At 51.6% G+C, this 60277-nt stretch overlaps 3 protein-coding genes across 6 annotated transcripts; all 3 read left to right on the top strand.

Annotated features, from left to right (window-relative positions):
* Window positions 1-298: 298 nt before the first annotated feature.
* On the top strand, window positions 299-23118 carry GLIPR2 (GLI pathogenesis related 2). Its single transcript, XM_055139873.1, has 5 exons — window positions 299-412; window positions 9056-9164; window positions 9425-9528; window positions 11236-11313; window positions 21599-23118. The coding sequence occupies exons 1-5, from the start codon at window positions 400-402 to the stop codon at window positions 21757-21759; spliced, it is 465 nt and encodes a 154-aa protein (XP_054995848.1). The 5' UTR covers window positions 299-399; the 3' UTR covers window positions 21760-23118.
* A 3788-nt stretch (window positions 23119-26906) lies between these two features.
* On the top strand, window positions 26907-28673 carry CCIN (calicin). The gene has a single exon (XM_004600234.3). It carries the CDS (start codon window positions 26907-26909, stop codon window positions 28671-28673), a length of 1767 nt encoding a protein of 588 aa, XP_004600291.1.
* Window positions 28674-39850: 11177 nt separating this feature from the next.
* CLTA (clathrin light chain A) lies at window positions 39851-58025 on the top strand. 4 transcript variants are annotated; one of them, XM_004600235.2, is made up of 7 exons: window positions 39854-40203; window positions 45404-45441; window positions 47784-47901; window positions 51794-51905; window positions 55448-55501; window positions 56611-56646; window positions 57578-58025. In XM_004600235.2, exons 1-7 carry the CDS (start codon window positions 39987-39989, stop codon window positions 57747-57749), a joined length of 747 nt encoding a protein of 248 aa, XP_004600292.1. In that variant the 5' UTR covers window positions 39854-39986; the 3' UTR covers window positions 57750-58025. The 4 variants fall into 4 exon arrangements, with proteins under 4 accessions (XP_004600294.1, XP_004600293.1, XP_004600295.1 ...); XM_004600237.2 differs by lacking the exon at window positions 55448-55501 and having other exon boundaries at window positions 39851-40203; XM_004600236.2 differs by lacking the exon at window positions 56611-56646 and having other exon boundaries at window positions 39851-40203.
* The last annotated feature ends 2252 nt before the right edge of the window (window positions 58026-60277 follow it).

The following is a 60277-nucleotide window of genomic DNA, read 5'->3' as shown; positions in this document are numbered from 1 at the left end:
GGAGCTAGGGTGTCCCCACTGAGCTACTTCGGGCTCAGTGCTGGGCGGGGGAAGGGTTCACTCCCTGGGGACCTAGAACAACTGTAGGGTGACGGTTGCGGTGGGGGATATCGTTAAGCACGCGTTCCAGCCGGTCGAGCCACCATTTCTGGGGTCCCTTCTTGGAATGCGTTTTCCCCAGCCACGCCGGGCCGGGCGCAGAGCGCCGAACTCGGGACGCCACCTCCAGGCAGCCAGCGGGGTGGCCTGGCGACCGGCCTGCATGGGCCGCTGCCTTATAAGGCGGGGCGGGCGGCGGGGAGGGGCTGCAGCCCGCGTCTCCGCGGTTCTCCTGCGGCGCGGACCCGGCGGGAGTGGAGAGCGGCGCGGCGGCGGGACCAGGAGCGCGCGGGGCCGGCCATGGGCAAGTCAGGTGAGTGCGCCGGGCCGCGGGGCAAGGACTGGGCCGGCGCCCGGGCCTCCCGGACCTTCGCGTCCACCCTCCTTAGCCGGGCCCCTGGACAGCCCCCGGGAGCGAGGTGCTCGCCACCGGGCGCCGGACGCGGCGCGGCGGGGTGCGGGATGGAGGCGCGTGGGGGGCGCGGCGCGGATGCTCCCCGGGGTGGCCGCGGGACAGCGGCAGGAAGGCGAACCCGACGGACGGTCCCCAGCCTGCGAGCTAGAGATCGCGTCCGCCGGGGCTTGCAGGCGCCGAAGGGGGTCCGCGCTCGGCCGGGCGAGGCGTGGCCCTGGCTTTGTTTCGGGAGGGCTCCGTGCTTCCGACTTTCTGCAGCCTCCCCGCTGTCCCGGTCTCCATCCGCGCCTAGGGACCGCTTGGAGCATCTTTGTCCCTGCTGCTCTGAGCTTCTTCCTCTGTGCCCCACCCCGGGTGCCAGGCTCCACTAGGGAACAGACGCCCCACTTTGGGGCCTCTTTATCTCTGAGCTGTCGCCGCCTGCTAATCTTCACCCACGCGGCCGTCAGGGGCGGAGTGGAGGGGACTTTCCAGAATGCTGTGTGTGTGCGTGTGTGTGCGTGTGTGTATTGGGGTGAGGGATCCCTATTCCGGGGCTCTGCCTGCGGCCCCGCCCGCTTCTCTGAGGTTGGAGGTTCTTATCCTTTTCAGCTTGGCTCGGACCCCCCACTCCCCCAGGGTTGGAACCCTGTGCCCAGAACCGATCCCCAGCCCCTGAGGGACCAGCCAAGGTTCCAGGGTCCTTTGTCTTCTCTGTGGCAGACTCTCAGCGCCCTCCCTTAACAACTAACAATCCCCCCCCCCGCCCCCCCCCCCCCCGTCCCCTTCCACACACACACTCCCTGGGACACTCCCGCTTCCCAGACTCCTGGTTCCTGGTGGCCAGGACTGTCCCCTCCTTTCTCAAGAAGGCTGGGGCGACAGCTGTTGCACAGTTTAAAGTTCATTCCCGGGAAGTTGGGGGTAGGGGGTCAGGGTGTCACAGGAGTAAGGCTGGGGCCTTCCTTGAATCTGCTTCTTTCTCTGTCATGGCTGTTCCCCCATAAGTACAATGAGGGTCGCCAACAGGACCCCCCACCTTCTTTCCCAGTGTAGAAAGGTGGGCTGTTATGATCCAGACCACCGAGAGAGAGCAGGGAAGAACTGGGGCCACCTTTTGAGGTTCCTTACTTGGGAAAACAACATGTCTTTTTACATGAGGAAAAAAAAACCTCAGATGCGCCAAGACTTTGCTTTCATCAGCTGTTTCCGGCATCTTCCCTCGGAGTTTTCCAGAACAGGTGTTTACTCAGCCCTGAGCTGCCTTTGTCTTCTGTCCCTTACTCTAGCCCACCCTCTCTCTGTCTGCTCTGTGCCCAGCTGTGGAGGGCCTGGTCCATCCTTGGAGTGAGACTCCGAGTGTCAATCAGAAAGCTGACACCGCCCCACCCCCACCCCGGGGCCAGAGCAATAGCGCAGTGGGTAGTAGGGTGGTTGCCTTGCACATGGCTGACCCCAGCATCACTTATGGTCTCCTGAATACCAGCAGGAGTAATTCCTGAGTGCAGAGCCAGGAGTAACCCCTGAAAATTGCCATGGATGTGGCCACAAAACAAAACAAAACAAAACAAAAATCTGACCTTGGGGCACACATGGGCACATGTGGCTCCATTGGTGGGGGCCCGAGGTGGGAGTAATCACTCCTGGAGAAGTGGCTGGGTGAACCCACAGGCTCTTGGGAATTTGGATACTCCCTTTCAGGACTTGCAGTGCTACTGATATGACAGCCTGGGAGCCAGAGCTGTGCCAAGCCAGGGTCATAGACTTGATCTTTGGCCCTCAGTCTCCCCTGAGCTCCCGTCTAGGAGTAACTGCACTGCCAGGTATGACCGCACCCCTTAAGACAAAAGCAAACAAAATCAGATATGGTAGCCTCAAGTCAACTGAGTGACTCTGGGACAGGCAGAAGGCCCAGGGTGTCCTTCCAATCCTCCCCCACATATACACCTGAAACACCCAGAATGCTGGCCCGGGACCAGCACCTTTGCAATCATTTCTTCCTCCTTCCCCTCCCCACCCCCGAACTGGCGATGAGCCCCCATGCCAGCGCCTGCTCCCCCGAGGACTCCCAAGAGAAAGTGGTTTTCCCGGATGACCAAGCCCCAGCGGGCTGTCAATATAAGGTGCTGAGCATGCAGGACACCAGCCTGGGGTTCTTTGTGGCCACAGGACAGGAAACCACACCTCCACCCCCACCCACAGTGTTCTGAGGTCCCTCCCTGCCTCTGCGGGGCCTCAGTTTCCTCAGCCATGCCTAGGAACCAATCTCTTACATTTTTAGCCTCAAATATACCTCAGAGCTGCTGTAGGGTGGGGTGGGATGGAAGAGAGTATTCACATTGCGTGACACCAATTAAAAATTCCATCACATGCATGGTTGAGTGATGGGGACCCCCCTCCACCCCGGGCCCCCTGCCCTCTGTCAGAGTGCTGCAGCTAGGAGGGGGGCAGAACAAAGCCGGGTGCCGGAAGCTTCTGGCCCTGCAGAGCAGTTCTCAGTTACCTGCTCCTCCCACACGCTCCGCTTCCCTGTGCCACCAAGCTTGGCGGCACCCCTAAGGGTACGTGTAAACCTATGGGTACGGTACGTGTCGTAGGTTTACAGAGTACCTGGTAACCACGCCTTGGCCAGTCTGGATACAGCCTGGAGATCCCCGCTGTGCCTCCCTCCCTCCCACCTGCTCAGTGTGGGGACCCAGGACACACCCTCTAATTCACACTCAGAGCCCAATGTGCCTTGACCTGCATTTCCTCCCCCCCCCCCTTCCCGGACACACATACACACACACACACACACACACACCCAATCCCCCAGAGGTCAGAGGCGAGCAGCACCTGGACCCAGCGGGCCTAGGAGTGTTCTACTGATCGGGCTGTGTGGCCCGTACCCAGCTCAGCGCTTCGTTTTTATGTGTTGGTTTTCTTGGGGGGGCGGGGGAAGAAAAATTCAGGGCCAGACTGTGGCTCAGTGGTCGAGTGCCCGCCTTGATGTATGAGGGTCTCAGTTCAAACCTTGACAACGCAGCACAGCACAACAAAGAGAAGAAGAAAGGGGCAGTGCAAGGGTCTCCCTGCTTTGAAGGCACTTTGAAAACCTGCAGACAGCACCTTCCTTCTCTGGCTAAAGGAAGCTGGGGGCACTGCTGTGGCGGGGGTGCCGGGACAGGCAGACCTGAGGAGGTCCCAGGCAGGTCCGGCCATGGCTGAAGGACCACACACTATCCCCACCCTCCTCGGGCTCCTTCAGCCCTAAGAAACTGTCTGCAAGGGACAGGCTGGGCCGGAGGAACTGGGACTTTCCTATTCCTGTAAGCCATTGAGCAACTGCTCCTTGACAACCATTCTTGCCCCTGGCAAGAGGAAGATGTAAGTGAAATGGAAAGTGCTAGAGCCGAGGCCAAGAGGGACTTTCTTAGATCTGACTCTGATGTGACTCTGGGGCAAATCACTTGTCCTCCTAAAGATGCTGGCTGCCCCTTTCTCCCACCACACAACCCTCCTCTGGGCCTTGCTGTGCTGGCATGAGTCCCTCATTCTTTCCCCTCTGCAGATAGGGGAGCTGAGGGCTCATCAAAGGCCAAGTTAGCTGCCCTGGGGCCAGGGAGATGACTCAAGGCTAGTGCGCATGTGCCAGAGGCTCTGGTTCATCTTTAGAGCCTCAAGCTCCCCCCAGTATCTCCAGGCAAGCAACCTTCAAGCATAGAGGATGAACTTGCCCTTGAGCACCAGCAGGTGTGGTCCCAAGACAAAACAAAAAAAAAATTCTTCTCCCTTTTGCCAACACTACACTGGGAGCCACCCCATCACTGGGTGTGGCCCAGAAACCAAACCTACATCCCAGGAAAAAACCTACTCTGCCTTGATTTCGGAAAAGCCAAGAGGGCTCCGAAAATCTTTCTCCCTGGGCCAGGCACAGCCTCCATCCATGTGTAGACATTTAATTACTGGACTAAAGCAGGTAAATCTGGGGGAAACGAGACACAGACCTATAAAGCAACTCATCCAAGGCTCATGGCGTGCTCAAGGCTAAACTGGGATTTGCCTCTTGAAATTCCTAGAACCTGGACCAAAGGAGCCAGAAGAGACCCATCTGGCTTCTTTTTTTTTTTTTTCGTTTTGATTTTTGTTTTGTTTTGGTGGGAAAAGCGGGGGACAACACCTCACATTGCCCGGGCATTACTCCTGGTTCTGTACTCAGGAATTACTCTGGGTGGTGCTCAGGAGACCATATGGGATGCTAGGAATCTGAGTCAGCCTCATGAAAGGCCAAGCGCCCTATCCATTATACTTTCTCTCTGGCTCCAGGAAGTGACCCATCTGAAACATATTCTTTCGGTCCTATTTTTTAAATACTTCCTGCTAAACTAGTAAAACTAGCCTTGCCCCAAGATAGGTTGAGGCCACTTTGCAGCCTTTTTTTGGGGGGGGGTCCACAGGCTATCGTGCTGAAGGTCTACTCCCTGCTCTGTGCTGGGGGACCTTGTGATGCCAGGACCAGCCCCAGCCATCCAGCACGCAGAGCATGTGTGCACACGCGTGGAGTTCCCTCTCACCACTTTGCAGCCTCTTGCCAAGGGAGCAGGATCCTGCCCACAGTTCCTGTCCACCTCTGACCATTCTGGGAGTCTTTGGTGAGGAGTCTGGAGAAGGCAGAGATATGATACAGGCTTGGGGGACATGGAGAAGGCCTCAGGAGAAGGGGGAAGCCCAGGGGAGTCTCACCATCCCCAAGCCAGGAGGAAGCAGCAGCTCTGACCTTCTCACAGTCTTTGGGGATTTTTCAGTGTTTTTATACCATTATTGGGCAGGGGCGGGGCGAGCACACCTCCATGGCTCAGGAACTGTGTGGTGCCAGAGATTAAACCCAGGCCTCTTACACGCAAACCGGGCACTAGCCCTTTGGGCTAGCTCCCTAGGCCCCTCTGAGCTGCGTTTATACTTAGCATCAGAGGATCTGCAGGAGCCCCCCACATCAGCCTCCCTCCAGACGCCTGTACCCAGTTCCCGCTGACCCCCAGCCCGGCCCTTGGCCCAAGGAGGGGTGTCTGGCAGCTCCTCCACCTTCCCCTGCTCTCCTGCTGGGACTTCCCTGACCTTTCCTCTGGGCCCCCCAGGGGCGCATCTGTGCACACTTGGTGCAGCAGCACGGTCACTTGAGAAATCTGCTTTCTTCCGCTTCCTTCCTCCTTTTCTCCGAAGACCTGATACCAGCCGCTTCTCTCAGGCCCGTCTTTCTCCTGGGCCTGGCGGCCCCTCTCTCCTGAGTTCTTTGGTCTTGATGAGGGTTCAAGGACAGCAACTCACCCAGCATCCAGTTTCCCTGGTACAGTTGTGGGGGCTTGGGCAGATTATTTGCCCCCTACCCCCCACCCCCTTGTATCTCCATTTCCCCATTTTAAGAAAATGGTCAGGGCTGGAGAGCTAGCGCAAAGTGGGTGGAGTCAATAGTGGGTGGAGTCAGTAGTCATCCTCTCCTGGATGCTTGATGCCCCGAGATTGATCCCCAGAACTGCATGGGCCCCCCCAAGCCCTGATGTATTAGATGCCCTGGTAGCCTCCAGCACCTCCCCCACCCCCCGCCAGACACTGCAGACGAGCAGACCTGTAGTGCCCAGCCAGAATTGCAGGGAATAATTAGCTCTTGGACCCCAGGCACTGCTGGGGAGGACAATCCCACACACACACACACCAAAAAAAACAGGTGAGTAGTGAAAGCCCTCACAAGAGATGGCAAAATGCAATCAGGCACAAGCCTGGACAGTGGCGATGCTGCTTCCCCTCCTACAAATGAGGACCCCCTCAACCCTCCTCACAGCAGATGCCAGGACCGGCAAGTTCCTGTTGACCTTCTCCTTCTGTTTATCTGAGCTCTGGTTTCTTTCTGCAGAAGTGGGGTGTGCCTGTCCTGGGTGCGGTAGCCAGAGATATCTTCCCTCCCAGGGCTGAGCCCTGCTGTCCAGAGACACCTGTGTTGGCCAGGTGGCCATGGTGGGAGGGGACACTGGGGGCCAGCAGGGGCAGAGGATGGAGCCCTGATGCCTTGGAGCCAGCAGTGGGGAGTAGGGGGTTCCCCTCCTGATGCTTTCCTGACTCTTCCTGACCTTGGGCTGCCAATGACACTTTTGCTTTTGCTTTTCTTTCACTTTTGCTTTTGTTTCTGTTTCATTCCCCCCTTTGAGGAGTAGAGTGACCTGGTTTCTAGCTGACTTTTATGTCCCTCTCTGTCAAGGAGACTGTAGGGCTTCCAGCCACCGGGGTGTGGGGCAACTTGACCTCAGCACTCAGGGGTTTCTTTCAGCTACCCCCTTAATTTCAAACCCACTCTCCTTGTCTCCACCTCCTCCTCATGCCACCCTGGCCTTCCTGTGACCTTTGTCACCTCACTTCATGCCTCCTGTCAGAGGAAAAGGGGACATTGGTGGTGGGAACTGTACAGTGGTGAAAGGACGAGTGGTGGAACATTGTATGACTGAAACCCAATCATGAACAACCTTGTAACTGTGTACCTCACTGTCATTCAATTTAAAACGTAATAAATAAATAATACTTTTTAGAATGCTTATTTTAAAATTGGGGCTGGAGAGATCGCACAGCAGGGAGGGCATTTGCCTTGCATGTGAACAACTCGGGTTCTATTCCCGGCATCCCGCGTGGATTCCTAATTCCTAGTGCAGGGCCAGGAGTAACCTCTGAGCAATGCCGGGGGTTGGCCCCAAAAAGCAAGAACAAACCCATTGTTTCCCATGTCTCAAATGGCACATTAACATGCTAAACCTCTATTGAAAACATGATTCTGATAAGATACACACACATGCACATCACACAAAACATAGAGCGTGTAAAGAGCATGTGGGGCATGTGTGATGCCCCGGGTTCAATCCCTGGCACTGCAAAGAAAAGAGCACACAAGATAAAAGCATACAAGCTTAACCCTCGAGAGATCATCCAAGTAGCAGAGCCCACTGTAAGGCCCAGGGTAAAATCCCTGGCACCACATGACCCCTGCCCCCACACGACAGCCCAAGTGTGGCCCCCAGTGCCACCAGGTACAGTTCCAGTGGCCTCTGAGCAGCTCCCCTCACCTGTCCTCCCCTGCACCTAGCCCAAAGATCCAAGAGAAAGACTGGCACCCCAGGGGCCCAGGGTGGGGGGGGGGCTTAATTTGCAGTCCAGGATGCACACAGGATCCGGCAGGGACACTCAGAGATCCCACGTTGGTTCATCCCGAGAGAGGTGGCAAGTGACCTGGAGCAGGGGCAGGAGGAATGCCCCCTCCATCCTCAGGTGTACCCCATCTTGCACACTGCTCATGGCCAAGCCTCGGGGACAGGCTTCTTCCTTCTTCCACCCAGACTGAGGGACCTCTGCTCGGGGGCCCTACAGACGGTCACCCAGAGCTCCCCCTCCTTCTCTGGGGGGCATCTCCAGGTTGCTGAAGGGGACGCTCAGTGCCTTCGCAGTCTTAACCAGGATCGCTCCTCTCTAGATGGCTTTGGGGTCTCAAATCAGGAGCCAGGAGCCACTCCCCACCCCCTGACCACAGGCCGCCGATGATGGTAGCCTGGGCCCACCTGCACTGCGCACTGGCCATGCTGTTCGCCAGAGCCTGTTCACACACCTTTTCCCTGTGCTGATTCTCTGCGAGGTCCCCGCAGAGTGAGGAGCAGAGGGGCTGGGTGGAGGATCTAGCATGGGTGTTGGACAGATGGGAAAAGGAAGGACATCCGGGGACGGGGCCTCCACTTCAGAGCCAGCTGACCTGGCCCGCCCTTGACCTCACCCACTCACTTTCTTCCCAACCCTTGACTCTGTCTCAGTCATGGCCCCACTGGGCCGGGCTCTACTTCTTCCCTCAACTGTACTCAGCAGATCGTGCCCTGCTCCCCTCAAACCAACATTCATTTCTCTTTTGGAGGGGGTCACACTCGGCTGTGCTCAAGGATCACTCCTGGCAGGGCTCAGGGAAACCACATGGGGGGGCAGGGATCAAACCTGGGTCAGCCGTGTGCAACGCAAGTGCCTTAACTCCTGTCTCTCCGGCCTGACCATCATGTTCTTTTCCTCTTCACGCTCTTCTTCCCCCGAGGGGAGTTGTCCTCACTCTTCTTTCTGGACCACCACCCCCCAACACACACACTCCAGCCCTTTCCAGACCCCACCACGCACTGCAGGACCTGTCTGAGCCCTCCAGACTCCTCCCAGAACTCTCATTCAGGAGTCCAGCCACTCATTGTCCAGCCCCCAGACCCATCTCTGCTCTGCACCCCTAGCCCTTCCTCCTGGGCATCCACCCGGGTCTTGACACAGCTCAGACCCTCAGCTCGCACCCTGTTCCATTCAGAGGCTCCGATGGCCTTGGATGAGAGCCCGGGTGGCCCCGCATGGCCTGTGGGGTGTGAATGTGCAGTGGACCCGGGGTGGAAAGAGCAGGGGTGTGGGGCAGGCACGCACAGGGCCGGTGTGGCTGCGCTATGGAAGGGGGCCACAGCCTGAGATCTGGGCAGCCCGGCACCCTGGTCCCTGGCGCTGCTCTGAGACCTTCCCCATTCTGAAACCCTGCAGCTTCCAAGCAGTTTAACAGCGACATCCTGAAGGCCCACAATGAGTACCGGCAGCAACATGGGGTCCCCCCACTGAAGCTCTGCAAGAAGCTCAACCGGGAGGCGCAGCAGTGAGTGCCCAAGCACCCCAGCAGGCGGGGGGGGGGGGGGAAACGCTCTGCCCTTCCCTCTGCTGGTCCCTGGTTTCGGGGAACCCCCCTTTGCCCCTGATAAAAATGGGACCTGGGGCACTTGGAAGAGAAACAGAAATGGTCCGATTTTCTGAGCCTGCCACGGGCAGGGAAGGCAGAGTGCTGCACTGGTTTGGGGTTCCTCCTTGGGGGTTCCCTGGGCTTTGCCCACCCTAAGAATGTCCCGTGCACCCCTGCAGGTATTCAGAGGCCCTGGCCAGCACGAGGATACTGAAGCACAGCCCCGAATCCAGCCGCGGCCAGTGCGGAGAGAACCTGGCGTGGGCGTCCTATGATCAGCCAGGTGGGTCTTCCTGCACCCCGCGCCCTCCGCAGGGGACCCCACAGCCAGGACCCAGCTCCCCATTCGTGTCCACCAACGGCAGGGGAGGAGGGGCCTCCAGCTCTGCATCTGCCCTCAGGGCTGACCACGGCTGCCCAGAGCTCTAAGGGCACTCAGGGCAGGATGCCAGGGGCACCGCTGTGTCCCTGCCACCTTCTCAGGAATGAGGAGTGGGCTGGAGGGGAAAGTGTGAGCCTTGGCAGTGACTCAGCCCAACCCCCACCCCTCCCACCACCACCCGTTGCTCGTGCGCGCGCGCGCGCGCGCGCACACACACACACACACACACACACACACACACACACACACACACTGCACAAGATTTCCACATTTTTAGACAAGGTTTTTTTCCTTTTTTTTTTTTTAACAGGGTTGGGGAGTCACATTATCTTTAAATAAAAATTAGCAGGTTGGGAAAATGAGTGGGAAATTCGCAGTCTGGAATGGTCGGTCACCCCACCCCTGCTCAAGCCGAACATTCTAGCGCTTCCCGGCCCGCCAGCCCTGACGTGACTTTTTAGGAAAAATGTGGTCTGGAGCTCCTCGCCCGCCAGCCCCAGCTGAGGCGGCTTCTCCCTCCCTGGCCCCACATTCCTGGGAGTTCCCCGGGAGGCCCTGGAGCTGTGAGGCTTTTCCAGCAACTGGTAGCCAAGGAAACCACCAGGACACGCCCAGCCCACAGCAGTGGTGGCCCTGGGAGAGGGGAGAGGACGGGACCAACTCTTCCCAGCCCCGCCCTCAGAGGGCTCCCTAAGGAGTGATGAGCAAGCCACCCCCTCCCCCACTCCAGCTGCCCTGTCTCTGCTGTGAGAGGGACTGAGGTCATCTCCAGGGCCGTGGGTCCCCCCTCCTGCTGAACATAGGGATCTGTTGCAGAGATTTTCTTTTTCTTTTTGGGTCACACCCGGCAATACACAGGGGTTACTCCTGGCTTTGCACTCAGGAATTACTCCTGGCGGTGCTTGGGGGACCACATGGGATGCTGGGAATCAAACCTGGGTCAACTGTGTGCAAGGTAAACGCTCTACCCTCTGTTGTATCTCTCCAGGCCTACAGAGCTTTTTTTTTTTTTTTTTTTTTTTTTTTGCTTTTTGGGTCACACCCAGCGATGCTCAGGGGTTACTCCTGGCTTTGCACTCAGGAATTACTCCTGGCGGTGCTTGGGGGACCATATGGGATGCCGGGGATCAAACCCGGGTCGGCCGCGTGCAAGGCAAACGCCCTACCCGCTGTGCTATCGCTCCGGCCCCGAGCTTTTTTTTTTAAAGGGAGGACCACACTCAGCCAGTGCTCAGGATTTACTCCTGGCAGTGCTGGGGCTCAAACCAGGACAGGCAGCATGCAAGGCAAACACCTTACCCACCCCTTGAATTATCCCTTCGTCCCTTCTTGTGGATATTCTCAGGAGCCAGGTTTGGGCTGGGGAGAGGGCAGGCTTCTAGAAAGTCTCCATGCCATGTGAAGACCCTGGGGGACCTCATGATATCCCTCTGCATCCAGTGAGTTAGGTGGCAGGGTGGGGGCCCCAGGACTGACTTCTCCTAATCCCTATCATGGGGTTTGCTCGTGGGAAGCAGCCTGATTCGGGCTCTCTCAGCTGGTTGGGGACTCTGGGGGGAAATGGAAGGCTTTGCTGCCGAGTCTTACAAGCGTGGCTTTTCCCTCCAGGGAAGGAGGTGGCTGAAAGGTGGTACAGTGAGATCAAGAACTACAACTTCCAGCAGCCTGGCTTCACCTCTGGCACGGGTGAGTGTCGGGCCCCACAGGGGAGGAACCGGTCTGCTGAAAATCAATCATTTCCCTCCAATTTGCCTCTTCCATATTTTGCAGTTTGGTTTGGTTTGGTTTGGTGGTGGGGGCTGGAGCGATAGCACAGCCAGTAGGGTGTTTGCCTTGCACGTGGCCAATCTGGATTCAATTCCTCCGTCCCTCTCAGAGAGCCCGGCAAGCTACTGAGAGTATCCTGCCCGCATGGCAGAGCCTGGCACGCTACCTGTGGCATATTCAATATGCCAAAAACAGTAACAAGTCTCACAATGGAGACGTTACTGGTGCCCACTCGAGCAAATTGATGAACAACTGGACGACAGTGCTACAGTTTGTTTGGTGGGAGGGGTCACACTCAGCAGTGCTCCAGAGGCTACTCCCGGCTCTATGTACAGGGATCGCTCCTTGGCAATGCTTAGTGAGCTATGGGGAGCTAGGGATCAACCTATTCCTCCTGCATGCAAGGCCTACATTCAGCCCTTTGAGCTATCCGCACCCCCACTGCCCCCGGACCCCCCAGTCCCATTTACTGGTTTCACCTGGCCCAGAGAGAAAAATTTTCTCAACACCTATACACGCTCCTGCTTGCACACACACATGTACGTGCGTGCACGCGCACACACACACACACACACACACACACACACACAACCCCCCTCCAAGAACAAAATTCTTCTCAACACCTATCCTCACACACGTTCACACACCCTCTGTCCATGAGTTGTGCCAGATGATTCCTTCCCAGCAGTTCACTTCTCCAAACGGCTAGAGTGCATCAGAGGTGGCTAAGGATTTTATTGGGGGAGGGGGAGGGCCACACCCAGTGATGTTCAGGAGTAACTCTTGACTCCAAACTCAGGATTTATTCCTGGAGGTGCTCAGGACAATGAACCTGGGTTTCTCTCTCCAGCCTTGTGAGCTAGGGAGATTATATATATATATATATATATATATATATATATAAAATCACTGTATCACTGTTCGTGCCATTATTCATCGATTTGCTTGAATGGGCACCAGTAACATCTTCATTTGTCCCTGTCGCATGCTAGACACCCAATGGTGTCTGCTTGCTCCAGGAACATGAAGAGCACGTTGTTGTTACTGTTTTTGGCATATCAAATGCATCATGGGTAGCTTGCCAGGCTCTGCCGTGAGGGAAAAAATAAAATAAGAATAAAAATAAAGAGGTTGCGGGCTGGAGTGATACCACAGCGGGTTAGGGCGTTTGCCTTCCACACGGCCGACCCGGGTTTGATTCCCAGCATCCCATATAGTCCCCTGAGCACCACCAGGGCTACTTCCTGAGTGAAAAGCCAGGAGTGACCCTTGTGCATTGACAGGTGTGACCCCCCCACACACAAAAAATAAAATAATAAAAAAATAAATAAGAGGTCGCACAGCCAGGAAAAATTGCCAGAAAAAAATTATATATATAATTTTCCTTCTTTTTTCTTATTCTTTCAGTGACCAGGGCTGGCATTCTGCATCTTATTTGTTGATTTCAGTGTGCCAAAGATGGCACACTGTGTTGTGGGAGCACTGCCTTAGAAATGGTACTCCGCATGGGGTAGGGCACCAGTGCTGGGCCTCGAACCCACAGCTCCAGGCATGCTCCCCCTCACCCACCACACGCCCGGCTCCAGAGACTCTTCTTTCCCACAGTGCCATCTCCTGACACTTCTGACTTCTACTGCTCACCTCCCACCTCCCTCTGGTCTTGCTCACCTCCAACCCAGCCGTCAGATTACTCTACAGCCCTCTCTGATCTGGTGGCTCTCCTGCTCACACAAGGCTCGCCAGGCAGACACTGCTGAATGCCCTGCGCTGAACCGCCTCCTCTGGCACACACCCTCCTTCCTGCCACACGCCACGAGCCACGCCCCACCCTCCTGGGCATTTGCCCTTGACTTTTATGAGCTAGTTTGTGGTTGGGGAAGCCTGGAATGTGGAAAGGCTGGAACAAGTTTCCGCTCTGGCATGATGCACTGGGTGAACTTGGGTTCTCCGCCGCTGCTACCCCGTGTCCCCTGGGGTCGAGGGATGAGCTCGTGGCCTTTCTGCAATCTTTTTTTTTTTTTTTTTGCTTTTTGGGTCACACCCAGTAATGTTCAAGGGTTACTCCTGGCTCATGCACTCAAGAATCACTCCTGGCGGTGTTTGGGGGACCATATGGGATGTTGGGAATCGAACCCGAGTCGGCCGCGTGCAAGGCAAACGCCCTACCCGCTGTGTTATTGCTCTAGCCTCTCTGCACTCTTCTGAGAGCTGGCTTTTGAGATGTAGGCAGGAATCTTCCAGGGGACCTCCAGCCTCAGAGTGGCTCCTTGGAGCTTTGGCCTTCTTACTGCCCCTCACCAGACCTCACCCGTGTCTTCCTTGGAACCCACTCAGGTCTGCTTAGGACTCTGGACAGGTTGGAAAGCATCCAGAAAGTGTGTGGGGGGTGGGAGGGGTTGTTTCTGTGCCCACCCTAGGCCCCCACAGGAAGTGACTTGTCCTCTTTGCCAGTCTCCACTTCCTGTGGCTTTACCCCATGCCCTTGGGCAGGGGGTTTTGCAACTGTGTGGGCAGCAGGGAGGAGCATCCAGCAGGCCTTCCTCCTCTCAGCACTCTGTCCTGGGGTAAGGTAAAGGGCCCTAAGAAAGGGTGGCTCTATCTGCGGAAATGAAATCTGTGGGGTGAGGAGGAAGGAAAGAGGGGTGACGATGACCTCCTCCCTCGACTGAGGATGTGTTCGCAGAACACCTTCTTATCAGAAACATCAGCATCCGGAAGACATCTGATGCCATAAGGCCTGACCTTGCTTTTCCGTGGCAGGTTCACAAGCAATGAGCCGTGTAACAACATGAGACATGTTGCTCCTCAAGGCATGCCATGTGCCAGTTATAAAGTGCCTTCCCAGCCACGAGCCCCCAACCCTTCTACTGCAATGCATGGTGGGCTCTAATTCTGTCCATCCTACAGAAGAAAACACTGAGGCCAGTATGAGACTGGGGGTGAATGCCCGAGAAAAGGGCTGCCGAGGGAAGACTTCTCTCGGGCCTTCACCCCAGTCTCATACTTTTTCCATGGCCCCTGGCCCAAGGCTGGAATCTATCAAATATGGGAACGAGGGCTGTGGCTCAAGTTTCTATGATCACTGACTTGCCTGTGTCACCCAGTGACCTCCCTCCACCATCCAAAGAAGAAAACACCAGTGTACCAAGTCCCTCCAGCATTGCAGTGGGCAGTGGGCAGTGTCTGGGGACTGGATCCAGCTCACCTGGTTACTCCAGGGCAAGAACCTGGAAGCTCCTGGGCCCATCCCCCAAACTTCAGCTGCCTGCAGAGCTGCCCCAACGATCAGGATGCCCAGACCACGCCCATGCTGTAGGGGAGACAGACTATGGCATAGCTATAACCATCCCCACCCCTACAACCCTCTTAAGTATCTTAGGACAACAGGTCTATGCCGAGTGGAGAGATGCAGCTACCTACAGTTCCATTAGATTCTCTTCTCATGAGTCATTTTGAAAGTCACACTCTGACATATGCTAGGTGCTAGGGGCTGAAGAGAGTCAGGTGCTTGCCTTGCATGTGGCAGCCTTGGTGTGATCCTGGTATAACCCTAGCACCACATATGGTCCCCCTGAGCAGAAAGCCAGCAGTAAATGCTAAGCATTGCTAGGTGTTAACCAAAAGCAATGGAGGGAGGGAGGGAGGGAGGGAGGGAGGGAGGGAGGGAGGGAGGGAGGGAGGGAGGGAGGGAGGGAAGGAAGGAAGGAAGGAAGGAAGGAAGGAAGGAAGGAAGGAAGGAAGGAAGGAAGGAAGGAAGGAAGGAAGGAAGGAAGGAAGGAAGGAGAGGGGAGGTGGAAAGAGAAAAGAAAGAAAGAAAGAAAGAAAAGAAAGAAAGAAAGAAGGAAGGAAGGAAGGAAGGAAGGAAGGAAGGAAGGAAGGAAGGAAGGAAGGAAGGAAGGAAGGAAGGAAGGAAGGAAGGAAGGGAGGAAGGGAGGGAGGGAGGGAGGAAAAACAAAGGAAGGTGGTGGCCTTGTAAGATGAACAAAGTTCCCTCCATCCCACTCTCCAGTACTTCTCCCAGGCCAACCAGGGATGCCTTTTCCTCCACCTCACTCTGGAGTTGTTCTGAGCTTGCACAAGTACTTGTGTGTGTGAGATACCCAAGCAGTGTGTGGGGCACTGGCCTTGCCTGCGACCAACCTGGATTCAATCCCTGGCACCCCGTTGTTCCCTGATCCCACCAGGAATAAGCCCTGAGCACTGCCAGTTGTGGCCCCAAACCCAAAAAAAGAAGAAAAAGCACGTGTGTATGTGAGCGCATGCATTTCTTATCCTGTTTGCTTTCTTCTCATGGCCGATTGTGAGAGATTGTTCCATACAAGCTTTCTCTCTCTCTCAGCCTTTGCAAAGACAAGCCATCATTTTTTTTTGGGGGGGGGCAGTAGGGAGGTGGGTATACCCAGCAGTGCTCAGGTGTTACTCTTGGCTCTGTGCTCAGGGATCTCTGCTCGAGGGCTTGGGGGACCATACGGGATGCTGGGAATCAAACCCAGGTCAGCCACATGCAAGGCAAGCACCCTTCCCACTGTACTATCTCTCCAGCCCCAAACTGTCAATGTGTGTTCCAGAGGTATATTCTAGGAGGTTCAAGTTCAACCCAGGAAAGAGGATGTAATCCACTCAGGGGCCAAATGAGACAAAGAAAAAGGAAGCTGTTAGCTGATGTGACTTGGAAACCAATGTGTATCTGAGGGTTGCTAAGGAAGTTGCGCCCTTTAATTCATCTCTGAATCCCCTTACTTCATTAACTCCACATAGGACGCTGTCCAGCGGAAGAATAAGATTACTTAGGTTCAGCTGTTTGGGAAAGCCTCCCACAGGCATTCTTGCTGTGGCTGTGGGTGTTGTGTCTGTGATCATTTTCTTGGCAACCTGTGGCTAAGTAGCAGCTTTTTCTTGTCTGCGAGACAGAGTGGGTGGGTCTATGGCTAAAGCCTGCGGTCTGCTGAGAAAAAAAAGGCTTGTTTGAAAAAGGACTTGAGCCTTTGAGAAAGGAGAAGCTATAGGAGTAGTGACGTGTAATGGGAGCTGGAACCGGGGCCTCAAAGAGTCGGGGTGTAGCTCAGTGTGGTGAGTATGGGCGTTGCATATAAGAGGCCCTTGGAGAAATTGATTGTAGCATTTAATGTTCCAGCCTGGCACACACACACACACACACACACACACACACACACACACACACACACACACATACACCCCCCCCCACACACACACACAGAGTGATCAATGAACAGTGAATTAGCAAGAAGTGTTGCTTCTATATTCTGTGGTTTAAAAAAAAAAGAGGTGCCGGAGTGATAGTACAGTGGGTAGAGCGTTTGCCTTGCACGTGGCTGACCCAGGTTTGATCCCCAGCATCCCATATGGTCCCCCAAGCCTGCCAGAAGTGATTCCTGAGTGAGGTTTTAGGAATAATCGGAGCTTTGCTAGATGCAACACACACACATACACAGACACACATACACACAAAGCAAAATAAATACATTTTAAAAAGTCATTCCAAAAAAAGAGAGAGAATGGGCTGGAGCAATAATATAGAGAGTAAGGTGCTTGCCACAGGTTTGATCCAAGGCACCTCATACAGTCACCAGGAGTGATCCCTGAGCACAGAGCCAGGAGTAAGGCCTGAGCATTGCAGGGATGTGTTCCAAACACACACACACGTACGTTTGTTGAGCAACTGTTTAAGTTTAAGGATTCAGTGATGCTATCTAATTGTTTTCTTTTCATTCTTGCATTGATTCTATCACATTCTCAAGAATTAGGTAACCTCACATCTTTTATGCTTCTCCCCCACACCCAGGGTTTCAGTAGTAAAAGTGCCTGCCCCGCAGGCATGAGCTGAGCAGTCAAGCCCTCCAGCCACCTCACAAGGGCTGAGGGTGATTCCAGCTGTTCTGCAGCTGGGGATCCCAGAGTCATCTGCAGCCTATACCCAGTATGTGTAAGCACGCAGCTGAGGAGTGCAGGCCCTGGTGTGTGTGTGTGTGTGTGTGTGTGTGTGTGTGTGTGTATGCACATGTGCACTCTTTCCACTCCACCTTCACTGCAGCAACAGCAGCAAAGGAGGAGTCGAGGGGGGGTAATAAAAAAGGGAGGGACCACTTGCCTTGAACGCAACTGATCCAGATTTGATCCCCAGCATCCTGTATCCCTCAAGCACCACCAGGTGTAACTCCTGAGGGCAGAGCCAAAAGTAACCCTAGAGTATCCTGGGTTATGGCTACAAAACAAAACAAACTATGTCTCTAGATTAAGATGGGCTGGAGCGATAGCACAGCGGGTAGGGCGTTTGCCTTGCATGCCGACCTGGGTTCGATTCCCAGCATCCCATATGGTCCCCTGAGCACCACCAGGAGTAATTCCTGAGTGCAGAGCCAGGAGTAACCCCTGTGCATTGCCAGGTGTGACCCAAAAAGAAAAAAAAAAAGAAACTATAGGGACACAGAAGATAGGCCAAGGGTCTAAGGATATGCTTTCATGAGGGAAACCTGGCTTCTCTCCCCCAACACTACATGGTTCTACAAGCACAGCCAGGAATAGCTCCTGCCAAGTGTGCCTCCTCCACCAAAAACAAAGGTAGCACTGTAGCACTGTCTTCCCATTGTTCATCGATTTGCTCAAGCGGGCACCAGTAACATCTCCATTGTGAGATGTTGATACTGTTTTTGGCATATCGAATACACCACGGGTAGCTTGCCAGGCTCTGCCGTGCTGGTGGGATACTCTCGGTAGCTTGCTGGTCTCTGAGAGGGACGGAGGAATTGAATCCAGGTCGGCCACATGCAAGGCAAATGCCCTACCCGCTGTGCTACGGCTCCAGTCCAAAAACAAAGGTGAAAAAGAAAAGACTAAGATTCAAAACTTATAATTGAATTTGGGCAGAAGCTGTGGCTCAGGTATTATTAGCCTAGTATGCAGGAAACCCCGGTTCCATCTCTGGTTTTATGTGATCCCGGTACAGCTGGGTACGCCTCCAGATAATAATATCTGGGACTGTGGAGAGTGCTCAGGGGTCAGGAGTATGTGTTCTGTGTACACAAGGTCCCAAGTTTGAGCCCTGGCACCTCACGGCCCCCAGCACTGTAGGGGTGGCCTTGGTCTGTTTGCCTTACATGTGGCTGACCCAAGTTCAATCCCTCGCCACCTCGAGCACTGCCATGAGTAATTAATGAGTGCAGAGCCAGGAGTAACCCCTGAGCTTCTCCAGCTATGACCCCAAAAGCCAAAAAACAATAAATATTGAATTCTACAGTCAGGATGACCAAATATCACTACGACTGACCCAGAATCCCAGGCATTGCTTGGGATTCCCCTCCCGCACACACAGCCAAATAATCTCCATCCTTATGAGTAGAAGGCAGTTATCCTGTTTTTGTTTCCTTTGGTGTTGGGGCCACATCCAGCAGTGCTCAGAGCTATGCTCATCTCTGTGCTCGAGGATCCTCCCCGCAGAACTCAGGGGACCACGAGATGCTGGTGATCAAACCCTACCCTTCAAACTGTCTTCAGAGGCCTCTCTTCTTTCCTTCTCAACCACCCCCGCCCCGATCAATGAGCCACTGTGACCATGAGTGTCCCCCCTTTCTCTTTCACCATTTCTTCCTTTCTATACCCGATTTTTTTTTCTTTTTGGGTCACACCCAGCAATGCACAGGGGTTACTCCTGGCTCTGCACTCAGGAATCACTCCTGGCGGTGCACGGGGGACCGTATGGGATGCTGGGAATTGAACCTGGGTTAGCCGCCTGCAAGGCAAATGCCCTACCTGCTGTGCTATTGCTCCAGGCCCTACACCAGATATTTCTTGAGCATCTCCCAAGCTCAGTGCTCAACACTGGGGATGCAGTGATCAACAAAACATATGTCACACCTGCGTTCTCAGGGAAATCTTTGAAGACCAGCCAGTAGCACAGGAGCAAAGGCCGCACCGCTGGTCTGTCAGAGGGTGTCTGGGTGTACTCAGAGCTCCTGTCCAGGCAAGGAGAATATTTGGTCATTGAGCAAGAAGTATGATCCCAAACCAACTTCCACTGAGTACTTTGTCAAGATTCTGTTGGCTTTCTTCAACAACTGAATCACACAGTATTATCCCATGTAAGAGAGAGAAAAGATATCCATGGGCCAGGGAGACAGTGCAGCGGGGAAGGCGCTTGTTTTGCATGGGTCCAGTCCCATTTTGATGCCTGGTACTGTAGAAGGTCCCTGAGCACCATTGCAGGAGCACCACAAGGGATCACATCTGAGCATAGTAGAGCCAGGAGCAGCCCTTCATCACATCTGGTTGTCGTCCCAAAACCCCAAACCAAAACTATGAACCTTTGAAGAAAAAAACCAGGACAATAAGATGGATATGACTGGTTTTTTTTTAAAGAATTTATTTATTTATTTATTTATTTGCTTTTTTTGGGTCACACCTGGCAATGCACAGGGGTTCCTCCTGGCTCTGCACTCAGGAATTACCCCTGGCGGTGCTCAGGGGACCATATGGGATGCTGGGAATCGAACCCGGGTCAGCCGCGTGCAAGGCAAACGCCCTACCCGCTGTGCTATCGTTCCATCCCCCTGGATATGACTGTTAAGCAGAAGGTGCTCGGGAAATCTAAGAGTAATTAAGAGGGGCCAGAGGGATGGTACAGCAGGTAGGGTGCTTCCCTTGCACTCGGCCAACCTGAGTTTGATCCCTGGCACGGTCACCTGAGCCCACCAGAAGTGATTCCTAAATGCAGAGCCAGGAGTAATCCTGAAGCACCGCCAGGTTGTAGCTGGCCCCCAAACCAAAAAATTTAAAAATACGTATTTTTTTTAAAAAAGAGTGACCAGGGGCCTGGAGCGATAGCACAGCAGGTAGGGTGTTTGCCTTGCACATGGCCGACCCGGGTTCAATTCCCAGCATCCCATATGGTCCTCAAAGCACTGCTAGGAGTAATTCCTGAGTGCAGAGCCAGGAGTAACCCCTGTGCATCGCTGAGTATGACCTCAAAAAGCAAAAAATAAACAAATAAAAAAATGACCAGGAAAATCTTCCCTGAATGAGCCAGTTAGGTTGAAACCCAGAGGAGATGATGGACATCAGAAGAGCCTTTCCCCAGAATCCACATCTGAGAGGTCCCCCCCCAATGAGTGTGCAAGGGCTCCCTGTGGGGAACACACAACCAGGGAAGCCAATGAAAGGCAAGCAAGCCGCCACAGCATTCACTTTCACTCTGCAATAGTTGAAAGCAATGGGAGGGTTTTTTTTTTCTTTATTTTTGAAGCTGAGAAGAGATGTTCAAGAAATGTGGCTGTATATCTAGCACGGGGATCAGAGCGCTGAGAGCTGTTCCAGTGTTTCCCCTGAGAAAAGTTTGTGGCTGGAGCGCTGGCTTTGGGGGTGACTGGACTTGAGCTCGATTTCGGAGCTCAATTCTTCAGGACTCGGTGAGGCAGTACTGAGAGAGACATGAGGGAGAGATGCAGACCAGACCCCGGGGATTGTGTTCGTGGACATGGGAGTTTCACTCAGAGGTGGGGGGCAGCGAAAACGAGAGTGAATTTAGCTGTGATGAGTGGTTTCGCTGAGATGGCTGTGAGTCATCCCGGTGGAAATAGCATTGTCTAGGGGAGAGATTTGGGCTGGAGAAATCCATCTGGGAGCCCGCGTAAGAGGAAACGTTCTCCTACGTGTTGCAGGAGAAGAAATAAACACCCAGGATTGAGCTGTGAGGAATTTTATAAATGGGTCTTCTTACCATTTGTAAGTGGGGTGGAAGAGGGTAAGGAAGAGGCAGGGGAGGAACATCAAGAGAGGGAGGCACCAAGGAAGGCAGCAGAGGCGAGTACCCTGGAAAAGGGAGGCAGAGAGTCTGTCCACAGATCTTAACATGTCAGGTGAGGTGAAGAGAAATAGTGCCCTTTGGGGAGGACTGTGGGGCTGGTACGATGGTGACCCCAAACAGTGCAGTTGGCCTGGGATTGATTGGGGAGGTACCAGGTGGGTGGCATCCTGATTTTTGGAGTCACTCGGCTTTGGCATGATCTCAGGGAGACCCTGAGACCTTTGGGCAGGGAAAGGGTGAGACGAGTCAGGGCTGAACGGCAGGTTGAAAGCGCTCGGGCGCTTGGTGTGTCTCATGGATCTTCCACTCTCTGGTGTTGCGACGAAACTGCCTTCTCCTGGCTCTGCTAACTGCCTGTCCCCTGTCTCCTTTACTGTCCCCTTCCAGGACACTTCACGGCCATGGTATGGAAAAATACCAAGAAGATGGGCGTGGGGAAGGCCTCTGCCAGCGACGGCTCATCCTTTGTCGTGGCCAGATATTTCCCAGCTGGGAATGTCGTCAACGAGGGTTACTTTGAGGAGAACGTTCTGCCGCCCAAGAAGTAACTGGTTGCATGGGATGGGAAGGTGCTAGACTTGAGATGTGGATTTGAAGTGCCTAGAACCACCTAACTCAGCCGCGGCTGCCCCTGTGTATGTATGTGTGCGAGAGTGTGGGTGTCTGCATCTCTTGCACACACACTTGAATATGCAATTCCGTGGGACCTCATTCTTACCCCAGGAGGGAGCCTGGGAAGCATGTACCCCTGACGCCCCCCTCAAGCCCCCAGTGATTCCCAGAGTCAGGTTATTTGGACTTCAGGGGGGAAAAAAACAACCTTTTAACTTCTTTGGGGCTTTGTCTTTTTGTTTGAAAGTCAACTTCCTTTCGTGCCTTTCTTAGAAAATTCCTCTTGGTGAACATTTTTTGGTATCCCAAATATCTGTGACCTGAGACTTGAAAATTCTTTTTGTGATCTTCCAGCAGTGCCACTATCGACCCTTGGTCGATGTTTCAGAAGAATCAAAGCCACGCTGCTTTGATTTTTTTTAATGTTCAGCCTTAATCACACAGAGACCAAGCAGCATCCCTGGGATGGAGGGGGCCGGCGGGGAGGGAATCTGCTTCATGGAATGAAGCTTTACAGCAAACAGTCAGGAATCTTAGAGCCGTTTCTCCACTATAAGACATGACGCCATCTACAAGCCTCCTGCAATTCTCTCGGGGGCTTGCCAAAGAACAAGGGAGGGGAAAAGCTTGACTTACTTGCATTTTTTTTTCTCCCTCTGAATAGCCAATGACCACACTACCCCCGACAGGTCTTCCCACCCTTTCTCTGGCAATAGGCTCCCGCTGGTTTCTGGGGTGCTGGAGCCAGCCGCGTCCACCCCCTCTCTAGGTGGCCCAAGGCCGGTTCCGGGAGAGCCCCCCCCCTCAAACCTTCTGGGCTCTTGGCCAGGCCGCCTTGGAAAGATGAAGTCAGCGAGCTTGGGGGGTGAGGGTGAGCTGACGCAGGCCCCAGGAAGCCCTCCAACCTCTGCCCTTCCCCTTGGCCAGCTGGGCGGCAGCTCCCCCGGATCCGGCAGCTGTGGCTGAGCTATGCTGCTCCTCCCTCCAGGAATGTGTGACAGGCCCAAGTGTTCCAGAGAAATGCTCCCTGCTGGGGCTTCCAGTCATTCACTGGGTCCAGTTACACCAGGATGGTGGGAATAACCATCTCACCGGGTCAGTGTGAGGGAGATACGCGCCCACACGCTGAGCTGAGCATCCCTGAGATCATGCTGTTTCCAGGCAGGAGGCTGCGGGCTAGCCAGCCCTCCTCCAAAGGGGCTTCCTGAAGTTCTCTGTGGCACTAGGGGACTTAGTCTCAGTCTGTGCCCTTTATTTCACCCAGGGGTATGGACTCAAACAATAAAATTGTTGACTTTGTCTCACATCTTCTTCCCAGGTGATTCATAATTCTAACATCATCCATAACCCCGGGTTCCTGTCTGCCCCTCACTGTGGTCCTCCAAACAGTCCCCGTCTGACTGCTCCGTGGCAGCCAAATTTTGAACCCCCTGACTCCCCTCCACATCACAGGGTGGAGCAGAGTAGACCTGTGCTCCGAGGGCAGCAAACCCATAGACCTTCTGTGAACCAAAACTCTGAGCGAAGGGATGGGGGTGGAAGACGACAGTAGGACTCAAGAGAAGGAGGCATGAATTTGACTTACGGTGATGGTAAGCCAAAGCGATCTGCAATTCAAGTTAAGAGTAGAAATTCAGGGGCTGGAGCGATAGTATGGCAGGCAGGGTGTAGGGTGTTTGCCTTACAAGTGGCTAACCAGGATTCAATTCCCCGGCTCCTCATATGGTCCCAAGCCCCACTAGGAATAGCCCCTGAGCACAGAAGCCAGGGGTAACCCCTGAGTACAGCTGGGTGTGCTGGGAAAATAAAAATCCCTGAGTACCGCCAGTTGTACCTACCCCCAAGACAAACAAACAAATAAAAACCCAACCAAACAAAAAAGAGAAGAAATCCAGGGCTAGAGGGCTAGTGTAGGTTTAAGGCACTTGGCCTTGCATCAAATTGGTTCAAATCCCCAGCACTGCATATGGTCTCCCGAGCAGAGTCAGGAATAGCCCCTGACCATCTTCAGGGGTGACCCAAAAGCCAAAAAGAAAAACTATGTAGAAGTGAGAAAGTCAAGAAGTAAGAGGTACGAAAGACATGGGAAGACTGAAGACTTCCTGTGTTTTTTTTTTTTTCTTTTTGGGTCACACCTGACAATGCACAGGGGTTACTCCTGGCCTCGTGCTCAGGAATTACCCCTGGCGGTGCTTGGGGGACCATATGGGATGCTGGGAATTGAACCCGGGTCGGCTGTGTGCCAGGTAAATGCCTTACCCGCTGTGCTATCACTCCAGCTCCTTCCTGTGTTTTCTATGCTAGATCAAAGTTGTGTATCTTTAAGACACAATCATCATTTTATTCAGAATTTCCCAACAAACTGAAAGCAGAAAATGCTAAGCTGAATAGGATGTGAGGGAATTGGAGGATGGAGGAAGACCACCTGGCTAAGGAGCTCCAGCTGGGGCCTTTTGCTGGCCAGACTGGGCAGCCACCAGGAACAGCAAACACAATGACCAGTGAGTTTCCTGGTGGCTCCGAGAGTATTTCCTGGTAGCAAGACCCCCCCCCCACACTCTGAACACACACACACACACACACACACACACACACGCACAGGTGCTCTTAGCTAGCCTCCCCCGGCTGCAGATTTCCTCAGTCCATGAGAGCTTTCCAGGCTGCAAAATACCCAGAGCACAAAGCAGGCAGAACAGGTGGCCGCTGAGCCCACTGCTCTCTAGATTTTCTGAAGAGCAAGAACTTGCTCAGATTCAACAAGAACCACAGACAAGTTGAGGAAGGAGTGGTCCAGAAGCCTACCTGCACATTTCCTCCATGCCACAGAGTCTGGTCTGTTGTTCCTCTCAGGCCCAGTGTTCTCTGTGGGATACAGGCAGTGCAGATGAGAGACCTTTGGGTCCAGAACAAGCAGAAGTAGCAGCCCCTGCAAGACTGGCTGGTGTAGGAGCAACAGGGCCCACCGCTCCCTCCTCCACAGTCCCCTCAGAAGAGACAGGCTCCAGGAGGTCAGGTCCATCTGCCTCTCCCAGCTGCAGCCCCAGGGAAGTGCCAAGTGTCCCCGGGAACACCCTGAGGCCCTGGCTGATTGCCCCCTCCCTTCCCTCAGGGGAGAGGGCTGGAAAAGCACTTAGATGGTTCTCAGGAGAGGCAGGGGGACACTCACCTAAGCCACATGGGGCTTTCTGCACAGAGGCAGAAAGCTAGGCCTTCTGTGGCCAGGGGCCAGGGGACAAGTGCTCAGCCTTGCTTTCAGGCTGTGCCAAGAGACCGCTGAGCGCCACCATGAACACACTTTGCATTACCACGTAGGCAGTCGTTTCGGTCTGGTTTTGAGCCACACCCAGCCGGGTTCAGGGGCTACGCTCAGCAGTGCCAGGAACCTTGGGGTCAACCACATACAAAGATAGTATGTGCTCAGCTACCTCGACAGCACCAGGGCCTTGAAATGACCTTCAAAAATGAGAAGAAATGAAAAGATGGTGGGAGAGGAAGGAAGAGAACCAGAACTCTTAAGCCACAGAGGAAAGGACTGAGAGTCGGGCGGAGGGAACCCTATTTCCAGGCAGGGGCGTACTAAATTGGCCTTGAAGTCAGGAATCGGGTGGGGCCCAGACTGCAGGAGCTCAGGGGCGAGCCCCTCCTCCCAGGTTCTCTTATCTCGCCCACCCCATGGTCTGAATGTGAAGGCTCCTCCCCTTCCTTCCTAGGAGCCCCTCAAACCCAGGGGATGGGGGGTGGAGTGGTGCAAGGGAATGGGGGGAGGGGTGGAGTCGGAGCTGCAGTTTGCAGCTGCGAACTGAGAATTGAAAGCCGTGGGCCAGACGCTACACTGCCCACCAACCCACGTGGGGCTACAGCACCTCCTTCTCTAAATCCTCCCCGTGGGCCAGGCCAGGCCCGGGTGGAGCCGAGGGAGCCGGCGCGCGCGAGCCGGGAGCCCAACGCGATGACTCTCCAGCGCCCCCTCGTGGCCCCCCTGGCTCAGGGCGCCGGCCCGACGGCACCGGGACAGCCCAGTTCCAAGGGAGCGGTGGTCGTGGTCGTCCTCAGGAAGCTAAGGCTTTCTGCATTGAAGGAACGGTGGCCGCGGGCGCTCAGGTCACTGCCTCATTTCCTCTCAAGGGTTGTAAGAGTCTGGACAACGCTGTCGAGCCCACCGTGGACGGACTGAGCGGACCCAGCCCCAGCACCCCACATTTTTACTACTAGAGACTTGGAAATAGGTGTCAGAGGCTCTTTCTGCCCCTCGACCTGAGTTGGTTCCCTCCTCTCTCTAGCTTTTTTCTTTTTTCAATGTTCTTTATTATTATAGTTTAGGTTGTTAAAATCGTGTAAAAGCGTATAGTACTGATGTACAAAAGTGACATCACCCCACCACCCACCAATTGGTTCTAAAGAAGAATGGTGTGTATGGAACAGAATGAGGGTCCGGTGGCCTTGGCAGAAGCCGGTTCTGAGAATCAGGGATTGGGGGAGGCTGAGTGGTTAGTGGTGACCTGCAGAGGTGGGAGGAGTCCGAGATCACAAAGGAACAGCTCTATGATGAGATCTTGGGTGAGTCCTGTCTCTGCCCTGGGTCTCACTGTCCCTCCTACCCTCCTATCTTCCTCCATCCTCCCCTTATCTCATCCTACACACCTTCCCACTCTAATCCCCCTCCCCCATCAAATGGGCTCTGACATTCTAGAAGCCACCTTGATCCCCTAAAGCTTGAAAGCCCCCTGCCTCCCCCCACCCCCAATTCAACCTCCAAAATGGGGAACTTACACCTTCTCTCAGGTTCCCTCTGAGCTGGGACTCCAGTGTCCAGATCCTGCGATAACAGGAGATCTTGGCGACTCGAAGTCATCTGCTGAGAGAACAAGATCAGGCGCCTCTGAGAAGTCCCCAGCGGGTGGGGAAGGCTGCATTGTGATGACCTCATCCACTCTGTGAAGTCACTCCCCTCCTGTCCTGTCCCCACTCTCCCCCTCCCCCATCAACTGCTCTGTAAAACAACCATCGATCTGAATCCCACAGTCCTGAGATAGTCCATTCACTAGTACCTGCTGCTGATCTGCCTCAGACAGCAAGAAGCGCCATGAAATTGGAATTCACTGAGAAGAACTACAACAGCTTCGTGCTGCAGAACCTGAACAAGCAGAGGAAACGCAAAGAGTACTGGGACATGGCTCTGACTGTGGACCACCATGTCTTCTTTGCACACCGCAATGTGCTGGCTGCTGTCTCTCCACTGGTGAAGAGCCTCATCTCTAACAATGACATGAAGACCACCGACGAGCTCTTCATCACCATCGACCCCAACTACCTGAGTCCGGCCACAGTGGACCATCTCCTGGAATACTTCTACAGCGGCAAGGTAGTGATCTCAGAGCAGAACGTCGAGGAGCTCCTGCGCGGGGCCCAGTATTTCAACACTCCACGCCTGCGGATCCACTGCAACGACTTTCTGATCAAGTCGATCCGCCGTGCCAACTGCTTGCGCTACCTCTTCTTGGCCGAGTTGTTTGAGCTCAAAGAGGTATCGGATCTGGCCTACTCTGGCATTCGGGACAACTTCCACTACTGGGCCAGTCCGGAGGGCTCTGTGCACTTCATGCGCTGCCCCCCCATCATCTTTGGCCGCCTGCTCCGAGACGAGAACTTGCATGTGCTCAACGAGGACCAGGCGCTCAACGCGCTCATCAACTGGGTGTACTTCCGGAAGGACGAGCGGGAGAAGTACTTCAAGAAATTCTTCAACTACATCAACCTGAACGCCGTCTCAAACAAGACGCTGATGTTCGCCAGCAGTAAGCTGATGGGGATGGAGAATAGCTCAGTCCATGCCACCCTGATTGAGAGTGTCCTGATGGATCGCAAACAGGAACGGCCGTGCAGCCTGCTGAGCTACCAACGGAAAGGGGCCCTGCTTGATTCCGTGGTCATCCTCGGAGGGCAGAAGGCCCATGGCAAGTTCAATGATGGAGTGTTCGCCTATATCATCCAGGAGAACCTGTGGCTGAAGCTCTCGGAGATGCCCTACCGTGCCGCGGCCCTCAGTGCCACCTCCGCGGGCCGCTACATCTATATCTCTGGTGGCACCACAGAGCAGATTTCAGGACTGAAGACCGCTTGGCGGTATGACATGGATGACAACTCCTGGACCAAGCTGCCTGACTTGCCGATTGGCCTTGTCTTCCACACCATGGTGACCTGTGGAGGGACCGTGTACTCAGTGGGGGGGAGCATCGCGCCGAGGCGGTATGTCTCCAGCATCTATCGCTACGATGAGCGCAAAGAGTCCTGGTGCCTCGCAGGGAAGATGAGCATCCCGATGGATGGCACAGCTGTGATCACCAAGGGTGACCGGAACCTGTACATTGTCACCGGGCGGTGCTTGGTGAAGGGCTACATCTCCCGGGTCGGAGTGGTGGACTGTTTCGACACCAACACCGGGGATGTGGTCCAGTGTATCACCTTTCCCATTGAGTTCAACCACCGGCCCCTGCTCTCTTTCTGTCAGGAGAACATCCTCTGTGTCCACAGCCACCGCCAGAGTGTGGAGATCAACCTGCAGAAGATAAAGGCCAACAAGACCACCACCTCGGTGCCTCTGTTGCCCAACAACTGCCCATTGGATGTGTCCCACGCTATATGCTCCATTGGAGATGGCAAGGTCTTTGTATGTGGGGGTGTCACCACAGCCTGTGATGTCCAGACCAAGGACTACACCATCAATCCCAACGCCTACTTGCTGGACCAAAAGGCAAACGAGTGGAAGACCCTAGCCCCCCCACCCGAGGCACTGGACTGTCCAGCCTGCTGTCTAGCCAAGTTGCCCTGCAAGGTTCTTCAAAGGATTTAAACAACTTTTTAAGGGGGAGAATTAGTAAATGCATTATTATTCACAATTTGAGAGAGAAAGAGAGGAAGATGGCCTTTTGGTTCCTTCTTATTGTTCCAGTATGTTTGGCCCTGAAGGTAGAGTTCTTGGGCTAGGACTGTTAATGGGAGGTAGAAATTTAAAGCCACTCTTGTTCCCAGAAAACAGAGTGCAAATGCTGAAGTGGTGGGTGGGCTAGAGGCATCCTCACCAGCCCTGGCCTCGGTGTCTGGAAAGCCCCTCCAGACCCCTGGCACCTCCTTGCAGGCAGCTGCTAGAATGACAGCAGAGTTTTTACTTACACTTGTCAAGACTTGGGTAGGAGCAGTGGTACAGCGGGTAGGGTGTTTGCCTTGCACAAGGCCGCCCCAGGTTCAATCCCTGACACCCCTTAGTGTTCCTCGAGCACCCGCCAGGAGTGATCCCTGAGCTCAGAGCCAGAAGGAAGCCCTGAGCACCGCCGGGTGTGGCCCCCAAACCAAAACTATTTAGATGAAGAATTGTGATGGCTCATAGGCTCATGCTCCTTCCTTCCGATGTGCCCTAGGTCTGCCCTGGAGTGCAGGGTAGCAATGGGGGCAATCCCAGGAGAAAGGCCCTCTGGCCAAAGGAGGGCAAAGGTGGTTTCAGCAAGACTCAGAGATTGGAGATGTGGGATGCAGCCTCCTTGGCCGCTGTGCTTGTTCCTGTGGGTTGTGGTATTTTTGTGTCTATTTGTAGGAGAGTTGGGGAACTTTTGTGTTCACGGAGAACTTTTTCCAGGAATATGAGGTCTGAGGGATTGGGAATCAAAGAGGTGAGTAAAGGGAAAGAAAAAACCTTTTGTATCTTTTGGAGAGAAGCTGGGAGGCAAGGTGAAAGGATAAGAGATATGAGATGGGAGGAGTAATTGGGCATGCTTGCTAGGGTCAGATTGCTCAAATACTGGTTTCATCACTGCTGAATAATCCTGAATAAGTGCCTTTAATTGCTGCACCTTAGTTTATCTGATTGGTAAAAGGGGATTAATCAGAGTGCCTACCACATAGGGTAGAAGTGAAATTTAAATGAGTTCATGTGGGGGCCGGAGCGATAGCACAGCGGGTAGGGCATTTGCCTTGCACGCGGCTGACCCAGGTTCGATCCCCGGCATCCCATATGGTCCCCCAAGCACTGCCAGGAGTAATTCCTGAGTGCAAAGCCAGGAGTAACCCCTGAGCATCGCTGGGTGTGACCCAAAAAAAAGCAAAAAAAAAAAAATGAGTTCATGTGTACAAAATGCCAAGGATAGTCCCTGGCATACATTAAGGTACTCTGGGACAAGTCCGCTTTTTAAAAAATAGGGTTCAGTATTAAATTTGGTTCCATAAAATGTTCTTTGTGACTCCCTACATCAAGGCCTGGGTGGGATTTCCTCAGTTATAACTACCTGTTTCCTGTCATTCATTTGTGTGCTCATATATAATCCTCAACAAGTTAGGACCTGTCAGCTACTTTAAAAGCATATACAATCATTATTTACTCATGAATTTACTTTTCTCCCATCAGTTTACACACACACACACACACACACACACACACACACACAATCTGTTCACTAAGACTTCTCTGCACCAAGGTCCCTATTCCAGGTGCTGGGGCAGTAGAAAGTTCAACCAGAATATAGTGCAAATAACATGTGTAATTAGAATTTTCCTAATAGCCATGTTAAAAAGAAAAAAACAAAAGTTGGGTTGGAGCAATAGTATAGTGGTACGGCACTTGTTTTGCATATGGTTCACACAGCTTCCACCCCCAGAACCAGATATGGTACCTCGAGCACTACCAGGACTGATCCCTGAGCACCACCAGGTAAGGCCCAAAAAATGAAAAGAAAAAAAAAAAGAAAATGGAGATGTTTGACATGTTGAAATTACAATTTGACATATTAGCCAGTATGGTCCTTCCTTTCATTGCTCCTCCTTCCCTTCTCCCTAAACCCTTTTTACTTAGACCTTGAGGAGGTCGAGACTCAATAGGCTGAGTGCATGCTTTACATGCAGGAGGCATGGTTAGATCCCCCAATATTGTATATGGTCCTGCTAGCATCGTCAGGACTGATTCCTGAGCATGAAATCAAGAGTAGCCCTGAACACCACTGGGTGTATCCTGCACGAATAAAATTAGAATGAAACTGAAGCATGTGTTTAGCACCTTGGGGAGGCTGGCACAGCTGAATGGAGAAATCAACTGCTTGGTTTCTGCCGCTTGGGAAAACTTAACCAACCCATAGCAAAGATTATGGTCTTGAAAGAAAAGTTTAGTTAACTACAACCAGGTGTGTCTTCAAACTGGAGTCTATGGACTCTCTCATAGAATTACCACATTGTGTGTGTGTGTGTGTGTGTGTGTGTGTGTGAGAGAGAGAGAGAGAGAGAGAGAGAGAGAGAGAGAGAAAGAGAGAGAGAAAAGGAGGTTGGTCCATACCTTAAGATGTGCAGGGACTGTCCTGCTCAGGAGCGATGCTGGTGGTTATTGGGGAACCATCATATGGTTTTGGGGATCAATTCAGGGTTATGGCAGAAGCAGCTGCACATAAGACAAGCACCTTACCTCTAGTGTTATCTATCTTTCCATTCCTATACATGCATAATTTTAAGAGAATCGGTTTTCACATCATCAGTTTAAGCAGCTGGAGGGATAGTATAGGGGTTAAGGTACTTGTTTTGCATGTGGCCTACCTTGGTTCAATCCCCAATACTCTGCATGGTGCTCTGAGCTCCACCAGGAGTGGCCCATGAGTATTATAGGGTATGGCCCTCAATCCTGACTTATTCCTAAAATTGATTCACCTGGGTATACATGTAGATCAATGGTTTTCAACCTTTTTGCAGTCTGTGAACTTACGATTGAAAATCACTTACTTAGAGATGTATTCCAGTCTTCCTTTCCTACCTTTACTTTCAAAATTCCAACCTAGGTTCAATCCCTGGCACTGGGTATGGTCTCCCAAGCCCTACCAAGAGTGATCCCTGAGAACAGAGCTAGGAGTAAAAAAACTATTCGGGCTGAGTGTGGTCCCCAAACCAACAGCAACAACAAAACATTAGGTTTGATTTATCTGTGTTGATTTTTTTCCATTTTACTTCTATATATTCTATCAAGATACCATTTTATTTATGTAGTCTCTTGTTGGTGGCCATATAGGCTGTTTCCAGCATGGGAACCTGCAAGCAATGCAGTTCTTGGGATTGTATCTCATGCATTGTTCTTCAATGTATCTAGGATGTATACACGGGGTGGAATTGACTTTTGCATGGATCATGCTAAATGGGGCTGGAGTGATAGCACAGCGGGTAGAGTGTTTGCCTTGCACGTGGTTGACCTGGGTTTGATTCCTCCGTCCCTCTCGTAGAGCCCGGCAAGCTACCGACAGTATCCCGCCTGCATGGCAGAGCCTGGCAAGCTCCCCATGGCATATTCGATATGTCAAAAACAGTAACAACAAGTCTCACAATGGAGATGTTACTGGTACCTGCTCGAGCAAATCGATGAGAAATGGGATGACAGTAATACAGAGAATGCTAAACTACTTTGACAATCGGCTGTGCCATTTTGCGTTGCTACAAGCAGTCTATTAGAAAAGTTTACATGGTTTATCTTTTTCTTTTTTTTTTTTTTGCTTTTTGGGTCACACCTGGAGATGCACAGGGGTTACTCCTGGCTCTGCACTCAGGAATTACCCCTGGCCGTGCTCAGGGGACCATATGGGATGCTGGGATTCGAACTCGGATCGGCCGCGTGCAAGGCAAACGCCCTACCCGCTGTGCTATCGCTCCAGCCCCAATGGTTTATCTTTTTCCATACTTTTACTTTCAAACTATTTCTACAATATATATTAAATATATGTATGGCATCACTCTTGGTGGGGCTCAGGGGACTATATGGGGTGCCAGACATGGAACCCAAGGCAAGGCAAGTGCCCTCCCTACCCCTTCTCCTTTCTTTCTGGCCCTTAGCCTAATTTCTGTTTTTTTTTTCCTTTTAGTTTTTGGGCCATATTTGGTGGTGCTCAGGACTTATTCGTATCTCTGTGCTCAGGGATCACTCCTGCGGGCCAGGGGACCCTTTGTGGTACCAGGGGTTGTAGACCCTCTCTGGTGCCTACAGCTCCATGTTTTCCCACACCACTGAGCATGGCCCATTCAGTTTTGCTTGAATGACTTGTCTTCCTCATCCATCTCCTTGGCCTGCTTCATGGCTTTGTCTTGTCATCTTTAAGAACTGATCTGGGACCTCCTACCCCCGCCCCCAGTCTTTACACTTGATGACTTTAATGTAGGATTCCTGCTCTGGTCCTCCCAGTGAATTATAAATTTCTGTCACTCCCCACCCCCTCCACTTTCCAATTCTCTCATGTCTATTTTGTTATTCTTTATATTTTTCACTTTATTTACTGAAATTTTATTTCTAATTGCCAAAAAGTGTTCTGTTGAAATATTTTTATACTATTTTTAAGTTTTCTCAATTTTTTTTTTGCTTTGGACTGGAGAAAGTACACTGGTTAGGGTGCTTGCCTTGTATGCTGCAAACCCAGATTTGATCCCCAGCACCCCATACTGTCCTGGTCCCTCAATCACTGCCAGAGATAATTCCTGAGTGCAGAGCCAGTAACCCCTGAGCATCAATGAGTGTGCCCCCCTACCAAAAGAAAAGGAAAAAAAGAAAAAAAGTCTGGAAGTTTCTCAAATGATTAAACATGGAGTGAGCATATACTCAGTAATGTATATATTCTCACATGTGTACATATATATCCAGTAATTTCATTCCTCAGCATATGTAGACAAGAGAAACACACATGTGCATAGAAAACGTGTACACAATTGTTCAATGCAGAATTACACAGAATAGCCAAAAAATAGAAATAATCCAAATGTACACCATCTGGTGAATGGTTAAATAAATGTGGGCCACCCATAAAAGGGAACATTAGCTGTCCTAAAGAGAAATGAAGCACTGGCATATGCCACAGAGTGAATCTTGAAAATAGTATGCTAATGGAAAGTAGCCAGTCACAAAAGACCACATATTCATTTCATCCTCACAAAATTTCCATAATAGGCAAATCTATAGAGATAAGGAAGAAAATTATTGGCTGCTGAAAACTGGGGGAGGGGGAGGAGTTGAAAGAACAGGTAAGTGGGAACCGCAGGTATAAAGTTTCTTCGGGGAGTAATGTAAGTGTTCTAAAATTGACAGGGGTAATGGATGTGCAACTCTGAATATACTGAAAGTCATAAACTATGGTGGGTGAATTGTGTGTCAAAGTCTTTTGGTTTGTTTTGGGTCATATCTGGTGATCCTCGGGCTGATCCTGGCATAAAATAGGGGAACCTCTCCTGATGGTGCTGGGAGGCAGGGGTAGGGAATACCACATGGTGCAAGGATTTAACCTGGGGGTCTCGAATATGCTCCAGCCTGTTGAGCTACCTCCCTGGTGCATACATCAATACAGCTTCAGTGGAGCTGGGGAGATCATCCAAAGGACTGGAGTACAGGCCTTGCACGCAATGAGGTCCCAGTCCCCATCACTACCTCACTGGTCCCAAATCAGACCCACAGAGATCCCGGAGCATTGCTGGAGAAGCAAACCAAAGCAAATGAACAAATCGCCATGTCTCTCATTCCCCCCATCATTATGGATGACGTCATGCTGATGAAGGTCACATGAATGCCATGCTGTGTTGCTCACATATTTTTCACTTGCTTTGAGGGGTAGTCATGTCAGGTTGTGGCACTTGCCCATGGGGCTGTGGTGCTCACTGAGGTGGTGGTGCTCTGCTGGGACACCTGCTCACTAGGGCTCACAATCTTTTTTTGTTGGGGAGGGGGAGGTGTGGGTCCACACCCATCTATGGTCGGGTTTCTCCTGGGTCTTGACTAAGGAATTACTTCTCCTTGGCAGTGTTTGGGGGACCCTATGGGGTGCCAGAGATCGAATCTGGGTTAGTGGTGTTAAGGCAAATGCCTTATCTGCTGTATTATGGCTCTATCTTTATAGGGCTTTCAGTCATTTTTATTTTTTTGGCTTTTTGGGTCACACCCAGCGATGCACAGGGGTTACTCCTAGCTCTTCATCAGGAACTACTACTGGCGGTGCTCAGGGGACCATATGGGATGCTGGGAATTGAACCCGGGTCGGCCGAGTGCAAGGCAAATGCCCTAACTGCTATGCTATCGCTCCAGTCCCCTAGGGCTTTGTCTTAATGAAAGTTCATGAATTATGGTCCGAGGATATGGGAGGGGTGCACCACACACACACACACACACACACACACACACACACACACACACACACAAGCACGCACACTCATGCACACACTTGAAAAGAAATGAGTCTTATGAACCCAAAATTCTAAAAGGAGGGCCAGAAAGACAGTATAGCAGGTACAATGCTATCCCTGAGTACTGCTGGATGTGGTACAAAACCCTCCCCTCAAAAAAAGTTCTGAAAGGGAACTTCAAAGCAATTCTTAAAATGATATCTGTATTCATGGAGAAAAAATATGAAGGTTGTTTTTTTTTTTTTTGCTTTTTGGGTCACACCTGGCAACGCACAGGGGTTACTCCTGGCTCTGCAATCAGGAATTACCCCTGGCTGTGCTCAGGGGACCATATGGGATGCTGGGATTTGAACCCGGGTCGGCTGCGTGCAAGGCAAACGCCCTACCCACTGTGCTATCTCTCCAGCCCCAAAATATGAAGTTTTTAATGTTAATTAAAAGCTTTGTCATGCATTTTTTGTTTGTTTGGGGGCACTCCTGGCTCAATGCTTGGGTGTAGCTCCTAGCTCTGTCAAGAAACTGTGGTACCTAGTCAAGTCCAGGGCTCTTGAATGCAAGCATATGCTCCTGCCTCTCAAAATGTCTCAAGGGTTGAGAAAGATAGTACAGTGGTCATGGAGCTTGCCTTGTATGCAGCTGACCCAGGTTTGATTCCCAGCTCACCATAGGGTCCCCTGAGCCATACCAGTAGTGATCCCTGAACAGAGAACAAGGTGTAAGTACAGAACCAGGTGAGGTACCAAAACAGAAAGTTTCATCATTTCCATAATTTTATTTAAATTGATGTGTGTGTGTGTGTGAATCCTTGAGGTATCAGAGTGCCATATGGGATGCCAAGGTGCAAGGTAAGCACCCTATCTATTGTACTATCGCTTCTGTCCATTGGATATATTGGAGAAGAAACACAACAGTTCCCTTTGAAATTATGAAGCTATAAAGCAATAAGTAAAGCAGCCCTTATAAGTCTCATGGAGAGAATTAGATTTCATTTTCAAAATGCATAAGAGGCATGTAAATTTTAGAAAATTCTTTGAATTGGGGCATGCCAGTACATTGATGAAGTGGACTGCTTTATATGATTCCTAAGAGAAAACATGTTTTCAAGTACTTGAGCACTATCTGGCTATCAAAGACTGGCCAAGCTCCCGCATGCAGGACTGCTAAATTAATCCTGTGGAAAGAAACTGCAGAAAGCTGAGAATGCCTTGCCTTGCCTCACATGATGGTGGTCCCCAGGTTACAAAAAGAGGAGCTGGAGCAAGTGTTTTAGGTTTGGACAGGCTGGAGAGTCCAGGGATAAGGTGCTTGCCTTGCACATGGCTGACACCAGTTCAATCCCCAGGACCCTATAAGGTTCCTGAAGCACCACCTGGATTGATCTCTGAGCACAGGGCCAGGAATAACAGCACCACCAGATATGGCTCAAACAACATCCCTCTGCCAAAAAAAAAGTTGGGGGTAGGAAAGATAGTACTAAGTTTAAGGTAGGTGCATGCCTTGCATGGTTCAGACCCTAGTTCAATCCCCCTCTCCTGCATATGGTCCCCTGAGCACTGCCAGTGAGCACTTCTGAGTATAGAGCAGGAGTATTCCCTGAATATTGATGAGTATGGCCCAGTTCCCCACCTTCCCTCACCCAAAGAAGGGTTTGGTGAAGATCTCTGCATCCTGTTCTATCCCTATATGGGATCTTGAGTTTTGTGGAATCCATAGCCTGTGACACCTGCACCAGTTTCCCCTAAGGAACCCTGGGAAGCAATTGCTTAGACATGGAAGCTGTCTGTCTGCAGGGACTGGAAATAGAGTACCCCTCAGCATGTCCCTTCACTTCCCAGGATCTTGGCATGGCACTGGAAGAAGGTAGAGCTCTCTGTGCTCCCTAGCCCAGACATTAGCTGAAGGGCAAATAAGAAGCATTGCAAAGGAACACTGGGTGAGAAGTGATGACCAAAACTCTGCAAAGGACTCTCTCTATTCAACAGATGAAACAATAGAAAGGGGGACCTGTCTGAAAGTTGAAGGTCAAAGGTCAGATGACCTAACTCTTGGTGGGTCCTGTGTGGGGTGGCTGTGCCACAGGGCCTTTGGCCCAGGGTGTTTCAGTCTTTGGCTCTTACTTGCCAACAGGGAATAATAAAATGAGAGAAGATGCTAGAGGCAGGGCCTGGGGCAGTAGGAGAGCACATGCAAGACATGAGTTTTATCTCTGGCACCACATGGTCCCAGCACCTCCAAACCCAGGGGGAAAAGATGATTTATTTTCCCCTTATTTGGTATTTAGAAGTTTTAATAAGATTTCTAAATCTATCTTTTTCTTTTTCTTTTTTGCTTTTTTGGGGTCACACCCAGCGATGCTCAGGGGTTACTCCTGGCTTTGCACTCAGGAATTACTCCTGGTGGTGCTTGGGGGACCACACGGGATGCCGGGGATAGAACCTGGGTCAGCCGAGTGCAAGGCAAAAGCCCTACCCGCTGTGCTATCGCTCCGGTCCCTCTTTTTCATTTTTTGAGGTCTCACCAAATGGTATTTGGGGGTTACTCCCAGCTCTGTGCTTTTGAGTTGCTCTCAGAGGTGCTTGGAGGATCAGGTGGTGCTGAAGACTGAACATCCGAGTGGGGTTTTTGAGCTCACAAAACATGTCCAGATTCTGCCAGTTTTAAAAATAGATAAATACTAGGTCCAGAGTGATAGTGCAGTGGGGAGGGTACTTGCCTTACCCGTGGTTAACCCGGATTCAATCCCTGGCACCACATATGGCCCCCAAGCATTACCAGGAGTGATCCCTGAGCACAGAACTAGGAGTAAGCTCTGAGCATCGCTAGGGGTGGCCTAAAAACATTCATTAACAACAGCAGCAACAACAACAATAACAATAGTGTAGATTATTTATGCATATTTAAACAACAAAAACTTATATGCTGGCTACCTCTAAAGGCATCTTTGATATCCAGCTGGTTTGTTTCCAGTTTTGAATTTTTACTTTTATTTTTTACTTGAGAAATATCCATCAATTGGCCTTGCATCAATCTCCTCCAAATGAACAGGGACTTATCTGGTCTCTTTTTCTTTTCTGTTCCAGAGATCAACCCAGGACTTCACATGTGCTAGGCATGTGCTTTTTTCTCTGAGCTATCTCCACAGCCCTGGACTCACTACGTTATCATTTCTATTAAACAGCAGTGGTAGTGCAGAAAAGTACAAGAGAGGATGGAAACACCCAGAATTGACATTCTTGCAATTCTTCCAGTTACTAGCTCCTGATAGTAAAGGAACTCAGAAGAACTAGTTTCCAGCCAGTTACCCTTGCATGCTCAAGAGATCCCTGACCCTGATTTCACCTTCTTTCTTCTTTAAGGCCTTACGGATAATGATACTTACAGGGTATGAGCAAGTTATTAACCACAGGACACCCAACCGACCCCAGCACTGTCCAGACTAGCCTAAACTCTTTGTGAATATTTCCTGCCTTAACACCCTATCAGAAGTCAGACCTACAAACAGCAGGTTCTACTCCTTAGGAATGCTATATCACCCAGGCTTCTGATGTATTAATAAATTCTTCTGCTCTCTCTCTATATACTCTCTCACCCTTGAATTCTATCTTGCAAAGAACCTTTCCTCTCTTACTTAATCTGAAGGAGTAAACTCTAGTCCTGGCTACAGTTCCATGGTTCCCAGAGTCCTGGATACCAGAAGATCAGGGAAAATCTGAGTCTTGACAGTTATCTACAGGAGCAGTGGAGCTAGGTGTCCCCTCTAAACCCTGTGACCTTCCCAAGTATGGCCCTCCCACAGCCTATGGCAATGCTGTGGGCTGGAGGAACTAAGCTGGAAATAACATGCTGATGACTTATGGGGGGTAAAGACATTGAACGTTTCAAGACAAAGTTCCTACACTCCTTGGCCAGGGAAGTTGCGGTGAGCACCATCACGGTGCTATCCAGATGCTTTCTCCTTTGGCCACTGACTCCAGGGGAACTGAACCCTTCCCATATAAGAGCCAATTTGCTTGTGAACCAAGAAGATGCCTATCAGAATTTTCCAGTTCCAGAAACATCTATCTAGTTCTGAGCAGGAGTAGCAGCTAGGAGCTTTGTAAAAAGAGATCCATGCACCCTTTATTTACTTAATTTTTCGGTTTGGGGCCTTACCCGACTGTGTTCAGGACTTACTCCTGGTTCTGAGCTCAGGCATCACTCCTGGTGTTTCTTGGGGGATCATGTGTGGTGCCCGGGATTAAGTCGGGTTGGGGGATCATGTGTGGTGCCGGGGATTGAGTCGGGTTAACCACGGATAAGCCAAGTGCCCTCCTGACTGTACTGGCAATGAGCTCAGAGATTACTCTTGGCTGGCTCAAGAGGCCAGAAGCAGTGGCTGGGATCAAACCCACGTGGGCTCGTGCAATACAGCCTACTATATACAATACGCAAAATACAATATACAATACAATATTCTATATACAATATACAATACAATATACACAATGTAGCCATTGAAGTCTGCAAAGTGACCCGGTCTCCCACAGTCCCGGAAGAAGGGTAATGCAAGCTCCCCGTGCCTATCTTATAAATGAAAAAACTGAGGGTCCAAAACCCTAAGCGCCAGTCTCTTCGGGAATCAACCAATCAGCAGAAGCGACGAGCTGCTCCGTCCAGCCCCCAAAGCCAGGCCACTTCCGCCTCCCTGGGGGCCGACCGGGCCCGCGGCGCTCTCAGCTGGCGAGGTGCGAGTCACGAGTTTTTCTCGTGGGCCCGCCCCTCCTCTAGCTGATTGGGTAGCTCCTGAGCCGGTTCTCTCTTCTGATTGGTCTCTGCCTTTTCCGCTCTCCACCGCGGCCTAGACCAACCGGATACAAGGGCAGGGTTTCCGCTTCCGCCTTCTCCCTCCTCCCGCTTGTCCTCCGAGCGCCGTCGCTAGCAGAGCGGCCGCTGCCGGGCGCGGTGTCGGGGGTGGGGTCGGTCGGTTGGTGTCTGTGCCGTTGAACTGCTCGTCATGGCTGAGGTGGATCCGTTCGGCGCCCCGGCCGGTGCCCCCGGCGGCCCCGCGCTGGGGAACGGGGTGGCCGGCGCGGGGGAAGAGGACCCGGCCGCGGCCTTCCTGGCGCAGCAGGAGAGCGAGATCGCGGGCATCGAGAACGACGAGGCCTTCGCCATCCTGGACGGCGGCGCCCCGGGGCCGCAGCCGCACGGCGAGCCGCCGGGGGGACCCGGTGAGCGTGCGGCCAGGTCGGCGCCCCGAGTGGGTGTGCGGGCTCTGGGCGAGCGCGCGCCCCCCTCGGTGGAACGAACGGGCTGCGAGCCGCCGGAGGGAAGCCCCTCGAGGCCCGCTTGCAGCTCGGGAACTTTCCCCTCGTACGCCTGGGAGGAGCGGGTTGGGGGGCATGCCCTGAGCCTGGCCCTGGCACGCTACCGCAGTGGTGCAGAGCGACCGCCCCTGCAGGGCCCCGGGGCCCTGGGAACGGAGGCGGGTTGAAGGGTGGTGGTGGAGGGGGGACACGCACGGAGAGCCCGAAGCCGGCCTCAGTGAGATGCCCCCGGACCCAGCCCTGCGGCGTCGCTGGCACCGTGGGCGCCCGGGAGGACGCAGGAGCGAGTAGGGGGGTGGGGTGGGCTCGGTGCTCGCGCCGCGCTGCTCTTGCTTCACCACCTATTTCGGGCGTATGTGTTGGGGGGGGGGAGGGTTCAAGACTTAGCCGGGACCGGCGGTCCAGGGCGGGCGGAGAGGTGACCAGCGACGGCCGTGTACCGCTCTGACCTCTGCTCGTCTGGCCTGGTGTGGGTTACGTGGGAAAATCTCCCCCCTTCCCCCCCCCCCGCCCTCGGGGGAGTCAGGAGGTGCTGCTGTAGAAAGGAGACGTTGGCTTTTCGTTTCCTCTGGGGAGGGGTGCGAGCGGGCGGGGGATGCAGCAGAGGTGAGGGCAGTGCCGGCCCACACCAAGGCCGCGGATGCTGCGGGCAGCCGGGATGGGAGGCCAGCTGGGCCCTCGGTTAGGTGCACTGCAGATGAGCACCGGAGTGTCCGTGTTCGGAGGATAGTCTCACATTCCTGTGCCAGCTCACTAAAGCCTCTTTGCAAGGTGTAGCGCGGCGGGGGTGTGGGGGTGGGGGAATGTTGAGAAGCCTGCTGGTTTGCAGCTCTGGGTTTTTTAACTGCCCCGTGTTGGCTTTCTAGGCAAACCTGCCCTCTTCTCCCCCCTCGCCCCCCATTAAGAACATAAGAACATGTATGTAGTGGCCTCGAAGGCACTATAGAAAGAAGTCTTAAGTGGGTTGTGATTTCGACTTGGTTTTAGGTGATCAGAGGTTGATTAGTTTGTGGGGCTTGCGTTTTGTTGGTTGGATGTTTGCCTGGAAATCATAAAATTTACCTTTCATTACCTTTCTCTGTTACAACAGAAAAAGAAAACAAGAGCAGTGACTTAAGAAAAAGGGTCAAGTTAGTAACAGAGCCCCAAGTGCCTGGTGCTCCTAAGGCCCTTCCCATATTGTCTTGCAGGGGTGTAGTGAGAGGAGGCGATCATTTCTCTCTGGTTTTTTATTTGTACTTTTTTAGAACACACCTGGCAGTTGCTTGGCGAACCATGCAGTGCTGGGGGCTGTGCTCAGCGTCTGAGTCTTCCCTCTCTTGCCTCCAAGAGGGGTTCATTTCTGAGCTGGCAGGATCAGGGACCCGTAATTAGGAGACTGCCCTGGTTAGGACAATGTCAGTTCTGCTCACTCTGTCTCCCCAGTGCCCAGCAGGGAATCTGGCACTTAGTAGAGGAAGGAGTGAGAAAGACAGACCCAGGGGGCCTGTGTAGAACCAGTAGTTCTAGTGATCAGTTGTTGGGCAGGTTGAGAGCATGAGAAAAGAGTTGGACAGTTGCACATTGGGCTTTCAGCAAAGGGAAGGAAGGGGGGGGATTGCTGACTTAGTTCCTGGGAAGGACTTTCTTAGGGAACTAAGCATTTAATGACTGAGAGCCAGATCGCTGCCAGTGGGGCTGAGGTTGGTAATGTTACAGCAGTCAGAGAAAAAGTACTGCTGTGGTCAGCACTTCACTTCCTTGGGGATTAGGGAGAACTCCAGGTTTCCCTCCCCCCTCCCCAAAGTAAACAACAGGGGGCTTCTTTTTGCCAGCAGGGGAATCTGTAGTTGTAGTTGGACACATTCTCTCTCCCCCACCCCCTCCCCACACTCTTCCTTTCATCCCTTTAATTAAAAAAATTAAATATTTTTTAATTTGCATGTGTGGTACTAGGGATGGAAGCCAGAGCCTCACACCTGCTCTGCAGTTGAGCTGCATTCCTGGTCCTCTTTTTTTTTTTTTTTCCCTAATTTAAATTCAGGAGACACTCTAGAGGGTAAAATTTGTTCTGTCCTAGACTTCTTGAATATAAGTTTAGCTTTGTTCTCATACAGCTTACACTGCTACAACCACCATTGCCTGGCCTCAGTTTCTCAGTAAAAGATGCAAATACAGGTGCCAGAAGATCTGATGGGATTTATAGTCTCTGATGGGTTAATGCTGTCATATCACCTTTACCATACCCCATTTCCTCTGATAAATTATTTTTGTTCTGCATTGTTACAACATACAGTGCCTGGCTGCTGTTATTCCTTGAGGGTAGGGAGAGAAAGGCATTACAGGACCTAAATTTTTTTTGGGGGCGAGGTGATGGGGTTGGTGGTCATGCCTGGCAGTACTGAGGTATGGGGGGGCAGGGTTTGAACCTGGGGCACCCGCATGCAAACATGTGATTCAGCCTTTTGGGCTCTCTTCATGATCCCAAGATCCCAAGGCTGATAAATCTTTAGTGAGTATACTGAGAATTCAGGTGGGTTTGTATGTGTTTGGCTTTTTTGGGTCACATCAGCGATGCTCAAGAGTTACTTCTGGGAGTGCTGGACCATATAGGATGCCGGGGATTGAGCCTGGGTCGGCTGCATTCAAGGCATTACCTGCTGTACTCTCACTCCAGCCCCCAGAGGAGGCAGGTCTCATGAGGTTTTACAGAGATACAGGTGTTGTTTTATAGAGATACAGGTGCGGGAGACTCTTAACAGATTGAGGAAATAGGTACATATTTCCTTAGCTTATTTTCCTAAACATGAGGGTCTCAAATTTATTTTGTTTTGCCAACCCCTTTTTTCAGAATCATCAGTCTTTGCACAAACACTCCACCACCGTTTTTAAATGAACAGATGAGAAACATTCCCTGAAGGCAGATGGAATAGAGAAGGGATCACTAAGAAAATGATGGCTGGAGGAACCATTTGGGATGGGAGATGTGTGCCGAAAGTAGATAATGGACTAAATATGATGACCTCTCAGTGTCAGTGTTACAAGCCATAATGCCCAAAAGTAGAGAGAGAGTATGGGGAATATTGTCTGCCATGGAGGCAGGGGGAGGGTGGGAAAGGGGGGGTATATCCGGGATATTGGTGGTGGGGAATGTGCACTGGTGGAGGGATGGGTGTTTGATCATTGTGAGATTGTAACCCAGACATGAAAGTTTGTAACTATCTCACAGTGACTCAATAAAATTTAAAAAATTTTAAAAAAAGAAAGAAAAACACTCCCTAATTACGCTTGAAGTTACTCTCCCCCCCATCCACTCCATTGTCTAGTGATCCTCCCAGTCACTGAAAAATTGCCCCTTTTGGGAAACTCACCCCTCCTTGGGGCAGACTCCCTTGGAGGGTAGAGCAGGGGTGGCCTGGAAGAAAGGCATAAACATAGAGGCAGAGGATAAACCATCGGGTGAAGTGGCCTAGGAATTGTTGAGGAAGAAAAGTGGTCAGTTGTGAAGTGCTGTAAAGCCCGCAGTCATGGGGCGAGGGGTCCAGGAGTCTAGAGAGCTCTCGGGGCCGTTTCCAGCCAGTCCTTTCCTTTAGGACAGCCGCAGGATAGTCATTTTCTTGGTAGCAGCCGTAGTAATGAAAGATCCAGGGGGCCCTGGGGAGTACTGTTTGGCTGAACGTTTTCATAGGCCCTCCCTTGCCCTGTCCTCTTAGATCCAGTGACACTGGAATGGTCCTGTTGCCTCAGTGGTCCGTCAGATTGTCATGGAAGCCAAGTGGTGATTCTAAGGTAGCAAGCTAATTAACAGCCAACCTAGCCTGATTTCAGGTGGTTGAGGAGTCAAAGTTGGGTATTGAACTAAGGTTTTTAATGTCTGAAACTTATTCTGGCTCTTTCTTGTGCGATGCCCTAGAAAGTTTGGAGCATCAGTGGGCTTAGTTTATTTTTCTCATAAATCAGTAGATGTCTGTTTGGCATATTTCTGTCGTGAAAGATGGCCCTTTGACTCGGGCCAGTTGAACGCCAGGACAGTAGTGTAGTAACCAGTGAGAGCGCAAAGTGCTTGGCCAGTTGTTCTGGATGAAGTGAGTTTCAGACTCAAGAACAGGCAGCCTGTGATACTTCTGCTCTGTGGATGGAACAATGATCAAAGTCTGTCCTGTGCGGAATGGCTCAGGGCTAGAAGAGATTAACTGGGTAGCAGCATTTTTAGCTGTAATATATTAACCAGAGTGTAGGCCTGGCTAGAGTAGCCATTGTAGGCCCAAGAATCTCACTCTTCCTTCTTCGGTCCTCCACAAAAATACATCTAGGTGGATTAAAGAGAGACTTTTTTCTGAGGAAAGGTGAGGGGGATGGGTGGTCCTCTCCTGGCAATCGGCAAACTCTCTAGGCCTGTGCTTTAATGTGGTACCAGAATGGGAAGCTCCAGGGCTACACAAAGCCTTTGTATGGAAGTGAGAAACACGTAAAATTTGGTGGGCTGGGGGCGGGGCATGTATTCGGGGAGGCGGGGTCACTGAACCAGGGTTGACTGTGTGTAAGCACTTGCCTTAACTTTGTACTCTCTGGCGCTAGAGAGTTATGTTTTAAGCACAAGGAGAGAGGGTTTTTCATATAAAAGATACAGAAATCATAAATGAAAAATCAATAGTATCTGTGTACAAGGTAAGAAGTTTTAGATATTCAATATCAACCAATGAAAAGATAATATATGCAATGTGGGAGGATGAATAATTAACACAGGGCATACTTAGAGGTAAAAGATAGGATAAAAACTTAAAACGTGATAATAACTTTTTATAATCAATAATGTTGTGAGGAATGGGACCCTCACCTGCTCTACTGGTACTGTGTGAATGGTACACTAATAGGAAGCAAATGGGCAGTGTTTCAGGAATCTTGACCCAGCAATTCTGCATCAGGAAATTTATTTATGCGGCTGGGTGGCCATACCCAGTGGTGCTCGGGGCTGACTCCTGGCTCTGCTCAGGGATCACTTGTGCTGGCGAACCGTTTATGCAGGGATTGAACTGGGATTAGCTGTGCAAAGCAAGCACTTTACCTGTTGTACTCAGCATTTGGCCAGCCCTAATTGACAGTGAATCAATCTTATGTCTTGCAGATGCTGTTGATGGAGTGATGAATGGCGAATACTACCAGGTACAGAGTACTCTGATTATGTTGAAGCTTGTGAGCCAGTCGAATATTAACTTCCTGTGTTTTTAATGAACTGACCTAGGGGGTTCCTGGATATATTACTAGCTGGTATGTTACCAGCAAAAGCGGAAGGACTTGGCAAGAAGTGACATTAACAGAACATTTCTTGGCACTTTTGTTATTGGCCTCACCCTAATGTTCTGTATTTATTCTCAAGAAATGGCCTGTGGCTAATGTAGGTGGTTGCTACTTTAAAACCTTTATGTCATGCACTGTATTGTACGTTGTGCTTCTGTAATTCTCACCACTCAAAGAACACTATTCCTGTTTTATGGATCAGTAAACTGAGGCACACAGGTTTACTTTGTTTGTCCAAAGCAACGGATTATTGCTTGGAAAATCAGCAAAATTTTTATCAAAAAAAAAAAAAAAGAATTGGATGGGTGGCTGGAGAGATAGTACAGTGGACAGGGTGCTTATCTTGCCACTTGGGTTTGATCTCCGGATTGGTCCCCCAAGCCCCACCAGGAGTGATCTCTGAGCACTACTGAATGTGGCCCAAAACAAAAATTAAAAAATGAATCTGTGGGGGAAAATGTAGCAGGTAGTAAGTATGTGGTGGGTCAGGGTGTATGGGAGGGAGGGAGGGAGGGAGGGAGGGAGGAAGGGAGGGAGGGAGGGAGGCTGGCTGGCTAGCTGGCTGGGAGGCTAGTGTTCTGACGCCCATGGCCTTGTCCCCTCTGCATTATAGCTTTCAGCTGCAGCTCGGCTTGCATTGGCACAACGTGAGACCCTAGTAACTCCGGCATAGGCTAAGTGTCTTCATTCTGAGACATTGAATCAGTTTTTCTCTAGGAGCTATGGCTCTGCCTGCTGCTGGTAGCAGTTTCATACTCAGCCTTTTTTTTCACTGTGACAGAATGACCATAGCCCTACAAGGCTTCCCATATGCACGCCATATTATCTAGAACAAGGTAGAGGTTACTTTTCTAAGTCACTCAGAAGACCTACAGTCTGTCCCTTCCAACTGGAAGTTGGCCCGATCACCTAGGGGAATTAGGTTGCGCTTGCTTTGTTTGTGCCTGAATTTAAGAGTAAGTCTTGACTGGTTTAAGCCAAAGGTGAGCAAACATTTTCAGCAAGGCCAGATACTAGACATATTAATCACTGTGGGTCATGAGGTCTCTCTTGCTGTAACATGAATTATAAAAACATGACTGCCAGCAGTCGTTTCCTCTCCCAGATTTTGAGCTTGGCTTTTAGAATGAGACAACTGAGTTCAGATCTTGACTTTTTCCCTTATTAGCAGTGCCTCTGAACATAAGCGTTTACTTGTGCCTCAGTTTAATTTCCAAACTCTGAAATGGGAATAAAATCTTGCAATGTATTTGGGAGATGACTTTCCATGTGCCTGACACATGAAAAGTTCCAATACATAAATCTCTTTGCATTTTTGCTTATAGTCGAATTAGTTTAAGCTAGTATTGTTCTCTAGTTCAAAAGGTAAGATAATTCTCAATAAAGATTAAATTCTGTTTGCTGTCAGTTTTCTTAGTAGCTCCCAAATCTTAGCCATCTTAAAGTTTCCCTCTCTCCCACTTCTCCCTGCCCCAACTTATGACTCATAACTGCTTGCCTTTTTATTCTTTGTGTGTCTCTGATAACTGTACATTTTCTTTAGGATGCTCTTCTTTCCTAGAATTTACTGTAATACAATGAGGTGCCCGCATGGCAGAGCCTGGCAAGCTCCCCGTGGCGTATTCATATGCCAAAACCAGTAATAATGATGGGTCTCATTCCCTGACCCTGAGAGAGCCTCCATGCGGCACTGTTGGGAAGGACGAGTTAAAAGAGGTTTCTAAAATCTCAGGGCTAGAATGAATGGAGACGGTACTGAGACCGCTCGAGAAAATCGACGATCAACGGTATGATGATGATGATGATGATAAAGATAAGGTGGTATTTAGTGACCCTTTTCCTGCATTTGGAAGTCAGTTTCTAGGCATTGCTCTCCTGTGTTACTTGATAGACGGCACATAATCTTTGTCAAGTGTGACAAGTAAAACATAGCAGTGTTCTTTCTCTAGAAAGGTTGTTACTAGTCCAGCCCAGCTGTCCCTGTCCTGCACTCAGAAGACATTTATTAGTACTCTGCCTCCCTTGTCGATTGGAAGGATTAAGCCAATAATGTTAGAAGTTCCCTGTCCGCATGTGAGATTGTGTTGCTTTTAAGGTGACATATTACAGTAGCCGTGCTGGACATAACCAGGGACTTCTGCCTATGATGAGGTACATTTTAGGAGAGGTTTTGGTACTGATAGAGCACAATTGTGTTTTGTGTTAAGGAGAGTAATGGTCCAACAGACAGTTACGCAGCTATTTCACAAGTGGATCGATTGCAATCAGAGCCTGAAAGTATCCGTAAATGGAGAGAAGAGCAGACGGAACGCTTGGAGGCCCTTGGTAAGGAAATCCCTTTCTGCCCCTGAGTGTCTGTTTTCATTGGAAGCGGTGACCTTGACTGCACTTTTACTTCCTTTTCACTTGAATTAGCCATCATGTTCTTTTCTAGTATTGAGGAAGATACTTTCCTCAGTCTGAAGGTCAGCACATGTGGAAATGCCTCATCACAGACCATTGTGTGAGAAATAGTGCAGCCCAGAGAGGTCAGGTGCTTTCTTCTGTGGAGAGAGCCCTGCTCTTCACTGGGAATGTCTGGCTCCGGACCCAGCCTTACTAGGACCCAGCTGTGGCCACTTGTTTACAAACCCTTTACAGGGGGTTTCTTAATCTGTGGAGTCAGATCTGCAGTTACTGACCCCCGGAGTAGTCTGAGCTGAGAAGTAAGTGCTTTGTAAACTGGGCCCTATGTACAGCTGAGACGCCACAGGCCTTTCATCATTTGAAGGCTGAATTGAAGGCAACATTTAATAACCTTAAATTAAGGTAATTTAAGGAAAATGTAGGATATGTGGGAAACAGGTACAGTTTGTTTTTCTTACCTTAATATCCCTGTAAGGTCTTAATGTTTTTATGGGTAAGGAAGGTGAGGGGCAGAGGTCACTCATTTTTGAATTAAAACAGCTAAGAGGTGATAAAATTAGAATTTCGGTGGCAGTCAACCCTTTACCTACATTGCACTAAACCCGGCTCACAGTGTAGACTGTGCCCGAGATCACTGCCCAGCGTCCCGACCTTTGATGGAGAGATGCCAACAGGGAGTCTCGGTGGCTGTCACGACAGAGACTTGGTGTCTGTCCGTTGTGGGTTGGAGAGATGTGACAGTGGGGAATGCCACCTGTGGGATATTCTTTCCTCCTTAGTAATAGCTCAGATGCACACTGTTGAGTAAAGTGAATGTGTCAACTCCTAGATTCCGTAATTAACATTGGGTTATCTTCATATAACTGAGCCAGGTATGTGTATAAGCGTATGTTTTGTATACACACAAGATGAACAATCCACTTTAAGGTACAGACATCCCTACCTTCATTCCCATGTGTTACATGTCTAGAAATAAAGGCAGTCTTGGGACTGGAGCGATAGCACAGCAGGTAGGGCGTTTGCCTTGCACGTGGCTGACCCGAGTTCAAATCCCAGCATCCCATATGGTCCCCTGAGCACCGCCAGAAGTAATTCTTGAGTGCGGGGCCAGGAGTAACCCCTGAGCATCGCCGGGTGTGACCCAAAAAGCAAAAAATAAATAAATAAATAAACAAGAAATAAAGGCAGTCTCTGTCTTCAGAAGCATTGAATTAATGTAGTTCTTCCTTCCCTGATAGGGTCACTGACTCCAGGAGATAGGGAGGACGTAATCCAGCCAGTTAGTGCCGAATCTCGTCTCTCTAGCCTAATGTTGGGGACTTTTCAGGGCAAAGGACGGGGCTTCCTTTGAACTTTTACAGTGCTGTCCACTAATGATTTTTTTTTAGAGTTTTTTTTTTTAAGAATTTCTTGGGGCTGGCGCGATAGCACAGCGGGTAGGGTGTTTGCCTTGCACACAGCCGACCCGGGTTTGATCCCCAGCATCCCATATGGTCCCCTGAGCACCGCCAGGGGTAATTTCTGAGTGCAGAACCAGGAGTAACCTCTGAGCATCGCTGGGTGTGACCCAAAAAGCAAAAAAAAAAAAAAAAGAATTTCTTTAAAGGTTTTTCTTAATAGGGGACACATCTAGTGATTCTTGGTGCCACTAAAACTTCACCTGGCATTTTGGGGCCACAGGGGGCGGTTCTGTGGCGCTGAGGGATTCAGCTCTGCTCAGCCACTTGAGTCCAGTTCCAGCCCCATTAAGAAATTTTATTTTCTTAATTTCTCTTAGAAATTCAGCATTGGCACTTTCTATTTCTCAGTTCGTTCGTTCTTTTTTTTTTATTCTTTAATTAGTGAGTCACCATGAGGGTACAGATACAGATTTACACATTTTCGAGCTTGTTTTCCCCTCATACAATGTTCGCAAACACATCCCTCCACCAGTGCCATTTCTACCACCAATACACCCGTATCCCTCCCACCGCCCAATCCCATCTCCCCCCACCCCATCTCCCCCCACCCCACCCCATCTCCCCCCACCCCACCCTGCCTCTGTGGCAGGGTATTCCCTTTTGATCTCTCTCTCCAATTGGGATTTCTCAGTTATTTCTTTGATGGAAATAATCCTGTTCTCTGTGCTGTGTGGTTACTAACCACATAAGATTAAATACTTGAAGCACGATGACTAAGAACTGGATTGTAAAGTTTTCTTAATTTTAATACAGCCCCTTGTGGTTAGTAGCTGTTGTTCTGGGTGGCACAGCTATAGACAAATGCGGTGCTTGGTTTCTCATTCTCTGTGTATCTCTTAGGGGAGCCTGAGCTGCTCTTTGTGCTCCTAGAGTGTCTGTGCTCTGTAGAGAGAAGACACTGGTGTCTCGCACAATTGCAGTTTTCTCCCCGTCCCCAGCTTGAGCACTTCGGAGATGTTGCCTGAGGTGCTGTTCTCTGGATTCAAGGTGCCTTCCTGAGGCAGTCCAGGGTTTGGCCCTGCCTTCCAATTGAATTAAATTGATCTGTGAACTAGGTGTTTCTTCAACTTCACCTTTTTTTTCCCTTGCAAGAACTGTGTGAAAACTCAAGATGGTGAAAATTGAGACTCAGTGTCAGTAATTCTCAACTTAGCTGCTGGCCACATTCTCAAATAATCTCTTCTGTGAGCAGCGAGGCGGGTAGCCAGAGGAGGAGGGGGCAGCTGCCATGTGCCCTGCTTCCGAGGGCGCGCTCCCCCTCCCCTCGCCCTCCCCCAGGCCGAGCCTGCCCCTGGAGCTTTCACTCTGTCCTTTCACATTGAGTGTTCGGGCGCCTCGGTCCTTCCCACCAGTGTCCCTGCACAAGGCTGTGAAAACAAGGAGCCGATTCAGGGGACTGTTGATGCAGTAACGACAGTCCATGCAGATGGGCTCGATTTTTATTTAAATTAGGTCACGATTTTTTGTATTTCTGCAGTCACGTTCTGCATTTTACTCATTATTTATATATACATTAGAGTGTCCTTGTTCTGTCCTAGCTCTCTACAGGCGATCTTGGAGCTGTCAGTAGGATTAGACGTTCTGATCTTTTCAGCTGAACCTCTTAAGCCTATAGTCCCCTGGCTCCTGAATCATCTAAGGCAGTTTTCACTGCTTCCTAGAAGGGTCTCTATCATATTTAGTTAAGAGTACCATGTGGTGTATTTAAAAAGGTATTGTCAAATCAGGGGTGTGGAAGAGCAGTTTGCAAGAGGAGTTAAAAGATTACCTAGTTTGAGCATTCAGTCCTAATGATGTTGGCAGTGTCAATAGAGAATCATCTAGGCCAGAGAGATAGTTACGGGGGGGAGGCATTTACCTTACATGTGACTGACCCCAGTTTGATCCCAGCATTGCATGGTATACCTTGAGTACCATTAGGGTTATTTCTGAGCACAGGTCCGGGTAGCCCCTGAGCACTGCCAGCACGTACCTCCTTCCCTCAAAATCATTTCATTGATTTTCCTAAATTGGTACCCACGAAGGCTCGCCGTCGCCCTCCCCCCATTAGTATTTCCACATCTCCCTCTCCCCAGACACAAACAAGCTCCTCAAAGCTGGTGATCCGTTTAGGGTTTAGTGCACTGGGATTAAGTGTGGTGAGCCACCAGGAACAAAATCGCTGAACTGCAGTTGTTGGTTGTACAAACAGAAAATCTGTTTTTTCTTCGTTGTTCTCCCTGCAGCACACACACAGCCATGGATTTGCAACCAAGCAGCATGCTTTAATAAGACCAAAATAAATCAGTGAAAGGAACACCAGTTTCTGTTTTGTCTCATTTGTTTTGTTTGTCTCTTCCCTTCCTCCCAAGATGCAAACTCTCGGAAACAAGAAGCAGAGTGGAAAGAAAAAGCGGTAAAAGAGCTAGAAGAGTGGTATGCAAGGCAGGATGAGCAGCTACAGAAAACAAAAGCTAACAACAGGTCAGTCCCGGGCGGTGCTCACTTGGCTCCATGCGGGCATCAATCTCCATTTCCACCGGCCAGCGGGAGGGGCACGCCAGCCTAGTTTGGTAAAAGAATGCTTGAAGCCTTAGGGTCTGGGAGCCGAATTCTGCCTGTCGTTCAGCTGTCTCAGTTGTAGTTAGATCGCTTCCCGTGTGTCACACAGCCCAAGGCAGCGCTCAGGCGTGCATCAGATCTGTAGAATGTAGCTTTGCTGGGAAGGCGGCTTCAGGACTCTCCCCAGACCCCTGTTCTTAGGAATGATTATAGACCTGGTGCAACCCCTAAACACAGCCCTCCCCTCTGCAAGCTGCTTCCCGAGAGGGCCCATTAGCGGGGAAGTGTGCTTTGTAATTAGGCAGCCACGGCTGTTCCTCAGAGTGGCTTTAGAACAGGGGGTTCTTTGAGCGCCTGTCTGTGCCGAAGGAACCTTGAGTTGACTTGTTAAAAGATGGTCTTGGGGAGAAATGGTGTTGTGAGCTAAGACACACAACATACACCTTGAGTTGACATTTTAAAAATGATCTCCCTCTCACACACTTCAGAACGTACTCCCTGAAAGGGACACACATTTCCCTGTCACCAGCGTGGGTCCTCAGCGCTCAGACGGGACAGTGCCCCTTCGAGGCAGGCGGCTCTGAGAGGTGTGGCGCTGCTCTGTCCCAGATGCCCTCAGAGCTCACATGGCAGACAGGCGCTCCGCTCCCTCTGGGGAGGCCCAGCAGCCGGGCCCAGCCGTGGAGCTGAGGCGCTGTCCGATGGCAGAAGTGGGCAGCCTGGTGGGCAGCTGCCCTGCACGTGTGGTTCTCTGCAGAGCAGCTGTGGCTGCCATTTCAGCCGCTCTCCTTCCCCCTTCCTGTTGGGTGCCAGGCCTGTGACGGTGTGCCTGCTGGGCTGCCGCGGGTACAGGGTTCCCAAGTCTGTGTCCTCGTGGGCAGAGTGAAGTGCTGGCAGCTCCGGGCTCCTTTATTCCGTGCTCATGCAGATCTCTCAGGAAGGACTCTGGATGCTTGGTGTAAGCACCGCGGCAGTCCTGGTGGTTTCCCTAGTGGGCTGCAGCCTGGGGGTCTCCTCAGAAGTGCTGTGAGTAGTTGGAGGGTGCTCACACCTCACACGGGTGGGCGGTGCCCGGGCCTCGGAAAGGATCATGTTGGCAACAGGCTTTCCAGTGCAGGCGGTAGTCCCGGCCAGTTGCTAAGCGGTCCCTTTCGTAAGGATTTATAGATGCCTTTCTGTGACCAGCCCATCGTCCTTAGAATATTTGTGTCTGGTTTTAGGAGGCCGGGCACTGATTTGGGGCTCGGGTACCCTGGTTCTGTGGAACTGCATAGATTCCTGGGTTAGGTAGTATCAGAAACCACACAGACTTCAAAGAGGGGCGACAGTTTCCCCAGCACTTAGGGTGTTGGGCCACTTAGCGAGCAGCTCACTTGCTTTCTAGGAAATGTAGCACAGGGCTGACCCCGAGAGCAGAAGACTCAGCGGCACACTTAGAGGGACCCCTAGTTCTCAGACAGGAATGATTTTTACACCTGGTTTCAGTTGAGTCTTCGGGGGATGGAGGCGGGAAATGCTAGAGAACTATTTTGAGGAGCTGTTTCTGGTGGTGTAGCCCCCCTCTACTCTGCCCCCGTCCCCTGCCCCGTAGAGGCCCCCATACTGCTGATTGTTCGCCACTTCATGTACTGGAAGCGAGTGTCTTTGCCCCGTGATGACACTTGGGCAGCTAGACAGTTTCGGGGACCTCAGAGAACAGGTGGAAAGCAAAGAGGAGCCTGGGGGAGGACAGCAAGCGCCTGTCTTCGTGAGTGTCCTTTAGGCCTCTGAGATTCCAGGTGCCCTCAGCCCCGGAGCCCAGAAGCCGCTCGGCGTCAGCACACAGGCCTTGCCGGTGGCTCTGGAGTCATGGTCGGTCCTCAACCCACACGTCCCTTCTGCGTCCCTAGTGGAGCATTCATGGCACTCGCGCACCAGCCGGACCTCTCTCCAGAAGGGACGGGTTCCTTCCCGGGAGCGTTTATTCACCACCAACAGACTCTTCTCAGACCACCATAACAGGCAGCTTCCGTGGTGGCCTTTTCCAGGCCCATGAACACTTGTAGAACCCAGAATGGCATATGGGGTCGGCCAGTCCCGGGCTGCTGCTGCTCGTCTCCCCACCCTCCTCCCCTTTGGGCCCGACTGTCCCTGTCTTCAGGCTCCTCTGTCTGCAGAGGAGGAGCAGGCGGCTGCAGGGGCTGTTTTCAAGGTTGGGCGTGTACGAATGTCGCCTGGATCCCAGGCAGGGCTGTGCCAGCACCGACAGGCTCTGCGGCCTGGGGCTCGCGGCACAGAGTAGGGAAGTCTGACACTTGAGCTTCTGCTGGGTTAGTGATGCCGTGACCGGAGTCATTAAACCTTTATTTTCTTCCAGCAGCAGCAGGCACACGTTGAGATGGATTAGGCTTAGCTCTTTGTGTCAACTCAAAGGATTCTGGGTTTACAAGCAGGCCCGCCTGGCCCGTCCCTCCCACTCGTTCAGCCCACAGGCAGCGCTCTGTTTTCCTGCTGACTCACTTGGAGTTACACTCAGGAGCTCTTTTTGCTTTCTTTTAATCTCCACAAAACCAAGAGGGAAGAGGAGGATGGGTATGTGTGAATTTAAAAATAAACAGAAAATTACTGGGTTTCCCTTCAGATACATAGGCAGCTTAGGCTAATGACCAGGCATGATATTTCTTTGTAAATATGTCCCCAACCAACCTGACAGAAGGACAAACATGGTGAGACTCCTGGAGGGGGTGTTCCCTGCCCTCCTCAGTGGGCCAGGTGGGCTGGCCGCACCCAGGGACGCCACCTGCCCTCTGCCGTGTGAACTCCGGACCCTCTTGTCCAGATGCTGCTGTGAGAGTGTCAGAGCTGGTTCAGTCCTGCTGTGGGACCCCTGGGCAGGACCCCCTGAAGGATGGGGCTTTCAGAGTAACTGGATGTGTTCCCAGGGCTCGAAAGTGACCCCCACTCAGCCAGTGTGGGGAAGCAGTGGTGAGATTATCCCGGGAGAGTCCCAGTGTGGGGTCTGGCTGCTCTCCTGCCCGGGGAGACGCAGAGCTGCCAGTAGAAGACCCCGGCGGTGGCACATGTTCTGAGTTCTGCCCCGTCAGGCCTCTTGATGCTGAGCAAATTGCTTCATCTCAGCCTCAGGGAACAGTCATCGTCCTGGGTCGTTGGGGCTGAGAATTGCATCAGCATCGAGTCAGCAGAAGGGCGCAGCACATCAGGGGGTGCTTAGGAAACATGAAACAGTGGCAGTTGCTGGGTGGGACATGGGGTGAGGATGGCAGTGATCGTACTGGAGGACCCCCGAGCTGCTGGCCCATAGGAAACCTGTCCCCCAAGTGCCCAGCACAGAAGCCTGGTTGCGTCAGGGGCAGCTGCCCAGCACGCCACACGTACCTCTATTGTGGGTTCAGATGTTTCTGCTTCTCAATGTTCTCTCTTTTTTCCTGCCTGCTTGCCTGCCTTTGGGACCTCTTGCTGTCTAGGGTGGCAGATGAAGCTTTCTACAAACAACCCTTCGCTGACGTGATTGGTTATGTGTATGTTGCAAAACTAATTCCTTTCCTTCTTTTGATCCTACTTTAGAGTTTATTCCCCCTTTATGTCACAACTTGCTTTGCTCTTTAAATGACTTCAAACGGGCGCTCTGGCACTACGCCTGTGAGTAGCCAGCTGGGGGGTGTGAGCCATTGGCTGTCTCACAAAGTCCTGACGCCCAGCAGCTCTGACCACCATTGTTCCATCCCGGGTTCTGGAGGGAAAGCAGCGACCCCTGCATAGGGCGGGCCGTAGGATGGTGGCTGGGAAGCCTGCGGGAAAGGGGTGCGCTCTGGCTGCTGTGGCTGCCACCCCCGCTGCAGGGGGGAGGCGGGAGAGCTGCTCCCTCGCTGCCTGCCCCCCTTCCCCCTTCCCGGCCAGAGGAGTTCAGAGCAGAGAGGGTTGCCGCCAGTAGGTGTGATTGTGTGTCTCTCACCTTCCGTGTTGGAGATTGTCTAGTGGCTGGCTTCTGATCCCTTGGCCCCCAGCCTGACCCCAGGGAGCCCCCAGCTTTGACATCAAGACAGCCCAGCAGTCTGGCACCGGTTGCTGGGACCTGCCCCCAAAGAAAACTGCTGCTTCTCCAGGAAGATGTTTTTAAAGATTCCTGTTAGCAAAAGCAGGGTTGGTGCAGACTGGAAACAGTTCTTACTGTCTTTTAAACAGATAGATCTAGTCTTTGATCAAGGGAGATGGCGGGGGGGAAGGGAAAGGAAGAGAAGAGCTTGCCAGGGTTGGGTGCTAGGTTGAGGCCTGGTGCTTTGCAGTGAGTGCCTGTGACCTTGATGTCTAATCCCATCAGCAGGAGAGGGGTTTCCTGGCCCGCCAGTCGGATTTGCCGTGAGACTGGTGAAATGCTGGACGTACAGGTGGTGTTGGATTGGACTTGTGCACATTCTCTCTGGAGTAGAAATGGAGACTGGAAAGGTCAAGTCTGGGTTTGCTGGGCAGGATGAGGATGGCCCAGCAAAGCCAGCTGCACGTCCCTGAGCGTAGAGTAAGCGGCTAGGGCATGTCTAGCTGACCGGCCATCTGCATTGAGCTCATCCTCATTTTCTATATCTGACCTAAACTTTCTCTCCTTGTTTCTTTTCTTCTCTTCACCTTTAAGCACAAACATAAACCATCCTTGCTACAGCCTAGAACAGTTAAGTAAACCTTTCTCACTGCCCCTAACTGTGTGTGCCATGAAGTCGCAGTGTTGTAGTGGCTCTGGGCTTCAGCGGTGTTTGCCACGGCCATCCCTGTGACAGTGCACCCCTGTCCCCACAGACCAGTCATCTCCATCGCTTCTGCTTTGCCCGTGATGCTTGTTGGAGTAGATGAATAGTGTGTCTTCCCGCCTCTTCCCACTGTCCTTCCGAGCTCTGGCTCCCACCACTAAGTTCCCAGCTGGGGGTGGGCTGACCTGGATGGAGGAATGTTGGCGCAGTGGCCTGCCAGAAGCCACACACACTGATGGGCTCTCCAGCCGTGGGCGCCCACCCCGCCAGCGCGGCTCCCTGGGGCCCTAGGCACCTGGCTGGAGGGAAGTGGCCGCCTTGAGGCTGCTCTGGAGAATGTCCTCACACCCCCCTTTCCAGAATGGCTTTTGTCTCTAGTGCCTGTTCGCATGGGAGCTTTGTCTTGAATTCCTTCTGATCTGCTTTCTTTCTCTCCAGCCTTAGGAGTAAACCCAGAGGCTCTCGTGCAGTGACCTGTGGGCATTTTAGAAATCTCTAAATTTACTCGATACTTAGCACTGCCTAACACAGAGAACCGTTGGAGTTCTTGACCAGCCAGCTCCTCTGCTCTCGTCAGTGAAGGCAGCGTGTGGCTGGCTGGTGGCTGAGGACTGGCTTTTTTTAAACGCTCTGTATCCGCAGAGAGAGAGTGAGCCCTGAACCAAACACCTGTATTCCAACATTTTACATAGCACCCCAGGCACCATGCCCGGGGGGAGCTGGCCACGTGTCTGTGCCCTGGACCAGAGATGCCATAAAGTCGGGCACGAAGAGGCAGTTGCTCTGTAACAGTTAGTCTCCAGGGAGCTCGGAGGGGTTCTGCGTTAAACCAACATACTCTGTTGTTGCTTCCAGGGCAGCAGAAGAAGCCTTTGTAAACGACATTGATGAGTCGTCCCCAGGCACTGAGTGGGAACGGGTGGCCCGGCTGTGTGACTTTAACCCCAAGTCCAGCAAGCAGGCCAAAGACGTCTCCCGCATGCGCTCTGTCCTCATCTCCCTCAAGCAGGCCCCCCTGGTGCACTGAAGAGCCCGTGGAAACACTACACCCGCAGTATCTTAATCCTACTCAGTGAGGCTCTTCACGGTAATCGGATTGATTATGTTGAGTTCTTTTGGACCAAACCTTCTGTCTTTAGAGTTGATCATTGTTTGTGATTGCATGTTTCCTTCAACTGTGTTCTCCCCGGCATTCAGAGAGGAGGGGAGGCAGCGGAGGGAGGGAGGGAAGCCTCCCAGCGGTGGCCTCAACCTGTGCTTTTTGTGCATTATTCTGAGAATAAATTTCTGTTTCAAGCAATAACATGAAGTTTCTTTCTTGACCACAAAGACGTGCTGCACTTTAGCCTAAGGTCGCAAGGATGAGGAATTGCCTTTGCATTCCCTGGAGGCCCTGCCTTGAACTGAAATAGCCACAGGTTTCTAGTGTCTGTAGCGGGATTCGGTGGGCAGTTGAGAAGGGAGTTCCCATCGCTGCAAGGTGACCCGTTGCTGCCCAGCAGAGCCCAGAGTCCCCTCAGCAGCCCGACACCTTCTAGAGGGCGCTTGTATGTGCCCCACTCCAGCCAGCCCGCAGGCTTCTGTCGGGGGCTCGAAGATTAGGTCAGACTTACTTCTGACAGGACGCAATCAGCACAGCATGAACATGTGGCGAATTTCAATCATCAGCATCTTGTAGCATCCTCTGGGGTTCTGTGCCCTCCCTGCCACGTTCCTTGGATTTCTAGACCTTCCAGGCCACCGCCAGGACTGGCTACTGGATGACAGGGCTGAATTTCATATCTCCACATTACACTAGCTGGTAGTTGGTCCAGCACAGAGGCAGAACATTCCCGCCACTGAAAGTTCTGAACTGCACTTGTCTGTCGACGGCCTCTAGGAGATGCTGCCACAAACTACCTGCTGCAGGGCCTGGCACATTTTTAGATTTTTTAGATCACGGTGCAAGCAAATAAAGAAGCTGTATTTCAGTTGTCCGCTTTATAGTTATTTAAGAAGGTTGATGTTAACTCTTAAAACGCCACATCCAGGAGGAATGGCGGTCTCGCCTGTCACTGCCAAGAGGTCAAGTCCCACTTCTGCTGCGGTAGCCATCTAGAGGGAAAGCCCCTTCCCCCATCTCCTTTCTAAGCTTCTTAGGTGAGTCATTCCTAAATCTGACCACAGGGTTGGCAGTTTTTGCTCTGTCTTCCACTCAGTGTTGTTCGCCATTTGTTACCTTGCTGATGTCATTCAAGATGTCAAAATCCAGTTTACAAATTCACTGAAAGGCCAGTTCCTTCATTGCTTTCCCGTACTCCTTCCCCTCCTCCCTCACCCCTGCTCAGACAGTGTACCTCCTGTGGCATCATCTGCACATAGTCTTGCCCCCTGCACTAGATGGGCTTCCTGAGTATAGTTTTTAAGTGTTGGCAGAAAAAGTAAATGTTCATAAGACCTGACATTCCCCAGATCAAGAGGTGACTGGCTGCTCAGGCTGACTTCTGAGGTTACTCATAGAAGGCAATGAATGTTTTGGTATGTTGGGATACTAATTGGGGTAGCCCTGAGCCACCACCAAAACCATCATCTTGAAAACATCCACCTATGTGGACGCTCAAACAAGCACCTCCAGACAATGCATGGAGAGACCCAGAAACTACATGCAGTCACTTAGCCAATGCCCACGACCCTGGCCGCCTCTAAAGCTGCACCCACTGTCAACTGCTAGTGTGAAGCACAGCCTGCCACACTGCCAGGCGGCGCATTCCCCAAATTCCTGACCCACAGCAATCCTAGCAGGGAAAACAGCCTGTGAGACATCAACCAATTACTACTGGTCATTGTTCTCATGCCAACTTTACTTAGCTTGACGAAGAGCTGGTGGTTGGTCCAGGGATTCCTTTCAGTTTTCAACATCGAGTTTCAAACCAGTTCTTGTAGCCTCTTGGTTTTGATTTGTAGCAATAAGGACTGAACCCAGGGACTCAACATATGACAGGTGGCTCTACCGGCGAGCCACAAGAGCCATATCCCCGGCTATCATGACCACCTTGCCTTTTTTAAAGTCAAATTTTAGACATGTAACTTTTCTAATGCTCAAGGGTTTTTTACAGGGGGTGGGGGTCGCAATGAGAAGCCAATGTTAGGTATGTAATATGACCTTCAAAAGGCAGATAGTACAACCACCGGTATCATTCTAAGAACAGGAATGCTTTTAGCTAACATTTAATAAAGTTCCAGGGGGGGCCGGAGCGATAGCACAGCAGGTAGGGCGTTTGCCTTGCATGTAGCTGACCCGGGTTCGATCCCTGGCATCCCATATGGTCCCCCGAGCGCTGCCAGGAGTAATTCCTGAGTGCAAAGCCAGGAGTAACCCCTGAGCATCGCTGGGTGTGACCCAAAAAGCAAAATAATAATAATAATAATAATAATAATAATAATAATAATAATAAAGTTCCAGGCTCAGTGGCAAAGTGCTTGCCGAGCAGGCATATGGCATGAGTTCAATCCTTGGCATGACCCCATGCGCTCCTGTTGGCACTACCATTTGTCATCCCTGCTGCCATAGAAATA

Source organism: Sorex araneus, chromosome 1, assembly GCF_027595985.1.
Source record: "Sorex araneus isolate mSorAra2 chromosome 1, mSorAra2.pri, whole genome shotgun sequence".
Classification (NCBI taxonomy): domain Eukaryota; kingdom Metazoa; phylum Chordata; class Mammalia; order Eulipotyphla; family Soricidae; genus Sorex; species Sorex araneus.
This window is presented reverse-complemented; position numbering and strand designations above follow the sequence as displayed.

Coding starts and splice junctions, on each gene's coding strand:
- GLIPR2 (XM_055139873.1), top strand. Junction 9,165..9,424: donor CTCAACCGGGAGGCGCAGCA/GTGAGTGCCCAA, acceptor GCACCCCTGCAG/GTATTCAGAGGCCCTGGCCA. Junction 11,314..21,598: donor TGGCTTCACCTCTGGCACGG/GTGAGTGTCGGG, acceptor GTCCCCTTCCAG/GACACTTCACGGCCATGGTA.
- CCIN (XM_004600234.3), top strand. CDS start 26,907: ATGAAATTGGAATTCACTGAGAAGAACTACAACAGCTTCGTGCTGCAG.
- CLTA (XM_004600235.2), top strand. CDS start 39,987: ATGGCTGAGGTGGATCCGTTCGGCGCCCCGGCCGGTGCCCCCGGCGGC. Junction 47,902..51,793: donor GGAACGCTTGGAGGCCCTTG/GTAAGGAAATCC, acceptor CTTCCTCCCAAG/ATGCAAACTCTCGGAAACAA. Junction 55,502..56,610: donor GCTGACGTGATTGGTTATGT/GTATGTTGCAAA, acceptor TTCACCTTTAAG/CACAAACATAAACCATCCTT.